The following is a 72089-nucleotide window of genomic DNA, read 5'->3' as shown; positions in this document are numbered from 1 at the left end:
CTACAGGTCCAGCGTTACGTAGTGTCACCGCTGATCTTCCTCTCCCTCTTTTCTCACCCTCCATCTCTCGCTGCAATCCCTCGCTTTCGTCCCGTCTCTCATCAGATCACATGCTATATATCCAACTCTCCACTGGCTGTCATCTATTATTCATACATCCTTTCACAGAGAGAAAAAAAAAAGATGAAGCATGCATCTGCAGCATCAAGTGGGACGTTTTCCAGTGTGAATGTGTTTGGCTACAGTGGGCTCTGCATTGGTGCAGTGAAGATGCTTCACATTGATTTCGCTGCTGTGTGCTTAGCTAGACCTTTGACTGACAAGAAAAAAACGGTACAGATAAAGACACTCTTAGGCTAAACAAAATGATATGGGCACAATTGCTTTAAAACAAAAGGTATAACTATTATACTATTATATATCATAACTAAAACTATCGATTTTAAGGTTCTTTTAGTAGTTTATAAATGTCTTAATGGTCTGGGGCCTTTTTATTTATCTGAGCCGCTTTGAAATTATGAGCCCTCGCGGACCCTGAGGTCCTCTGGTACCGGCCTTTAAGTTGTTCCTAAAGTTCGAACTAAAACTTATGGTGAGAGACCTCATTCCACTATTATGGACCTCATCTGTGGAACAGCCTGCCAGAGAACCTCATGGCTGCAGAGACTGTTGATGTTTTTAAGAGGCTCAAGACCTACCTTTTTAGTTTAGCTTACAGATGAATTTTATTTTATTTAGGTTTATTTTTATCTATTCATTTATATACTTATTATATACTTATTTATCCAGTGTTTCCAGTGTTTTTCCTCATAGGGATCTTCCACACTGGGGACTGTGCCTACTCGGTCTGTGGGGTCATTGCTGTGGGGATCGCCCTGGCCGGGGTGGCTGTGGGGGGGATCCTGCATTGCGGCCCTGGCTGTGGTGTGGACGGCGGCCTGCCCTGATCTGGGCGGTTCCCCGTGTGGTGACGGCATCTACGGTCATTGGTGGGCTGGCTCCTGATGTGGATAGATCCTCTAGATATCGTTTTCTCACCTCAGCGTCAAGCCAGATGTTGATGTTTATGTTTATCTACAGGTTTTGACCTCCAGCTTTATATTAGATTGATGCCTTAGATATAGAGACAGTCAATAAAAGATCAGAGTTCATGTTGAGGGGGGAGGGGTGTGGTTGTCAGTGTGATTTTCTGTGTGAAAAAGAGAGTATGATTAGATGTTCTTAAACGTAGATGAGTGTGTGAGTTTGCGTATGTATCGGTTTTATTATGTAAAGCAATTTTTCACATGCGATTTAGCGATTTCACATGCGATTTAGCAAAACAGTTTACAGCGGCTTAGTTGTCAGTTTATCATAACAACGAGAGCGTGTAACATTTGTCGGCAAAAAGTGCACAAAGTCATGTTAATGAAGGCCAGGGTAGGCTGTGCCTTCCCAAATGTTATGCTGAGAATTTAGCAAATTATATATAATATATGTGCGCAAGTTATATAGGCTATTATATTGTGGATGTTGTCGCTGCAGCCTCCTGGTGACAACCAGGTCAGGTGATAATACATCAATGTCGTCACCGACCTGGTCCAAGGTGATATGGGTAATGGGCTGGCATTGTAAACATCCGGCTTTTCGAACCGCGCCGCCGCGCTATTTTGGAAAAAGCATAAAATGGATATCCAAACTTTTTTCAAGTCAAAGTAAAAACAAAGAAGTTAATTTGCACTGGGCCAGGCCTATATAGTCTATTAAATGGGTGATGAGTGGCTGCGGCTCGCCGTAGCCTTGTGGGTGTGTGTAATTCAGCTTGCTCCACATGTCTGGAACAAACTCCCAGAAAGCCTCAGATCAGCTGAAACACTCAGTGTGTTTAAGTCCAGGTTGAAGACACACGTACTTTCAGCTGCGTTTGAATAAAGCTCAAAACGTAATCACATTTTAACTACTGATTTTATCTGATTTTATCTATTGTTCTTATTTCTTTCTTTTTTGTTTAAAATTTTAATCATGCTTTTTATTTCTACTGTTTTAATGTCTCTGTAAAGCACTTTGAATCGCCCTGTAGTTGAATTGTGGTGTACAAATAAACTTGCCTTGCCTTGCCTAATGTATATGCATGTGTTGTGGAAAAAAGATAAAAAAATCCTTAGATACTAAACAGACAATCAGGACACTTGTTAGTCTTGGAAATTAATTCCGCACCGCACATGTCTTCCTTTTTGATTTCGAAACCGAATACTTGTGGTGTTGTTACTAATTATGCTAAATAATTCATTTTTATGCCATTTTTGGTTAAAAAAACAAACAAAAAACAAACAAAAAAAACTGCGATTTCGGTGCCTTGCAAAATGTCGGGCTCACCCGCCGCCAATGCACAAAGTAGAAGTAAAAGTACGAACAAGGGTCTCTTGTCTAGGGCGGCCGTGGCCAATAACTGGAAGGTTGGCGGCTCGATTCCCACTCTCACCACTCGAAGATTGGTGAAACTGACAACTGGCAGGGGGTGGCAGTCCACCTCCTTGCCAAGGCCGAGGTGCCCTTGAGCAAGGCACCGTACCCCCATATGCTCCCTGTGAATGGCTGCCCACCGCTCCAGTGTATATGGCATCTGTCTCCATGAGTGTGTGACCCTGTGCATGTTTGTGTTCAACCTGGATGGGTTAAATGCTTAGGAGTAATTCTGTGTATTTCCTGTATCTACATGACAGTAAATCTAAATCTGATAAATCTGATCTTGTCATCCAATCCCCGACTCATTAACCGAGGTCTGCTGGCTTGTGTAGTCTTCAGAATAGCAATCAATCATTTCCATGTCAAGTTTTCTGGGATAAAAAAAAGTACTAAATTTACCTCCTAAATTCATTAGCACAAGCATCTAAAATTCTTTACACTAGAACTTTGGTAAATGTACGGCACTTAACCACCACTTTCATTAATCTATGATTTGCGACCCGCAAATAAACCTTGCGCTGTACAGAAATTTAAATTCCTGTGCCTGAGGCTGTTCCTGCCATCTGTGAACCCATTGGACATCCACCCACACAACTCTAGTTCAGCTTCTTTAGATTTACTCACTATTGTTAGTCAAACAACAAGCCACTTGTCGGCATGATTGGCAGAGAGACCAGTTTAATCAGAACGATTAAAACACACTTTATCTGCTTATTAAGTACATCTAGTATAGATTAAACACTTGATAGAAGCCCCACTTAAAAAATACTGATCATAATGTTTTCGAGCTTTTTATGTGGTCTTAATCTGGGGGGGAAAAAAATGCTTCTTAATAACTATGTGAAGCTGTGCCATGTTAACATCTACCAACCCGATGTCACTCCAAAAAACAGCATCTGCTGATATATTCATAGATTTGCTTTGCCAGTGTCCAGCAGTAAGTAAGTGTAGTGGTTCTTTTAAATTTCACAGCAGGGAAAGCCAAAGAACCTAAAGTCATTTGCAGATGTACTGGCTGTATAAGAGTGAAATGGCGTCAGATAGACGTCTTTCTTTACAGCCTTTACGAGGAGGCGGGTTGGGATTACAGTTGCTGAGCGGAACGTCATCTCACGCGAATGAAATTTTGCTTGCTCTCGATTCACCTGCCCATCTTCTTATGATATGAAAAACTTGCTCTGGCCGTTGAAAACAGTGGTTCCCAAGGTAGAAGAAGCTTTAGCAAATCCAAATACCGTATGCTTTGATTTGCACTTCACAGGCTAATTATTTACAGATCAGAATTCTCAAGGAGGCAGACCATTAAGTCAGCCAAACAAAACAAAAATCACCAGACCCTACCGTTCCCTCTACAAGACTAGCACCTGTTTTATCATTGCTTTTAAGTATTGTGTGCTCTGTACCGTCTTGAGCAGCTTCAAAGAGTCTCCACTCATTATGAATTCAGTTGATTCAAAACGGAAACGCTTTTCAATGGCTGATAATACATCTCATTCTCAGTAAGGGCCAGTTATAGCACCATGGTCAGCAAAGCTTTGGGGGGGACTACAATCAGATTTTCGCTTCCTCCCATTTTGTAAGTGCGTATGCCAAATCCAGTACGTTTTAGCTAATGTGCAGTTTGGTTAATATTTGGCTAGATAATTGAAACAGTGACGTGGAAAAAAAAAAGAGGTCCTCGTTATCGCAATGATACATTTCTTGGAGTGGTTCTCAAACAATCCTTTTATGATTACGTGGGATTAGACTAGACTGGAGACAGCCTCTGTACGAGGGGAGGCAACATCTGCCCAATGTGATTCATTCCACTAATCTATGAACTATTATTAGTCATTAAGCTACATATAGCTTTTAATGTTAGCATTGTCCCGATTAACCAATTAAGAATTGATACAAAATGTGCAACTATCACTTTCATACCTCATGCATAGGCCAGCTTTAAATTTTGAAGCTTGATGCGACATTCGTATTGCATCATAATTTAATATGGTGGTTAAGATGGTTCCATTTGTTTTTCAGGCCACACAGCAGCATCGCCACACACGGATTAGTCTACCCGACGGCAGCAGAACACGGGCCTGTAGATACACTGTGTCACTGCATCAAACAGATCAGTGTGGGGATGCAAAACTATTTTCTCCAGCTAAACTCAGACAAAACTGAAATCATTGTCTGTGGCCCACAGAAACAAAGAGAAAGTGTTATCAGTCACCTTGAGACTCTCTCTCTAAAACCTAATAATCAAGTTAGAAATCTCGGGGTAATATTGGACTCAGACCTGAACTTTAACAGCCACATTAAATCTGTAACATCAGCAGCTTTTTACCATCTAAAAAACATTGCCAGAATCAAAGGAATAGTGTCTAAACCAGACTTAGAGAGACTGATCCATGCGTTTGTCTCCAGCAGGTTAGACTGCTGTAACGGCCTGCTCACTGGGCTCTAAATGGGCTGTAAGACAGCTGCAGTACATCCAGAACGCTGCTGCTCGAGTCCTGACTAGAACCAGGAAATACGACCATATTAGTCCAGTGCTCAGGTCTCTGCACTGGCTTCCTTTCGCTCAGACAATAGACTTTAAAACAACTCTGCTTGTGTACAAGTCTCTTCATGGTATGCATCTCCTCGACCCAATCCCCAAGGATCTCTAGCAACATTAAAAGACACTCGTTGGCAAATCCCCTTTGCGTGTGTCCAGCAATTGAGTCCTTCGCACCCACCTTGTGACACATTCTACAGGAGAATTACCGTCAACCACACCTCTAAATTTTTATCGACAGACTACATGGACTGTAAACAGATGAACTGTAACCCTAACCCTAATTTTGATGCAACAGACCCTAACTGAAGTGTAAGTGAAGCATGATTACAACAGTTTCCCAATCAGTCCCAATGAGTTTGTGCTCTTTTACTGGATAGTTGGATTGACATTGGAAAATCACACTTGTGAGTAGGTGTGATTTTTACAGATATGTTGTCATGACAACTAGTTAAACCATCTGTTTCTAGTAACTGAGAAATCTTGTAAAATTGGACAGAAAACTGGCTGAAGATTATTCCCTTCCATACAATTTGTTGTGAAGCTTGATCATTTTTCTTTAAATTTGTTAAAGGTGTTGATTGTTTTACTTCTTTAAAACCTCATCTGGATGACTCTAGGAATGGATCCTCACTTGGCTTAATACTTGAGCCCATTTTGGTCCAGGTGTGTACGGACACTTTATTTCCTTGGTCATGGGCCAAATCTTCTTATCGCTTAGCTTTTGTGGGGTCCAAGGCCCATGATTACGTCATTAGACAAGCTGTGTTGCACATGCCCAAAGGGTAATTCCTGTCATTGCTCAAGTAGCCCCTCCGTCCTCTAAAAATAAGGCTAAATCAACACACAAATTAATATCCATTTGTCATCTTAATTTACTTAATAGCAAATTACAACTCTTTTTGCCCTCTGTGTTTCTCTCCATTTTGCTCCCTCCATCTCCTCTTGGCAGCGCTAATTCTTCTCCAACTTATCGTATGCTCTCCAACAGATGGTGGCTATGATAATTAACTAAACAGTAAGTGAACGAGCTCTCTCTGTGCAAATCAGACATATGCTCTTTCCACTTGTGACAGACTGAAAAAAAAAGAGTAAAAAAAAACATCTTAGGCATGGTTTTCACAGAGGTCATTTCAGGAACAATTAAAGTGATGGATACATCTGATAAAAGACACGTTTTCTTGCAAAACAATTAAAGATAGGTTGTATCTGTCTCATTATCACAGCGGCAACTCTTTGGCACAGAGCAACCAAAATGCAGCTTTTGTTCTAAATCCTGTACCTCATTCCTGTTCCTTTTTTTTTGTTGGTCCTGTTCCCTCTCTTTAAAAGGTTATGTTCCCTTCCTAATTCCCTCCAGTTTCCTCTACTGTGATAAATGTCCTATTTTTCTTACACTACAGGATATTTTGAAGACGGTTGTAGGTGACTTCACAAGGTATGAATTTTTTACAGATAACAAAAGTATCGCTGTGTTTCACATTTGTCCCGATTTCAAAATAAAATGAATAATCAAAAAAACAACAACTTGTTATTCCAATTTTTCTTTCCTAAACAGCAATGGAAAAAAAATAATAATAATTCAGATGACGAAACTGTTAATTTGTAACACAAATTAATAAAAGACCCTCAGATTCTATTTGTCATGAGTCTCCAGATTAAGGTGTCTGTCATCCATTCCTAAAGCAGATTATATAAGAACTGCGTTTACCAATAAATCTCCAGAACTCTGCTTATTGGATCCAACAAACATGTTGTTAACATGTGTTAAATGTTTACAAGCAGTGTTTACTGTGTTGGCTATGTGTCCAAATCTGTGCTGAGTTAGTTTGATTATCACGGTGAATACATATACAATGCAATATTTAGTGTTTTTTCCTCTATCGGGCTTAATAAGAAAATAAAAAAAATTTGGGTTGTGCATCTTCCTGTATGATCTATCATGTGCCCAAAAAGCAGATCACTCATATGCATAACAGAATTCTGGAATTTCATGGATTTAAGCTGCTCTAACCAGAAGACAAAGCAAAATAAATGGTTTAGTGATATTGAGCCCATAAAGTCAGAATACTCGGTGTCACAAAGGTGTCTCTTTTAATCTGGTTCACCTTAATATAACTGTTAACATGCTACACTGTAAAATCTATTGAGCCGTGTCTTTGTTATTATGTGAGCACCAACTAAAGGTCACGTTGCCTTGGAAACCTATCTTTTTATTCTGTCATATTTGCTGATTCTGTTCTACACGACTGATGTGGGATCTGTTATAACAGATGAGGCAATCGATGAGTTATTAAAAATCACAGAAAGATGAACTGTTTAATCAAATGAATAAAGTCGGCCTGGTCCAAAGAGTGATCTCCATTATGGGACCGGGTCAGAGCCAAGTGCTCTACTCTTTATTGCAGCAATATTCTACCTTTTTGGGTTCTTTGTGACTACAAAATAAAAATAGATAAATAAATAAAATCCCACCTCATAGACTTTTTAAGTGGTAAGTTATATTAAGCCAGAAGAAGGATGACTGCAGCTGTCTCTCATTCACTATCATCATCGCCATGGTTACGGAGAGACAGGTACAGTCCAGAGGGGCAAATTTAGCACAGCCAGGCTTTCTTGGTATTTGCTGCTGGACAAAACCTGGACCATTATTCAGACTTAGATACTGCGACGATGATTCGAATCTTTCTTTGAAGATGTCACTGCCAGTCTTCGCCTCCTTCCTCTGGTAGTGCTGACGAAATCAAGGTGAAACTAATTGAATTTATCAAACAGACGATTAATAGATTTTAAATTCAACAAATTTTCCAATCCTCATTCGGCTCAATATCAGCTGTATAGAACAGACAAATTGCAAGCTCATTGTTAGCTCACTGAGCCACTGATCTCGCTAACCTCCCCTGGCCGTCATGATGACCCGCACTGAAAGGTTGTACAATGAAATCAAAATGGAGTTGAGTTGTAGTCAAAGTAGGGCCAGAGCAGTCTCTTCTTCCTGAGACGGCCCAGGTCCTTCAATGTCTGCAGTGACATGATGTGCGTGTTTTATCACACTGTCATTGCGAATAGGGAAGTCCAGTCAGGTTTTTTGCTGAGTCTGAGTCATTTTTTTGAGTATCTGCCGATACCGAGTCCCAATTTGATACTTCTACAGTACATTAAAAAAAATGAAGAACAGTGAAGAAACAGATCCAGGACATCCTTGATTTTTTTCAATACCTCCACACCGCAGACATTCGCGCCCCCGGCTTCAAGCTGCTGCCGTGATCTGCTTCGCTTTACGGCACGCAGCAAAGTGACGGAGTTGAGACGGTCTGACTCTGTACCACCACATAACAGTAAATACTGAGCTGTTATTTTTTCCCATTTGTTTTGAAATATAATAGTTACGGGATGTGACGTCCGATTCCGATCTGCAACCACGTGATCGACCCCGATTTTGTGATCGGATCGGGACATCCCGAATTGCGAGTGCACTGTTCTATGCTGCTGTCTGCTGGAGGAGTTGCACTACAGACAGAAACTGTAGGCGCCTGGACAAACTGGTGAAAAAGGCCGGTTCTGTTGTAGGCAGAAGGCTGGACCCTCTCGGTGCTGTGGTGGAGAAACAGATGAGGAGGAAGTTAGATTCTGTGATAATAAACATCCTCTCCACAGCTTCCTGACAGGACAGAGGAGCAGCTGCAGTGAGAGGCTCATCTCTCTACGCTGAAGGACTGAGAGGTTCAGAAGGTCCTTTGTTCCCACAGCCACAAGGCTTTTTAACAGTGACTGCTGACTTCTTTTTCTCAAATTGATTTATTTAAGTATTCATTTATTGTTATTATTATAGTTGTTATTGTTCGAATATACAATCATTGTAAAAAAAAAATTACAACATCTACATCATAATCGCAAAAAATAAATAAATAAATAAATGGCTCCTGTCAGCCTCTGAGGTGCAATTCTGCTCCCAAAGATATTATTCACAGCTGCTAATCTTTTTTTGCTGTCGTTTCTTCCCGTCCTTAGCCCCACCGACCTCGTCCACTGCAAAGCTTTCCATCTTCTTGAGCTTCTCCCCTGAATCTGGGACAATGAGTGAGGCTATATTTCATGATTAAGCAAAAAAATCATGCCTCGTCTCATCTGCTCTTCTGTCCCCTCAAATTCTGCCAATCTGAAGCGACACCTTTGGCTTTGGTTGAACAGGTTTTGTTCCATATTTCTCTTAGCCCTTTCGAGCACTTGAGACTTATATCCAAAAGTGCCAATATATCTTTTTGTCTTTATTATTTGAGGCGAGGCATGTTGTCTCCTAGCAATTTTGCTCAGTTTATCATTTTTTAAAATCCATTTTCCATTTACTTTCAGATTGATTCCTTCTTCTCTTCCTCACCCACCCCCCGCAATCCTCTCCTGAGCTACATGTGGCACTAGCAATATTAAGCACTCCTTACTGTGTCAATCCAAAGGCGTCTCCTCACCTCCTAAAAATATAAGACACACAACTTTCAGTGTACAAGAAAGGCAGTAGTGGGGTGGCGGGAGTGTGTGTTTTCCTTTGGTTCCTTCTATTGCCAAGAGCTAACCACCCTACAAATCCTTTGCTCTAACATGTTCTATTCATGAATGCACATCAATCATAATGCACACACAAACACGACTCATAAGGACACCACAGTGCCTAACAAAGGAGGCCGTGTGAAAATGCTTAACAGAAAGCCCAACATCCAGCCAAGCATAGAATCACACACACACATCTCTTTGTGTGCTCACATGTACGTGGCAAAGAATAACCATTAACACCCACACCAGTGGCGGAAAGATTAAAAATCAGTTTGCATACCGTTGAACATGCAATGTATCTTGAACCTTAATTAATATTCAAGGATTTCCATGTAAATGTGCATGAATAATGTGACACAGAAAACGGATCCTACTTAGATCTGCATCTGAATTAAAAACCGTGTTATAATCACACAACCTGCCTATAAATTAGGAAGCCTTCATTTAGATAGAGTAGATAGAGTACTTGTCCTTCTGGGCAGTAATATTTCTTCAACCATAACTAGGGTAACTACTTAAGGCAGTGGACTGAACGTCTGCGGTTCCTACAACTGAAGCTATTTCAAAGGCTTTCAGGAATCGTTTTTTTTTAATTATTTTTTTTTTAATAATGATATGACCAACGGAAACACTGGAATAACAGAGAGTAGTCTGTATGGTGTTCTCACCATTTGCCATTCATAAAAAAAAGAAAAAGGATTAATGATTTCATCTGCAGACTATAATTTTAACACATTATGCAGGCGTTTAAGGGTAAATCCAGTATATTCAGCGAACCCAGTATGATTTGTGCTTTTCACAGTTCTACACCAGTAAAAATTTACCATTACCATTGTTTTTTTTCTCTTTATTTCCAGATTCAACACGTCTAATCGGCACTGGGTCTGCCAGCGAGAGAGCACTTAGTGACAGTGTGAATGATTTCGTGTTACTTTTCGATACAGCCATCGCAGTTGTTTCAGCCGTTGTGTGAGGTGTAATTCTGACTTGTGTTCACTCATCAGCGCTGTTCCATGATGTGTTTTCCAAATGCCAAGAGGGAGTCTTTTCTAGCCCAAGGGGGACACAGCTTGGGGCGCTTCCTAAGCACCAAGAGGCACCTGCAGGCCGCTGGGGCTCTCACGTTTGCCACTGGTTCTTAACAACAGTTTGGAGGAAAGGGGCCTTACAGAAACCATACACCATCAAGAATCCTCTGGTTTCCCCTTCTCCATCATCTCAGTGAATTTATGCTGCTTGTGATCTTTAATCTCTTATCTATTTTGGCCCCAAGGTTGATATCGAGACAACCCTCAAATCTCATTTCCTCCCCCCCGCTCAAATGGCCATTAAATCTTATTTCCTAAATCCCCAGTGGCCTCTAACCAAGTTTGCCATTTTACTACCAGGAACAAGAAGGGTTTTCCACAAACCATAATGCCTAAAGCCAGCTGCACAACAGGTGAAAACAACACTGGTAACAGCCAACATGTACACAAGTTGGGACTTTATTTACTATTAAACATAATTCTGACTTGTAACAATAAAGACAAATAATTCACGTGACACTAAAATCCTTACATTGCAATATCAATTAACTTCTCCTACACGTAGTTATTACTTTAAGAACAAAAGATCAAGAAAGGTGTCAGTAATTTAAATCATTCTGAATTGCAGCGAATGGGAACTTAAGATGTACAGTTCCTGAGCCTGTAGGGTGATGTGTTATCACCGATTGACTGATGCAGGGGATTTTGTTTTCTCCAAAAAGCCATTTTCAGAATTGCTCCTTAAATCTTATTTCACCCATGCTGCACGATAACTGGGTTTGGGTCCTTCCGGGAACTCTATCGTATTCCCGGAAGGACCCAATCGCGTTGTGCAATCGTTTTTGGGCAGGGTGCCGATTTAGACTTTTGTTTCTTTAAAGATATTACGTTGCCCACAATTTGGAAAAGGCTGGTTTACTGGAAAAACTGAAAAAGTTCAAATTCAGTTTGATCACTTCATTCAGGAAAATGTTTGATAGGGTAAGGGGGTGGTACGCAGTCGTTAAATAGAAAATCACATCCAGTTGCACAAGATTTAATGGCGAAAATACTAGTGAGGAAGTAAACGGTTTATCAAAAGGAGTTTGTCAAATCTCTGCTACCTGTCACCGGGCAGTAAAGTTAGTTCCCTGCTTTCGAAATGCAGCCACAGTGAACCGTTGTTGCCGAGGCCATTCGGCACAGTAATTACTGAGGGGGAACCCCAAAGCACAATGACCGAAGAGAATAGGACAGAGAGGGATGGTGCAGAGAGTGTAACCGAGATGGCGTTCTGTTTCCTGTTGATAGTGAACCCGGTCACCCACATAGAAATACAAAGCTAAGAAATACATTTGCACCATATTTGTCATACTGTCAATGACGTTTTGTTTCAATGATGTGTCTTAATCACTGGAAAAAGAAGACATTTAAACAGACACATCGTTTCATGTACATATCTCAATACTATCAATGTCCCATGTGCAATGAAAAAAACAATCCCATGGTTACTCGGTTTCCTTTCCATCAATCTCTGTCAAAGTCTGCTGAAACAACCTCGTCATTACAGAAAATGAAATAACCACAATGGTCTCAAATTGCATTTCACTGTTACATTCTATTTCTTATACAGATGCATGCGGACTAAGTGTTGAAATCTCAGCATGCCAGCCTGTTACGTTTTCATACCCGTTCCTACGGGATTGGCTTGACTTTCTGCATGTCCCTTAAAGAGGGAGTGAAAGGTGCAAATCCACAGGTCGGCATTGCAATCGATTGAGTTTCTGTCACGCGCAACGTTTGACACAATCAATGTACATCGCCAGTTCCCTTTGCCAGAAGCAATTCCCTTCTTTTCTACTGCATTCCTGCCCGCTAATAGATAAAGCTGGCTGGTTATAAGTACACGATAAGGGTTAGAAGTAATGTGAACTGTTTAGTCTAGATGTTACAAAAACAAAAACATTTTTTATGGTGGTTTAGGATTTACACGTTTTTTTAATTCCAGTCCTGTCATGAGAACGCTGCCCGGCAGAAAATAGCAGCCTAGGGATACATTGCCATCTCATAATTTAAAGCTATGATTGTTGATGCTATTTTCTTTGGACTCATGAACAAGCATACCTCAAACATGTTCCTGGCTAGACTAATTAAAAAAGCAGGTCTCATTTGCTCCACGCAGAAAGGTTCAGGTTGGAGTGCGAATGCTTTAACAGAGTTTCTGCCAGATGTGAGTACGACACAGTGTTGGGATGAAAACTGGTATCGTGGCATCTGTAGGGTAGCGTTTATTTAAACAGGAACAGCTCCTGTGCACATTCTGTGAGCTCTGTTTCTACGTTCCGTCTTTTGTGTCAAGTCCAATAGCAACCACATTGTTTCTATGCCACCGGTGTTACCACTGGCTAAACGGCTTAATCACACACTGGGAAACAAAACAGAGCTTCAAACTGCAGCCAAGAGCAGCTTTGCCGTTTCGTGTGCACATATGTGTGCGTTTGAAACGGAGCAGGGAGAGAGTGTTGCAGCTTGGCAGAGATAGTTTGCTCGTTATAAAGCACCGCGTGACTGCCGATGTGTACTCATGTGTTACTGTGGCCCAACTGTTGAATGTGATTTTGTGTTTGTGCGAGGACAGAGAGAGAGAGAGAGAGAGAGAGAGAGTTGGCCGAGGCAGTGGAAAATGTGTGAGCCAGAGACGATGACGTTGGCCTCGAGAAGAACAAACCACTTCCTGAAAACCCATTCAACACTAAACATTCTCTCCCTCTAACGGAGTTTTTCTAACTCTCCCTCTCTTGTCTTTCCCCGAGCCACAGCTAGGACCTCCCAGTTTTTACTCATTGTGCTTTATCTGGCAAACTAAAGCACGACTTAAAAAGAAAAATTGCTAATGTTCTGTTTGTGGTGCGTTCCCCTCATTTGAATGTGTCGTTTCAGTGGTTTTATCAATTGATTTACTTTCAAGGTATTATTAAAAAAAAAAAAAAAAGCACATTTCTATTCGAATTAAACACATTCTAATAATATGACAAGACAAACATTTCATTCAGGTTTTACATTATATATCACACTTTGCTTACAGTTGTTAGTGCGGCTTGTTTATCCTCTGATTAGTCTCATATATGCGATGACAATGAATCACAAATCTCATGAGAAATATGGCTACCGTCTTCAGTTGAAGGAAAAATCAACCCCAACCCTAATTACAATGACTAACTACAAGCATTACAAATGGGCTTAATGGGTCAAATTGAGTTTGGATTCAGTTAAGCTTTTATAAGAGCAGCCATTGACAACTTCTTGTAGAGATATACAGTAACAATGATTTATTGTATCTAACAGCACTAAAAATGTTGCGGTTTTCCAAAATTCAGTGAGGACTTATATTTTACATTGTTCATTCATTTAAACCTATGATACATTTCTTCACTGATGAAAAGAAAACAAAGAAACAAATCGATGCCAGCAACATTACATCGTCCTTCCATTTTATTCACACTAACCATTTAGAAACTGAGGATTCGAGAGATGCGGGAGAAATCTGTGCACATGGTTTCAGATGTAAAATTTCCAGTAAAGGCAAGGCAAGGCATCTTTATTTATATAGCACATTTCATACCACAGGCAACTCAATGTGCTTTAAAGACACTGAAAAATCTTCTGCTGGTCAGCTGGTTCAGTTCTGTGCCTGCACACACTCCAGCTGAGGAGGAATCCCGGAAGTCCATCTCACGCTCTTTCGAAGGCATGATGGCCAGCAGCACGGAACCCTGTGAGGATGCCCCGACTCCTTTAGCTGCGATGAAAGTTCTCAACAACTGCTTGGCCACCATGCCTGCAGAGACTAGAAACCCACCCTGCTTGTCAGCCCTTCCTGTGGGTGACTAAATGGGTTGACTACTCAAACAAACATGGGTTTGGCTACCAGCTCTCCAACCAAGGCATAGGTGTGCTCTTCAGTGGAGAAAACACATCTCAGACTTTGTGACCAATGCAAGACAATACATTACATTACGGTCATTTTGCAGACGCTTTTATCCAAAGCGACTTACAATAAATGTGTTCCACATCAGTAGGCAAAAGATCTTCAGGTCATAAGAAATCATAAGTGCATTTCCTTCCAAAACCAAACAGCTAAGAGCATAACTAGTGCTAGAGTAAGTGCGGTAAGTTAGGTACCGAGGCAAATGCTGCTTGACCAACAACAAACACTTTTCTTTTCAACTAACACCCGCTTTTCTGTGTTAAAAGATTCAAACAAATGAACGAGTTACAGGTTCAAGGTTTTTTTTTAATGTATTTTCAAAAGCGTGGGTATGTCTGTCAGGCAAAGACAAAGAGCATAGGAAAGTTTAGGATGCAGAACAAGGGTTCAGAAGGTCGGGGGCCTGAGTGAGTCCAAACAGCTTCGTACTAACTTGCTATCAACACTGAGATCAAAATAAAAGGCTGAGATTAAAAGCTGTGTTGCACACCAGAAAAAAAAAGCTATAAGAGAGAAACAACTGCAAGGCCTGAAGAAAGAAACAGAAAGTTAAAAAAATATATAGCGTTGGTCTAAACTAAAGCTTAGAGGAGACAGAGCTTTTAGTGTTGCCGCTCCCAAATTATGGGAGCGGCCCCTTTATTGTCCACTTTTAAAAACTCATCTTAATACATTTTTATTCTTTGGCTTTTAACACATGTTGAGACTTTTGCTCTTACTTCTGTTATCGTGTTTTATTGTTTCTGTTGTCTTTTCCATATTTTGCATGTTTATTGATTTTTGTCACTTTGTCGTAGCTACTGTTGTTTTAAAGTGCTTTATATATAAACAATATATAGTAGGATTGATCATTTTTTTCTTTATTATGGGGGGAAACTGAGTCCAAAAGATGATCTACATCTAATAGGTCCTTTAAATCCGCAAGAGCTCATTTGTAAAGGAAAATAACATGAAGACAGAATAATGTGAATAAGGACACCAAGGCAGCCCTCCGTGGTTATGTGCTGCCATAGAATTAAGGAGAAAAAAAAACAAAAAAAAAACACTCGAATGCATCTTCCTCGCAATGCTGCTTATACGGATGCTGCTAGACTCGAAACATCCTTTTCAAATCCGTTGCTTCCACCCTCAGAACTCTGGTTCTATTCAGCCCCGCAGCAGCACAAACATCACACGCATACTGTACACACACTTCAGGGTGAGGCAATCAAAGTCTGCAGCGTGCTTTAATCTGATCAAACCACCCATTCTTGATTACGGGTTTGAACAACATCATACGCATCCATACTCACACACACACACACACACACATACACACGCTTCTTTTGTAGATTTCATGAATTTTTCCTCCCTCTTCTCATCTCAATTAACCACAGAGCTGTAATTTAACACACACCTGCTCCTCAAAAGAATCCCAAAGGTTTTCATCTCCGATTAGAGTCTGTGACAGATATACAGTTTTACCAGATTTTATCTGTAATTAAATTCATTCAATTCAAACTGGAAAATTCAAATATGGATAACTTGGTAACATTCAATAAACAAGATTCACGTAAACAAAACATCCATGCAAATAGGAGCTGCAGGCTTGTATAATTTCTGCTGTGGCTTGTTCGTAGATTTCAAGCACTTTTCCGGCTATTTCCAGGTATGCTGACGGCACCATAACAGACCAACATGCTAATCATTGCTCAGTGCTTAAAGTAAATAAACGTAACAGAACCAGTGCGGTTTCATTCAAAAGGAACAAAAAGTGTAATTGAAAGCTATTCTTGTTTTTCAATGAGTTGTGAGATGAAGAGAGAGTCTCCTCATTCACTCGTGTGGAAAAGTGGTTATGAGTTTGCAGCTTGATTCCAGTGGATTGTAGGACAAAAGCAGTTTGTAAAATGTAGTTTTCCACAAAAAAAAAACCTAACTAAAATATGATGAATAAGATTTTACAAAAGTTCTCAAAGTTCACGTTAACTCACAGAACACGGAGTAATGAGCTGTGCTGCAGCGATGCGCGGCGATGATGTCATCGCAGTAGATGCGTGTATGGAAAGCCTCCATAACCCCCCCCTCGATAGCCCTCAATAACAACAACACGGCAGCTCTGAGCTAACAGTGCAATGGTACGCGTTCATTCATTCATTCGTCTTAAAGTATTGGTGAAATAAAGACAGATAATGCCTTATTTAGAGGCTGTATTGTCTCTGCCCTGTTCTCTTCCGTTATATGGACATACGCAGATCTCGAGTGATCTAAATAGCGTCCGAGGGACGCCGACTTTCACCAAACTGTTATGGGTGAGTAGATGAACGTATTTTATGCCAGAAATAAGGTCCAGGTTTAAAAAAAAATAAAATTGTGCTGCAATGGGTGGGATATTTGATTTCCAATTAAGTAATATTAGTCTTCGCGCAAGCAAAGAAACAAATGCTGTGATGTTGAGTTGCTTCTTAGTCAAGCTTATGGCCTTCTTTGCTCTTTAACACATTTCTTGGGCTCATTGGATTCGTTGAGCCTTTAGCTGGAACAACAATGGGACCTATAAACTCAAGCGTCTATTTGTTGACGCTTTTTTTTGTTGTTGTTTTTGTTTTGGTTCGTGTCAATTTGCGCTTAACCTAAACTGCTGTAAACTGGTTGTGTCCCTGAGCAAATCCCTCAAGCCCATCTCGTGCAGGCTCATTTTCCAGAAGCTGAATTTCTTTGCAGCTTGTTTTTGTTACTTGGTTGTATTGTAAGCCCTTTTCACATCACAGTTACACCTTGTCATCCTAAAACAAGACCTCCTCATTAACTCGCTGCTCCTCTTTGGTAAATTACAAATGCCAGACAGAAGCCAATCAGTGCCACATCACTGTACTTTCATCAAAATCAGCCAAGTGATGACTGCATCGTTTGATTAGAGTGGTTGCATTTTGGGATGTTGGCTTGCCCTTACACATACACTGTATTGCCAAAAGTATTCGCTCATCTGCCTTTACTCTCCCTTTACATCTGCCTGACATCCCGTTCTTAATCCATAGGGTTTAATATGTCGTCGGCCGACCCTTTGCAGCTACAACAGCTTCAACTCTTCTGGGCAAGCTTTCCTCAAGGTTTAAGAGTGTGTTTGTGGGGATTGTGAGGTCAAGCACTGATGTTTGACGAGAAGGCCTGGCTCGCAGTCTCCGCTCTAATCCATCCCAAAGGTGTTCTATCGGGTTGAGGTCAGGACTCTGTGCAGGACAGTCAAGTTCTTCCACACCAAACTGGCTCATCCATGTCTTTATGGACCTTGCTTTGTGCACTGGTGCTGCAGTCATGTTGGAACAGGAAGGGGCCATCCCCAAACTGTTTCCACACAGTTGGGAGCATGAAATTGTCCAAAATCTCTTGGTGTGCTGAAGCATTCAGAGTTCCTTTCACTGGAACTAAGGGGCCAAGCCCAGGTCCTGAAAAACAACCCCACACCATAATCCCCCCCTCCACCAAACTTTACACTTGGCACACTGCAGTCAGACAAGTGCCGTTCTCCTGGCATATGTATGTACCGCTTGAAAGGCATATGTCAAAAAGTGTTTAGTCTCACAACAAGTTCTTTGACAGGTTGCATACACAGGACCTAAATTCAGCTGTCAGTTACATCTGATAATAGAGGCCAACATATCCGGAGGATTCATTAGAACAAAGATGCTACAAAGGCACTTATACGGGTTCATTTGTGACTGCTTTTATCAGTTCCATTGAAGCTTGAATTAGGACAGGCAGCTGCTTACCTTTCAGGTTACTCTAATGAGCAAATTTAATGATTTATCGCTTTGTTATCTAATCTTTCAAGACAACACATAAGTATATTACAGCACTTCCAGCCTGCGGAGGATTTCCTCTTGCTCCAAGTAAGTGGAGTGATACAATAAACAGGCCAGCTGCAATCATCTCATGAACCCTCTGGGAAAATGTCTTTCCTACTAAAGAACATGTTGGTTCTGTTGAGGGGCACATGGCTCAAGAAAATGCAACAAAAAAAATAGAAGATTTTATTGAAAGAAGCCTTGCTGGGTATTTACTAACACTAAAAGAGCCTTTTTTTGTGGCTTTTATTCCTTTGTGTATATAATATATGAATAAACTATAGATATATTGTAGAAATTAAAAAGAAAAAGGCATGGTATGTGTATGTCTTTGCATATATGAATTTCTCCATAATGACGTGCATTGATACAGTGACAGAACATAACAGAGTTTCTAGCCTCCTCAAATGTAAATAGAGGATTTTCTACCTTCAGAAGAACAATAAAGTCCCTCAGTTAAATCATTTCATTGCATTCAGCTGTTGCTTTACTATCCAATTAGCATTTGATAATGGTACTCTGATATCTTGGGTGGTATCGCATGGGATAGCAAAGATTTGAAGTAACTTTATGTGTCATAATATAAGGATGCAAGACACTGGGGAGCATCTTCAGATGCACTGGAGTTTTAACAGTTTTGACAGGTTAATTGTAATTTAATCATAGAGCCAGGAAAGGTTCACACCTCACACTTCTGTGACGGTTACGTTCCATAAAGGAGAACAAAGCAAGTTAATCATTCATACATTCATATAGCCATTTTCTTTCTCTCTTCTGTAGTACTGAAAAACATACAAAAATGATTTTTTTAAGGTAAGGGATTCTTAAACTTTGCTGTTTCCTTTAAAAAAAAATGTAATCATACTTTTCTTTAAGTTCTACTTCAGTATGTGAGCCTTTATCAAAAAAAAGGGAAGATTGATGTTTAAATTGGACCTTTCTTCCTCCTACTTGCAGTTGAGATGGAAAAATAATAATAAATGTCCTGCATTGACATTAGTTTCAGTGGTACTAACAATTATTTTTTTTACTGGTCTAGTGGGAAAAAAGTTTATTTTGAACCCCTTCAGTTCCAACACTCAGTGGGGTTACATGGCACTGAAAGGATCAGATAATTGGCTAAATTACAATAAGAATGAGTTGAGCAAGGGTAATTATCCTTGGATATATGGTGGTGAATGAATCGGATCAGAGGCACAAAGCATGTCATACTCCGATACAATAGGTGGCGCTGTACCCATTTCAACTATTGCTAATAGAATGCGCAGAACGCAAAGTCCAATTCACCACGTGCTTCACCCGTCTACAAGCACGTTTACTTTGACTTTCAACCGAGTTATCTCGGGGTCTTAATCCGATAGCGAGTAACTCGATTCGACACAATTTCTTGTCAGATTAAGGTGTCTACATGCATTTAATAACTCAATCTTATTGTAATTTAGCCAATAATCAGATCCTTTCAGTGCCGTGTAACTCCACTGAGTGATGGAGGACAGAAGTGAGAGTGTGGTGATAGAGTATGGGGCTGGATGGGTGTGAAAGCCATTGGAGAGATGATATTTACAGATGGAACCATGAATGTCTGACATTGTACAGAATAAATACTGTCTAACAGTCTCCAGGACCTCAGCACATGAGGAACATTTCAGTATAACAATCCAGACCTGAAGAAAACTGGGCTTGCATGATGCCTCATTTCAAATTATTTTAAAGACAAAGGTAAAGCAACGGTCCCTCCTGTAAATACTACTTGAGAAAGACAATGTTGATCTACAGTAATATTGAGGAAAAATTCTGTTATTTGCACTATTTAAACTAAGCTAACCATCCAACTGTGATCCCGAGACCACACAGAGCTATTACTATAACAAATAATATACAATGGCACACAGTCAAGCTTGTCAAACTGTGTAAATTCTCAAGCAGGTAAGTGTGTGTTGTTGATGCACAATGTCAAGAAGATTTAAATGATCCAGAAACTTAACCCCAGTGAGAATAAAATCTGCCGACCCCGCACCCAAGGGGTAATGGACATTGGGTCATTTAAGGATAGGAAAACTTAGAGCTCAGCCAGAAAGGGTTTCCTGTTTATATGATTATGTTTATGACATTACTTAAGATGTTGCATGGATGGGAGGGATGAGAGGATTGACACGCAAAAACAGAGCGCAGACTCTCACCTACAATACAGACTGATGGTACATGAGGCACAAAACCAGCAGTTTGAGAGGGTAAAAGTGAAGTCAAGATCTCATAAAAGGACAGACAGGAAGGCAATAACAGATACAATATAGATCCAGAGGGCTAGTAATCACAGACCAAATGAATATCCACAGACACCACAGCAGCTGGTGCCTGGAATCGGATCATTGTTGTCTCATCGTGGACAGACAAAATATTCAGCCAGAAAATGTAAGAACACTGAACCTGATTTAAATAAAGTGTGCATGGAAAAGCATCCACTGAGGCTCCATTCTACAATTTCTCTTTGCAGCTGTTTTATTGCGTTTTACACAAGCTCTTAGAAAGGGAAAACATGCCATTCCTAAATACCGCAACAGGTCCTACTTCATGCAGGCATCTGAGTCAGCGTGACATAACCACAAAAAAACACTACATTTCAACCTTTTCAGCCACAGTGAGATCCTCTCGCTCTTCTCATTAACTCCTGTCTTGGTTGGAAAGCTGTCCTTAAAGATACAAAAGAAGCACCGCGACCTCACAGTGCTAACTGACCACGCGAATCTCCATCAATACACTTCTATAGCCAACGTGGGCGAAAAGCAAACCTGCCGCGAAAGGATTTGTTTTTCCATTTTCCAGTTTACCAGTCGCTGGCAAATCACAACATGGGTAACCACACTTCCATAACATTTGCAAACTCAAACGTTCCAAAATCACTGTAGTGGAGGCAGATAAATCCTCAGGCTTTCAGTTTCCACAATGGGTGCTGACCCCCTCAGTTCTTGCATCCACAAAAAGGTCAACTCTAACATCCTTCCATTAGACAAAATAGTCGATCTCTCAACAAACTAAATATTTTTGGTCAAATTATGTAGTCCAGCTCAAAACTCTTTTTAACTGGGATTGTACAGGTATCTGCTTTTGATATATCACTTTTTCTGGAATTCAAAAGAAATATAAAATATAACTAATGCGACAGTTCTTTGCTTTTATGTCCTTAATTGTACCTTTGATCAATATGAGATATTAACTCAACCAAAAGAAGAGGGAGGTTTAGGGGTTCCACATATACAAAAGTACTACTTCGCAGCACAAATCCTAACAATAATGAATTGGATGGGAGAATAATCTGTAATAAAATGGATTAATATTGAGAAAGAACTGTCGAATGGGTTACTTGGCTCTTTACCTTTCCTTAAAAAAGAGACACAAAAACAATATCTACTCACATTTTGTATCAGAAACACAATAAAGGCTTGGAGACAATTTTGCCATAATTTAAAAATTCACAGCGAAAGCTTAAAGCTAAGAAAAATGAGATATGACCCAGATTTTAAAGGACAAAAAGATGATAGCATTTTAGACGCTTGGGCAAACACAGGATTGACCGTTTTTGCACAAGTTTTTGATGAAAACATAGTAGTTTCATTTCAAACTCTTGCAGAGAGATATGGTTTACTACAAAAACACTTTTTCAAATATCTACAGGTTAGGAGCTATATTCAACAAAAGGCTGAAAAGGAAACAAATGATGTTTTAATTTTTGTTAGAAAATAGAAACAAAAGTAGAAAGGGAGGTGGTCTAGCGAAGGCCTACAAAATGATACAAAGAATGACAAAAATAAAGTGCAATGCTAAGAAAAATGGGAGAATGAATTACTTACAAATATTACAGATAGTTCCTGGAGAGAGTCATGGAAAGATAATTTCAAAACAACTCAAAATGCTGGAAGGAGTTTGGCTGGAAAATTAACCAAAGATAATTTATGGTGCCTAAACAATGTGCTCATATTTCAGGAGCTGACATAAATTGTTGGCGAGGATGCGGAGAAGAAGGTACGCATACACACATACTCCTTACATGCTCTTTAATAAAACCATTTTGGGAGGAGGTAAGGCGAGCTATTACATATATTTTTGATCTTAAACAACCTTTAACACCAGTAAACATACTAGGCATCGACCTACCAAATAAGATAAAAAGAATATACCGTAAACTTTTTCATCTTCTAAGACTTACTGCACTAAAGCAAATTACAAGACTATGGAAACAAAGTAAACAACCAGAGGTTCAGCTATGGTATAAAACAATAGAAAGTGTTCTGGAAATGGAAAAAAATATATTAATTTCTAGAAATTGCTCAGAAAAATGGAAGGAAATGTATCCAGACAATCTGTGCAATAAAATGCGCCCATATCTTGAAAACAGAACAACAATATAGGCTACCAAATCTTTCATGAAGATGTCCACAAAGCTCATGCATACCCCTACACACCAACTCACTATATTGGCACATACATATTATTCAATACAACACCTACACTACTCACACACACACCTACAGGTACGCCACTAAATTTATTTATTTATTTATTTTTTTTCCTATGATATCATGTCGTCCCCCCCCCCCCCCCTCTCTCTCTCTCTATCTCTTTCTTTCTCTCTCTCTCTCTCTGCCCCATTTCTTGTATGTTCATGTGTTTGTCTATGCGTCAACTGTCTAGTGTCATTTGTGTATCTTTGTGGGAAAAAAAAAAGTTTATATGGTGGTATGTTGAAATATAATGGAAAAGAACTGTAGTTTTGCATGGGCATACACTGTGAACTGGAGGAAGAGAAAGAAGGGAAAAAAAAGGAAAGAGGAAAAAGAAAGGAAAGGGAAAAATATATATATATTATATATATATATATTTTGATGATGATGATAAAAATGTATATGTTGTACAACTCTACCAATAAACAAAGTAACAAAAAAAAATAAATGTTCGATCTGGAAACTCAATATCGTCTTAATAACTTGCAATCATTCTCTTTCACTGTCCAATGCTGTCTCCAAGTATGGATTATTTTCATTATCAATCAATCTACTAATACTTTGATCTTGTCTTGTCCCCTGATCTGTAATCTTAGTCTGCATTCCTCGCCTTTATGACTCTCTCCTTTGCCTGGTCCCTGGTTTTTCCACGTCAGTCCTATCCGCGAGTATTTAAGTCTGTTTTGTTATTTTCTTAATTTCATGTTCAGTTTAGTTTTTCATTACTCCAGCTTTGCTGCGCCTTTTGTTTTTTCGTTGTAAATAATTCCTTTAACGTCACTTTTTGTTTCTCGTCCGTGTCCTGGGTCCTCCCATAACACACCATGACACCAACGTGTGCCCACTGAGTGTCGTTGGCGCTCAGATCCCGGCCGGCAGAAATTGCTGCTCCTTGATTGGATGGTTGTTGCCGTAGCGTGGGATGCGCCAATTCTAATTGATTGCGACTGATTTATTCTGACCCCCTATTATATATATATATATATATATATATATACATATATATATATATATAAGAAGCCACGCCAAGCTATGAAACTGCCTATCACACATATGTAAAGGGACAGTGTAAAATGGTACAGATTAGAATTATAGAAGAATTATATTTCAAGTCTGTCACATTCTCTGCATGTGCTGCTTCCTCGCGAGCTTGTACGATATCTGTCATCACAACCCCTCTCTGACCTAAGCCCATCCTCAAGAGACAGAGGGGGGAGATGGGAGCTCAGTTAACATTGCAAAGCAAGCATGCAAACGCATTCTCTGGAGAGCACGGCGTTCACACACACACAGGCACAGACAGTGGTGGTCCGACACTGATTTACGCCCCGGGCGAAACCCGGTGCTGGCCTGTCTCCTATGCCCTTCGGGGGTCTGAGTTGGAATAACTGCGCTATGTAACTTTGCTGGACCGGCCCGGGAGCTGAGCGGAAGTACTTCGACTTGCTTTCTGGCACACCTACCGCAAAAACAAATAGACCCCTCTCGCGCTCCCAGGTACATTTGATTACTCTTACCTTCTCGGTCGACATAGCTTGCACCTTCTGACTCCTCGCCGGTTCGTCAACAAACGTGAAACGTGAAAGCGAAAGGGTGTTGTATTTACGACAGTGTAACCGTACATTACCTCCAAGCCTGTAGGGGGAGCTCCATAGTGGGCTTTTTGAGACGTTACATAGTATTGCTTTAATATAAAATGCATTGTTAAAGACCAAACCAGTCATTTCCAAACGCAACTGAATAATGTTAAAAGGAAGTCATTTATTTACATATAACTCCTCAATAAGCTTATCTTAGTTTCATGTTCTTCAGTGTTAACAGTGGTTTACATCATTTACACGGGAATAATCTGTTTGAGGAGTTTCAGTCAGGATTCAGAGTGCATCATAGCACAGAAACTGCACTGCTGAAAGTTACCAATGATCTCCTCTTAGCCTCTGACTGCGGACTCGTGTCTGTGCTTGTCCTGTTGGATCTCAGTGCTGCATTTCATACAATCGATCACAGCATTCTGCCACAGAGACTTGAACATGTTATTGGGATTAAAAGAACTGCATTAGGCTGGTTTAAATCATATTTCTCTGATAGATTCCTGTTTGTTCTTGTAAACAAAGAATCTTCCTCGCACACCACAGTAAGTCATGGAGTTCCTCAAGGTTCTGTGCTTGGACCGATTATTTTCACTTTATACATGCTTCCATTAGGTAACATTATTAGACAGCATGGCATAAATTTCCATTGCTATGCTGATGATACTCAGCTGTACTTATCTATAAAACCAGATGAAACCAAATGGTTGGTCAGACTGCAAGCATGTCTTAAAGACATAAAGATCTGGATGACTCAGAACTGTCTGCTTCTAAATTCAGACAAAACTGAAGTCGTTATCTTTGGACCTGAGCGCTTAAGGGAGAAATGGTCTAGCTATATAGTTACTCTAGATGGTATTTCATTGGCCTCTAGTTCTACAGTGAAGAACCTTAGTTATTTTTTATTAATTTTTTAATTTGACGCACATATAAAACAGGTTTCTAGGACTGCCTTCTTTCATCTTCATAATATTGTTAAAATCAGGAACATTCTGTCTCATAGTGATGCAGAAAAACTGGTCCATGCATTTGTTACTTCAAGATTGGACTACAGTAATTCTTCATTATTGGGCTGTCCCACATATTCTCTGAAAAGCCTCCAGCTGATCCAAAATGCTGCAGCCAGAGTTTTGATGAGAACTAACAGGAGAGATCATATTTCTCCAGTTTTAGCTTCTCTTCATTGGCTCCCTGTTAAATTCAGAATAGAATTTAAGATTCTTTCCCCTGACATATAAAGCTCTTAATGACCGAGCTCCATCATATCTTAAAGATCTCATTGTTAGATATTTTCCTAACAGAGCACTTCGCTCCCAAACTGCAGGTTTACTTGTGGTTCCCAGAGTTTCTAAAAGTAGAATGGGAGGCAGAGCCTTCAGTTATCAGGCCCCTCTCTGTGGAACCAGCTGCCAGGAAATGTCCGGGAAGCAGACACCCTCTCTAACTATAAGATCAGACTTAAAACTTTCCTTTTTGATAAAGCCTATAGCTAGGATCAGGTGACCCTGAAACATCCCATAATTAAGCTGCTATAGGCCTAGACTGCTGGGGGGCATCCTATGTCACACCTTTATTTGCCCTCTTTTTTCCCCGCTTTAGTTCCTCATATGACATTATGTACATTATGTTTTTGATTTGGCTCTGTATGTATGAATTGGACTAATTTTTAATTTAATTTGATTGGATTAATTTAATTCATTTACAAACAATTGTAATTGTATTAATACAATTAATTTAATTCCAATTGCCTTGAATTGGACAGTATCATTGAAGTGCCTTGAGATGACATTTGTTGTAATTTGGCGCTATATAAATAATAAACCTGAATTGAATTGAATAAGTTTCTTCTGTCCTTTTTTTGACTGGTCTATGCAGTCACGATGGGTGCCCTAACTTGCACCGATGCCTCTTTGGATCACACATTGAGAGTTCCCATGGACAGCCGTCAAGTGCAAATAAAACACTTGGAGCCAACTCATTTTTTGGGCAAGTAATAGGAGGGAAAGACTTATTAGACCACACTTTTATTATTATTCTTTTTCCCTGAACAAAGGGATCAATTCCCTGAGATGCAATTGAATTTCTTCTCTGCATTCTGTGTCTTAAGCTAAATGAGAGGGTCAAAACTTTGGCCTTGCACAGTACAGCTGCATCATCTGGAGCCCGAAGACTGAAGGCTGCGCAGTTAAGCGGAAAATGACGATAAAGGACAGATATGAGCTTTTATGTTCACGTTGGTGTATTGCTGAGAGAGTGGACCTCCTTACCTGGAAACCGAAGAAATCCCATATTATTTTTAGCTGAATTACAACAAAGACAACCGATGCGTTCTGCAAAAAAAACTTTCGGGCTTTGTCATTAAAAGGCCAACGTTTGAATCTTAACTGGACTTGATAACACGTCCTCCCGACCTTAAAACTGTTCATACAGCGCAACAGCTAAACACACTCTGGAATGTCACCAGCTGGCAGTTCCCAGTCAAGAGTAGCTGGCTGATTATGCTCTCCTCCCCCTTCTCCATGTCAAGCGATATCTAATGACCTTGTTCATTACAAAAAAAAAGTCAATCAAATCTTTGGAACGGAACAATACCAAAAGATTAAAGGCCCCAAACAGTTCCCCTACCCCTTTGGAGGGTTAAGGTGCTCCTTCTCTTTTAGCTGTCAAAGAGATTCAACAAGAAATCAAATCATGCATGGATTTTTTCCCCCCCCGCCTTTACTTCACTATGCTTAAAAAAATAAATAAATAAAAAGATCCAAGCTACAAAACAAAGATTTCGCACTGAGCTGGAAGGTGGCACGATTAAAAATATCACTAGCAAAATACCAAGAAATGACAAAAGCTCCAATCTATGCATCTTTCCAAATTACCCTTCGTATTTGTCCACTTGCTTCTGTTTCCAACCCAAGACAGAGCTTGCTTGTAAGGGAGTGATCCGCATAAAGATTGGTAAATATGAGGAAGAAAACAGCATCGTGCATCATTTAAATCAATAAATGAGGACAGGAAACACATGTGGGACCTGACTCGAGCACATTTTTATTGAACGTTTATAACTGTTAAAAACATGTATAAAATTGGTCCTGTTTCAGAAACAAGGCACGCATAGTCATGTCAATGTTCAGTGTTCATGTCATTATTAGCATTATCATTTCAACATCATCATCATCATCAGCATGTTTTCCAACTCAGTATTTGTCTAAGAGTAGTATCAAGCATTCCCTAATATAAAAACACGTTCCAATTTATTTTCACAGAGGTTAAAATTTTTATTCCGAGCAGCAAGACAATATTCATGCAAAGACGGGAGAGTGGACGAGAAGATGCGAACTGACTGCAGCGACGGGCCTTTTAATAGTAGGTCTCCCGTTCCACCCAGCCTAGAAAAAGAGAGGCAGAAAACACAGATATACAAGGTTTAGTCATTTTTGATGAAATCCCTAGTTTAAAAGCAGGCAAAAAAATCTCATCGGCGAGAGAAAGAACAACAGAAGGACGAATTCCGGACTCACCTCCTGGGCTGCGTCTGAGAATCAGCTTACGGATTTCATCATAGATAAAGATGAGCAGGGAGTATGGAAAGGCGCAGAACCACCAGTTGGGCCTGGAAAAAACACACACACACACACACGGAGAGAAAGACATGAGATCCAGAGCCTGGCAGCATGTGATGGGTGGGAGTATTTACAGTTACGAGCGTCAGCTCAACGTGAGCGGGGCAAATCTACTCACTTGAGAGGGTACATTCTGAGGGCGACGTCCATGCCCGGGCAGTAGGAGAGGAAAGCAGCCAGGGCAGTCTCTTCAAACAGCCCAAAGATCAGGATCTTGTTCCTGAAACAGACGGAAGGAAAAAAAAAAAAAAAAAAAAAGCATTGAATCCGACATCCAAATACAACTGGGCAACACATCAAAGTGCGTGAAAATAGCTGTGGGTTTTAACAACCATCTTCCTGGTGCCAGGACTCCAATTTGTTAAGCACAAAAAAAAAAAAAAAAAAGCCATTTAAATAAAGTTTGTTGTGCTAAAGCCCAAAAACAAGAGTTTGGCACTGGCTGCTCAGCCTTGAATAGCTCGGAGTTAGGAGATGCACTTTCATGTCGGCAACTTAAGCGAGCGGTTTTCGCTCACTTCATGCCCTGCTGGAAGACGGAGTTCCTCCTGGTCTTGCAGATGATGAGATCGGCCCACTGCACAATGACAATGCTGACAAAGAAGGCCGTGTGGCAGGTGAACTCCACAATCTTTCTCTGCTCGTAAGTCTGCAAACGACACACAATTCAGAGGAGTCAGCGACTGCTGTTGGTGGCATAATCAAGCTATAGAGTTGACTTATGACACCCCCCGCCCCCCCCCCCTACATATTAAAATGTGACTGACCCACTGCTGGCCATAGCTGTCCTCCAGGTCGTTGATGTATTTATTATCCCAGTTCACTCTGATGCCAACCAGGGTGGAGGGCAAGAAGCCGTTTTCAGCCAAAATCACAAAGTAAGTGAAGAAGCCTGCCAGCGCCTGGATCATTCCTGCAGGAGGAATGTCGAAATCGCCACGTCACATACAATTGCATTTTTATTTTATTTTTTTTCCCCACACACAAAATGTTCACAGAGACTGAGCAGTTGTGTTCAATCACGCCATTCAAAGCCTTGAAATTAAACGAGAACAATCGAGGGAGTGATCGAGTGAGCCGAGAGGGTCCCTTTGGGAGAAAATATGACGAACGAGTGGGGAAATTTGATTACGGCCGGTCCTTTCGGAAGGAACTTTAAGGACAAAATCATTTGTCGTTGGATGACAGCTTGATTAAATACGCAAGTTAGACGTGTGGAATGAATCAAAACGGCCATTTAAGAACAGAGTAAATCTATTTTGTAAAAGACCCAAATGATGCACTTTTATTTATTTATATATATATATATATATATATATATATATATATATATATATATATTTTTTAGATAAAGTCTAATGACAACACTTAAGCGTGGGGCCTTTATCAAAACTAAACATAGAAAAGAAAATTGAGGTGAAAATGGCAACACCGGTCTAATCATATCCTGCTCTTATATGGTTATCAGAAAGCTCAAACATATTCCTGGCTTTATCATCAAAGAGGGAAGGTGGGAGAAAAGGCATTGGTCCTGCTCCATATCACTCAAACACACAGCATGCCAACACTCCAGTTCACTATCAGCGGGGGGCTATTTATGGTGAATGCCACTCTTCTCGTTATCTCGGACCACCCAGATAGGGAGCCGCCGTTCCGAGAAAAAAAAAAAAAAAGTCTAACCGGGAAAAGCGCCGCTTCCGAATGTCTGGGCTCTCGTTTAACTGGGGCTTTCCTGTGAATTCCAACAGGAGATCTGACAGAAGGTTTACCAATTTGTCCGTAGGCGATGCTGATGAGCCTCTCGTTCACCAGTTTGTCCGTTTTGGGGTTTCGGGGCTGCCGCTTCATGATGTCGCTCTCGGCCGCTTCGTAAGCCAGCGAGATGGCAGGGACCTGGTGGCCAGGACACAGCACAAACTCAAAATCTCGCCGTCGGAACGGCTCGACGGTTGCCGATTCGGATCGTCTTTAAAACGCAACCATTTGGCAAATCATACGTACCATATCGGTTCCCAGATCAATACAGAGGATGGTGACTGTTCCGAGAGGCAGAGGGATGTTGGCGATGATGAAGAAGAGGAAGGGCGTGATCTCGGGGATGTTACTAGTCAGAGTGTAGGCGATGGACTTCTTCAAGTTGTCAAAGATCAGACGACCTGATGACGGGGGGGGGGGGGGGGACAAAGTCGGTGCTTTGGACAATTTAAACTCTGCGGCTAAACGAGAGCAAAGTCCTGCAAAAATCGAAATCCTGCTAACTTGTGTCATTTTGTGTCATCTCTTCAATTAAACACGCAACTTGGGACAAGTTTAAAGCACTATACGAAGCACCATCTGTCACCTTCTTCCACTCCGGTAACAATGGAGGCAAAGTTGTCGTCCAGCAGGATCATGTCGGCGGCCTGCTTGGAGACGTCCGATCCAGAGATCCCCATGGCAACCCCGATGTCGGCTTTCTTCAGAGCCGGAGAGTCGTTCACGCCGTCACCCGTCACGGCCACGATGGCGCCCTGCAGAGAGGGTGATGGGCAAAGTGTTATAGGCAGCAGCTTTTTTTTTTTTTAATAAACATGTGGCAAATTTAACGCTTAATTTGGTAAGCCGCTACAGTGGGGACGAAAAAGGCTACAGAGTGACGGCTTCCATTTTCTCTGCAGTTACACTGCAACACACAATTTCCTGTTGCGTGAGGTTTTTAAAGAATTCGAAAGGATGTTTGGAGAACACGGCAGGCACAACAGAGAAATCCATCTTTCACACGAGTATTTAAGGGATGCCATGCGCCAACATGTGCAACAGCAAACTGCAGAGACCACAACTCATTGCATCGCAAGTGAAATTTAACTGCCATAATATAAGAGTCAGCCAAGGCTGCCCTTTGGATTGAAGTTCCTGGGCTCATAAGATGAAGTGAGCTCAGTCATCGATAATCCTCCGTCCGCTCCTCCTCCTGGAAGCGGGCGAATAAACGACGCCTATTAGATCTGAAACGTTCGACAGCATTAGCTGGCAGACAAAGTGACGGCACATAACTCCTTTAACTTGCGAATTTGGTACCCAACTGGCATCAACCATCTGTGTCAAATTCAACTCCGTTTTAGCCATTTTCTGGTATAAATCAATTCGGTCTGTGACGAAAGAGCCGATTGAAGAGGACCTGCTGGGCCTTAAAGTGGTTCTGAAATGCACAGTGTGGGGGGGGGGGAAATCCTCCTAAAAGTGAAATCATGCAGCATATAAAGTAAGAAAAGACTTTGGATTACAATAATTGCTAAAATATAGATATATATGTTAAACAAATCAGGTATATATATGTTAAACAAGTCAGTATAAAGAGTTTCTTAAGTCTACTGATGAACTCGTGAATATTCGTGTGCTCGCTCATCATTTAATGGATGTTTTGCCTCATTATTCAGCAAACTTGATCATCGAACCACAGCCCTAAGCGGAAATAAGCTTTTATAGGATTAGATTTGCCTAATACTTTTTTACATAATAGGGCGCAAACGCATCCTTTATGCTGCCAGTTCAGTTTGCCATTGACACAAAAATACAAATCTCTACATTTTTTTTCTTTTTTTTTAAACTTACTTGTCTCTGGCAGCCCTCCACAATGATCAGTTTCTGCTGCGGGGACGTTCTGGCAAACACGATCTCGGTGTGGTACTTCAAGATGTCGTCGAGCTGCTCCGGGCTCAGATCCTTCAGATCGCCTCCGTGCACGACGCAGGCCTTTGCGTCTCTGGAGAAAAAAAAAAAAAAAAAAGAAATTAAACTGTGACGTGCGCGTCGCTCTACGGAGCCGGTCCGAGCCAATTGCGAGGAGTAAAGACGGCCGCTTACGCTTGGAATGAGATTTGGACTATGAGAAAATGGGACCTAGAATATGGGCCCCTGCGGTGCTGCACGTGCCCGTCTCACTTTTGTAGGAAAAGCACCACAGCTTCTAAGTCATGCCGTTTACCTTGGATTGACTTCATTGATCGGGATGTTTAGACGTGCAGCGATGTCCTCGACAGTCTCGTTGCCTTCGGAGATGATGCCCACGCCCTTGGCGATGGCTTTAGCGGTAATTGGATGATCACCTGTCACCATGATTACCTAAGAGAAGGGAGGTTCGCGCTGTGAAACGATGCTCTCGTTTATCGGTGCACCTTTTGGGACGGAGGGAACATGTGGCACACCTTGATTCCAGCGCTCCTGCATTTGCCCACAGCGTCGGGCACGGCGGCACGGGGAGGGTCGATCATGGACATGAGGCCGATGAAGCACAGGTTCTCGGTGGGGAAGTTCACTTCTTCGGTGTCGAAAGCGAAGCCCTCCGGGAACTGCTCATCAGGCAGGTTGAAATGGCAGAAACCTAAACAGGGACACAAGTGCGCTTGAGTTTGGGCTCGGTTGGTTAAATCCGATATCCTATTGTATCTGTAAGGATTATTCTTTGCAAAAAGTACTCGAACTCAGGAAATTTTGCAAGCACCACCTGCCAGTCGACGACATGAAAAAAAAAAAAATCTAAACTTTATATTTTTGGGAGTTGCTCATCGACTCTGTAGCGCCCCCTACGATACTTAAAAATGGTCCTCGAGGGGCAGTCAGTGGCGTCGTGTGTTAAGCGGCCGCCCCATGTACAGAGGCTGCGGTCCTCGCTGCGTCTGGCCCCGGTTCGAGTCCCGCACCGGACGGCCCTTTGCTGCATGTCTTCCCCCTCTCTCTGCCCCCTGCTTCCTGTCTCTCTCCACCTGTCCTATCAATTAAAAGGCATAAAAAGCCCCCAAAAAATAAAAAATTGTCCCCTCATTGGGGCAAGTTTGGCGTGGGACGATAAAATTTGGTACACTCATTCATCATGCCCAGACGCACTAAAAAGTCTCATGCCGCCATACTCCCACGTCCACAGGAAGACGGCCATTTTGGATGGAAAGTGCATTTTTGTGCCATTTTTGACCGATTCCAAGCCTTGCATATGATCGAACTTGTCCTACAGATTTCATGGTAACAGCTCCAAACATGGCCAGGTTACCCTTAAGACATGGGGGGAAAAATTCATGGAGAAACTCTTTTCCAAACTCTGAACGGTGTGGGCGTGGCTAGGCGGTGAAAATCGTGTGATGGCGTTTATGGTTTGAAAGCCTTATCATCATCGCAAAGTCATGAAACTTGGCACACACATCGACCCTGTCAACCTCGTACGTATGTAAAGGGTATCGTGTGTGGGTGGAGCAAAATGGCTCAGTGGCGCCCCCTAGAAATTTTCAAAAACCCCTCCGCATTGGGGTTATTATGTGCTCGTACGTACGCAGAGGGTATCGTGCGTGTGGGCAGAGCTGCGCGACTACGACGTCCAGCGCATGCCCAACGTGCGCACTTCTCGATCCCGCAAACAGCTGCTTGCAGCTTTCTAGTTTTTTTTATTCCAATTCTTACCGAGTACTCTCTCTCCAAGACCTCCCAGTTCCAGGTAGGCATTCTGGAAGGCGTCTTTCATCTCGTCGTCCAAAGGCTGCTCTTTGCCCATCATCATGATGGTGGAGCAGCGGTCCAAGATCCGCTCCGGGGCTCCCTTCATCACCAGCAAGTGCTTGGATTCACCCTCGGCTCCATTCGTGTGAATGGAAAGCTGGGAGTGGGGGCAAGAAAAATAAATAAATCTGGACATTTAGTTTGCAGCCGAGGCGACGAATGCTCCTAAAATCCAGCGAGCAACACGATTAAGAAAAGTAACCTTGATGTTAATAGCATTCCTTGATATTTAAGCTTATCCAAATGGGTGGGGAATAAAAAGAAACTTTTTGCAGGTTGTACTCTGCAATGTTTTTTTGGAAAGGTCACACAAAGATTTCCTCCGTCGAGCATCGAGTCTCGGCTCAAATCATCAGACCTATAACATTTCAGTGAGCAGGACATTTTGGGGGAATTAACGGGTAGTGAAACGGTACAACCTGATGGGTAGAAAATTGGCTTTCATACCTGGTACTTATTGGTAGAGTTGAATGGGATCTCAGAGATTTTAGGGGTTTTCTCCCTCATTTCCTGGACAGATCCACAGCAGAGCTCAATACACTTCAGCAGAGCTGACTCCGAGGCGTCGCCGGCGACATCTCTCTGAGAAAGACGACGAGGGGGCGGCATTAATCACAGAAAATAACGGCAAACTCTTTAGATTGCAGAAAGAGAGAAATGTTGTTGGGTTTTTTTGTTGTTGTTGATGTTTTTGGGTTTATCCACCTACAGTGAGCAGAGAAGAAAAATAGAATTCTCCCCACGTAATTACTGGACTTAAAAAAAAAAAAAAAAAAAAACACTGACTGAGAAACATAACGAGTGGTGAAAGAGAAGGACCGGCAATTATGATGCCAGCCAGACATTTACAGGTTATTAACACACCCAGATACACACACACACGGTAACGAGGAGTAAAAACAGGGTGGAAACCAGAGGCCCAGACTCAGGGGACAATCGCAGAGCCACAGAGAGATCTGTACACCTGCGGGTGAATGCGTTTGGGGGTAGGCAGGAGTTCCGAGCAGTTGTATAGTTACAGCATGTGTGAGTATGCACACTCGAGGGAGAGTAACACAAGCTGCAAAACAAGCCTGTTTGCCTGAGAGGAAAACACTCCACTTAACGTTAAAAAAAAAATTAAATGAAAAAATAAAAAACTGCAAATGATTCCTTATGATGCAATCAAACGCGACTGAAAACAAGAAGCAGTTCCAATTAGATTTTCTGATTCTGACAAATGCCAAAACAAACAAACAAACAAACAAACAAACAAACAAACAAAAAAAAGCGTTTAATCCCGTTTGTAAATCATCAGATTTAAACACTGTGAAAAGGCAGCATTTAGCTTATTTAAATACACGATGGGGCTTGTTGTGAATAGAGGGAAGACTTCTATGGTTTTTCTTTCATTTTCGCAATTAAAAAAGGGGAAAAAATAAATAAATTGCTGTGGTAATAGAAATCTTGTGTCACATGGAGAGAAAGAAAGATCGTTATTGAGAAAGAGGGAAAAAAAAAAAAAAAAAAAAAAAAAAAAAAAAAGGGATTTCGAAAAGCTTACCTTCAGAATGGGGACGCTCGCCTGCTCAGCCAAGAACACGGCGCGGTTGCAGAGTCCTGCGACTCTGGCCAGAGCAGCCCAGGTGGCCGAGCTCCTGTCGAAGGAGGTGCCGCTCTGGTTCTCTGTGGTGTCGGCCTCGTGGATCTGGTTGTCGAACCACATGTGGGCCACGGTCATCCTGTTCTGGGTCAGGGTGCCGGTTTTGTCTGAGCAGATGGTGGAGGTGGAGCCCAGGGTCTCGACGGCTTCCAGGTTCTTCACCAGGCAGTTCTTCTTGGCCATACGCTTGGCGGTCAGGGTCAGACACACCTGGAAGGGCAATTTACTTCGGGTCAGGCGGGTAACTGTAGAGCAATTTGTGGACGCTTTAATAGACAGGAAATGCTAGGACTCACGGTGACGGTGGCCAGGAGGCCTTCTGGCACGTTGGCGACAATGATGCCAATGAGGAAGATGACAGCCTCCAGCCAAGTGTATCCGAGGATCAGGGAGAGAATGAAAAAGGACACGCCGAGGAAGACGGCCACACCTGTGATGATGTGAATGAAGTGCTCGATCTCGATGGAGATGGGAGTGCGTCCGACCTCCAGTCCAGATGCTAGCGTGGCAATACGACCCATGACGGTACGGTCTCCGGTGCTGATCACGATGCCGCGGGCGGTTCCTGAAGCCGGGATCAAAACACACGTTTCCTTTTCGAGCTACAGACAAAATGTGGCCGTTTCTGACAGGCTGAGACGTTCTCTGCCCTCGTACCTTCAACACAGTTAGTGGAGAAGAATGCAATGTTCCTGGTCTCCAGCGGATTCTCGTTGGAGAAGTCAGGAGTACGAGTCTGAGGCTCTGATTCGCCAGTCAGGGAGGAATTGTCCACCTGAGAAACGAGACGATTGCTGTGTAACTCTGAATAAACTAAGAAAAGAAGAAAAGTAATGTGGCTAATGAAAAAGCTGGAAAACTCTTCCCCCCCCCAGAGATTGACCCCTTTCAATAAGGAACGGAAAGGCAGATTTGGTTCATGCGGCCACATAAAGAGGAAAAAAATTGATTCAGAGACGGGTAACGAGATGGTAACAGTGTTGGAGAAGCTTGTGTAGGATTCAAATCTGCCTCTTGACTTCAGTTCAGGACCCAAAATGGATCATAGGGTAGTCCTCATAATAAGACGGGTGCTATTCACTTTTTTGAGAGATTCTGAGGGGCCAATTTGGTGTTTTCGATCTCTGCTTAAAGAGCCGTTTGCAGTCTGATCACACAAATTTTGCACAAAAGTGTTTGAATTGGTTTAAAATCCCCATGGAAAAACCTAACTGCTCACAGCATGTATAGGGCCTTATGAGAGAGGAGTTTTAAGGCACCCCCTTAAAAGGCTGACAGGAGAAGACGACCCCTTACCTTGCAGCCGTGGGCGGAGATGATTCTCAAGTCGGCGGGAATCCTGTCGCCACCTTTCACCTCCACCAAATCGCCGACCACCACCTCCTCGGCGTTGATGCTCATCTTCTCGCCGTCGCGGACGACCAGGGCTTGCTACGGGACGAGACGAGACGCGACAGACGGCTTACGTAAGACAAAAAGGAGACAGCGCCCGAGTCTGGTTGAGCCGCGGCTCGTACTTTCACATAATGCATACGGAGCTTTTGAGCTTCAGATGTTCACAATGAATGCTTTAAGGCAGTGGTTTTCAAAGTGGGGGCCGCCAGGGGGCACTAGGGGGGCCTCAGAAAATTGAAGTGAAGATAAGAAAAAAATGCAAAAATAAAAAAATAGAATTACATTTTTTTTTAAACATTATAAAAAAAAAAATAAAAAAAATTGTCAAATTTTTTTAATCAGTATTGTAAAATACAATTTATAATAATATATCATATCGAAATGTTATTTGCCAAGCTTGTCTTTCTGATTGGCTGCCAGTCAAAACATCGTAGACCTGGCAATTTGCGCCTGTTCTGAAGCTGCTCTGCTCCTCAAGCTAGCGTGTAGGTAGCTAGCCAAAATGGACAGATTGTTGACTTGGAAGAGACTGAAAGAACTGGCCGACTAAAATCAGAAAGTACGAGGCAGCATACATTAAGTTTGGCTTTACAGCCATACAGAAAAATGGCCACGATTGCCCGAAATGCGTCCTCTGTCTGGAGACCCTCTCAAATGAGTGTTTAAAACCTTCGAAACCAGCGTCACTTGACACAAAAACATCCGGCAGAGTCCGAAAAAACGGTTGACTTCTTCAGACGTAAAGAAGAGCATTTAGTCAGGCTGCATTCACACAGCAAGCTACTGTCCGTGAATGTAAGAAAGAAAATACGTTCTAAAAGTTGATGTTTCTTTATGTATTTTGTAGCATTGTTTGTGGTTTGCAAAGGGGGCCAGAAGCTAATACTGTTTGGGGGGCCTTGGCATGGAAAAGTTTGGGAACCCCTGCTTTAAGGCATTCTCACTATTAAGTTCCTGTTTCTCTTTTTTATTGTTATTATTCCGCCAGTTTTCAGCACCTAACTACTCCTGCATACTTTCAGCTATTTCTACCATTTTGGTATCATCACGTTCAGCTCTTTCAGCGGATTCCTGCTATCATTTTTGGTGTTTCTAACTTTTACACTTTTTAAGACATTCAACTTTTATTCAAATTTTCCCGTCATTCAAATGAATGGAAACTGCTTCCAGCTCTTCCAGATCATCTTCCTCTTTCCAACCTAACTATTTCTGCATGCTTTCAGCTAGAGACACCATTCAAACTTTAAATGGGTCACAAGACATTCAGCTATTACCAATTGTTTCAGCTTTTTCAAATCTTCAGCCAGTTTCGAAAAATGACGACATTTTGCCCTTTCTTGATTTTTATGAATGAGCACACAGTTGAGTATGTGCTGATAAGTTTCAAATTTTTCAGTTTTTTTTTTTCAAACAAATTCCTTTAACTTTCATACGGTTTAACTAAGAGAAATAAATTATACTTTAAAATGTATGAAAAAATTTCCTCTTTCAGCCAATGTAACTACTAAAGCGCTCACGTTGACAGAATTTCAACTATGAGCCTTGAACCGAGATCAACCTCTCAAATTCTCTGACTAACTCCAATGTTAAGTTTGGTAGTACACAAAAATTACAAAATTCCTTCAACCAATACCTTAGCAACAGTTTTTACTGCTAAAATTGAACTATTTTCAGCTTTTTTAGCATGGTCAGCTATCCCCATTCAGCTCATAAGCATTCTCACTGCTGTTTCGCAGGAACAGCTCTTTCTAGTTACGTTTGCAATCAAGCACATAGAGATGAACATGGACGAAAAAAGTTGAGGAGCACCTGTGGGACCAGGTTCTTGAAGGAGTCCATGATCTTGGAGCTCTTGGCCTCTTGATAGTAGGAGAAGCATCCAGTGATGATGACGACAGCAGACAGCACGACACCGAGGTACAGCTGTGGGAAAACAACGATGTGCGTGAAGATTTCAACAGAGCACCGGGTTCATTCGGGGGGGGGGGGGGGCATCTCGTCTTTTTCTTACATTATCATTTGCGGGTTCGTCCTCCATGGCAGCTTGAATACCATAGGCCAGGAAACAGAGGACGGCACCGGTCCAAAGCAGCATGGAGAAACCGCCAAACATCTTAAAAAAGGGGAAAGAGGAAAATTATTCGTATAGTTTTCCCCATCTGTGAAAACTACGGAGGGCCGAGTCGAGACTTCTCAGAAGCCGAGGGGTACCTGTTTGCAGAATTTGACCCACTCTGGAGTGGTCGGAGGAGGAGTAAGGGCATTGGGCCCGTCGCGGGCCAGATTCTCAGCAGCTTTTGCACTCGTCAAACCCTGGTGAGAAAAGACTCGGTCAGAGGTGGCGAGTGAAAGAAAGTTTCACCGACCCATCACGCGCAAACTCAAGAGGCACACATTTAGAGTCTGGAGGGGATGCTGGTTACAGCTAGTTGCCTAGCAACCTGGCACCAACACAAAAACAGAACCATTACCTTCATCAGCAGATTGGAGAACGGAGAAGGAAGAGGAGAAGGACAAGAGATGAGGCATAAAGAGTCATAAGAAATCAGGGCAGAGGGACTTCTGTGGATATCAAATTATTCAGAACGCACGCTTGTATGCACGGGAGGAGCTTGGAGACCACAATTAGAGCCAATGATTAACGATTCTCCTTCATCACTTCTGCGTGACAAGGAGCACATTCGCATGTGAGGAGAGAGGACTCCTTGGAGGCGATGCATTTAGGATGCAATCGACGCATAAATTAAAGTTCAAGTTGAACATAAGATCTCGTCGGCAGGATGAGGTGATAAAGCCTGAGAATGAGATAATGAAAAAAAAAAAAAAAAAAAAAAAAGGGAGCCGTTTGACAATGCCAACAAACATGTATTGGAAGCGATTTAAAACACTTGTCATTCATTTAGCTTTTACAGGGAGCAATTATTTGCAGTCTGCACTCAACAAATGGCGCTATTCCTTTAGCATCCAAGACAAAAAAAAAATTTATACATTTCTGACAGGCTAGCTGGCTCATAGAGAAAGACTGAGATCGTCAGGACAAAATATGCGCCGGACAGCAATCGATGGAAACAGCCGACGTGTTTTGCGAGTTAAATCCTCCCCAAGTCGGAACTTATCCGGGAAAGGTGTTGAACGTTCAAACTGAGGATGAGCAGAAAGAACTTAAGACAGCGAGCAACTCTTCCTTCATAATTCAAGTTGAATCCCCCCCCCTCGCATCTCAGCCGCATGATGCATTCGTCAACTGAATGCCACCCGTCAGTTTAAGAGGAAAACAGTTTTACGGCATTCGAGTGCTGCTGATATTTCATCTTTATTTAATCTCCCGTGATAAAAGCAGCTGCTCTGACGGAAACATTGACAACCAAGTGAGAAAAAAAAAAAAAAAAACACTTTTAAAGCTGCAGGTGCAAAACAAAAACCCAAAAAAGCAACACGTTTGACTTTTTAAATCTCACTCACGTTGCTGAGGTCCGTTCCATATTTGCGATTGAGCTCGTCCAGGGTCAATTTGTGATCATCCTACAAGGAGAGAAGACAAAGGTTTCATTAGACCGGGAGAGCACATGTACGGGTACTACACACATCTTTGGGTTCATTATCACAAAAGCCGGTGACATTTACAGCCCCGTTGTGCGCGCTGACCTTTCATTTTCCAATAAACGTAGCTCATGAAGCTGAAGCTACAAACAATAACGGAAACAGTTTAAGCAGACTGAAGGAACAGAGGACGCAAGGGGAGGAAAGAAAAGACGAGGAGAGGAGGTGGACATGAAGGAGAAGAGAGACAAGATGGGAATCTGGAGGACGAAGGGCACAAGGAAGGAGGTAAGCATGCAAAACCAAAAAAGAAAGGAAAACACAAAATGAACAGAGAAGAGAGGCATTATAATCTTTAGTCCTCATTTCTGGCCTTTACATGAGAAACTGTGGCCAGGAGGAGTTATTACGAGCCAATACAAAAGGATGGGGTATTCATACTGAAGGCAGAACAGTGGACAATCGAGAGGAAGAGGTCCCAGGGGCCCCAACTGGAAAACAAAAGTGATGCCGAGACACTCACCATATCCACTTCCTTCTTCAGTTCGTCCATATCCTTCTCTTTCTTCTTCCCCTTCCCCTTCTTCTTGCCAGCCTGCTCCGAGGTCGCAGCCAGCTCATATTGCTCTCGTCCTTCCTGGAAAAAGGCAACAGCGGGGGAAAGGGATAGAAACGAGAGTTTTACAAACGGCTGAAATAAGGGCAACCGGGATTTTAAAAAAAGATGGCAGCCGATTCTTACAGCTTCTTTCAAATTTTGCACGTTTTCTGATCTTTAGGTAGCTTAGACTGTTAGACTTATTTTTCCATTCTTGTACTGATCTCACATATTCCCAGATGTTCATTCTTAAGCCATTTGACATGGAGAAAGGTTGAGAATTAGTGATTCATATCCATTTCAGCTAACTTTTTTTTTCCCTGCAGGATATGCCAATGATTATCCCTTCATGTCAGCCAGTAGTCGTGCTCGTAAGCTGGCTGGTCGCGTTTGCATTGCGATAAAAACACGAAACAAACGTGTGCAAAACACACCAACGACTGCCAAGCGTCTCTGATGTCAACCCGCTCAAAGCGCCAGAAGATATTTTGTCGCTCTACATGTGGGTCAAATCCACCCAAGACCAGAGTAGAAACATAAAAAATGTGGCATAAACCCAAAGCAGCAAACTGGCATCAACTTCACCAGGGGGAGGAAAAAAAAAAATCTATTTAAATTTGGCTTTATGGGTATTGCTGGCATCTGTTGCTGCAAACAGACTTCCATGGGGATGCACTTTGTCAGATTATGCATACTTTTAAATTGCCGTTTAATAAACCGTTTTCCATCTGTTTCGGCCTAACGCTGTACGTCATCGGCTGACCGACACACCTGAAGTGAAACCCCCGCGACGTTTGACTTTTTTTTTTTTTTACTGATTTCCAAACTCGACAAGTGGCTCTTCCAAAGAGTTTTTTTTTTTTTTTTATTTATTTTTTTATAAAAAGTCCAGTCAAGTGGAGGAGCAAGCGCAATGTTGTTTTCAGTTAGATTGTAGACAAAAGCTTTCTTCGCGTGAGAGATTACGGTGAAACACACACACACACACACTTTTGCAATAAAGAATGTCACCGTTTCAAGGTCTGAATACACCAGCAGAATTTGAAACGCAGCCTCGACAGTAATGTGGCTCAGCCAAACAATGAACCAGCCGTTTACTGGTAATCACTCATCTTTTGTTGATTCCAACTACGACTGGGATTCGCTCGTTGTAGGCAAGAAAGATTTTAAATGAACAACAACCCAATAATAACAATTCAAGCATAAAAAAAAAAAAAAAACAGTTTGATTAAAAACACTCTTCAGGTTAATTCATGCATTTTGTCACTCAATCAGCTTTTTGACAGTGGGCAAAAAAAAAAAAAAAAAAATGCAGATCAATTTGCAGGATACGCTGACTAGTCTTGTGGTCTTGCCAAATCCACATCCGACGGTCTATAGGCTACTTAACGTCAGACTGAGAATCTCTCAACTATCGTCCAACACATCTTGCCGCCAATTGTATCCAAACATGTCCATTTCACAAGAACTGAAGGCCAGGGTCACATTTCTGCTGGCACCAACATGATGAATCAGCTTCCTTGTTTTTTTAACACATTACTCTATGGTAGTCAAAATATGTATATATTTTTTCTTATTTAGTACCATCAGGTCAGTTTTAATCTGTCCATTTCTTTTGTTTTCTGCGAACTGAAATAAATAAGGCTGCACTCGTCATCCTCAGAAGCACTTTGCATATCAACACCCTAAATCGGAACACAAGGATAACCTGATAAAAATGTCAGTACTTGGCATTGCTAACGTATGAAATTATTTTGTTTAAAAGCACTTGCAGTCTGGTAGCTTTTTAAGTTGACATGCCCTCAACTCTGACCATAGGTTTGTTCAGAGGACTATTGTCCCAATGGACTGCAGGCGGTGTGTCTTTTAACAGGTGAAAAACTGGAGTGTTTCAGGCAGGTAACGGGAGATCGAAACAATAGAAGCAAACATTGATTAGCTGTTAAACATTCATCAATAATTCAACACTCTACAAGGATCAGGGGTGTTAGCAGATTAGCAGGAGAGAGGGAGGCCTCCAAGATGCCAGATGACTACTAATGAGTCTGTATGCCACACTACGGTCAACTGCTGGGAGTCGTTTTCTTCAGACGGTGATATTCTGGACACAAAATGACCAAATATGGACATCCTGCACACCGTCCCAGTCACGGAAATATATATATACACGCTAACCAATGTTGTTGCTCTGTGGCTGTAGCCGCTAAAGTTTCCCAGAGCAGAGTGCGTGGTCAGAGCACATGTTGTTCTTGTTGCTCGAGCCCCCTGGCCAGCTAAGCTGGGAAAACACTCAGCCTGGTTCTGGATCACTGCGGGGGGGGGGGCGCATCTGGCTGTGAGCAAATAATTCACAAACACTAGTGGAGGGAACAAAGTTGGAATGCCGACTCTGTTCCAGAATAGGTTTGTGAACTGTTCCGAGATTCGAAAGTAGAGCAATTAGAAAACATTAAATGTGGCATTTCCTCCATATCTACTCTATCCTACGAGTTCTTATCAGTGCCGACCCAGTTATCCTTTATCAGTTACCACATGTCAAATGTAGCCCTTCCTCAAGACTAAAAATTTGAATAGAATTGACTGTTTTTATTTTTTTTTTTAAAAAAAGACCCATCAACAGAATTTTAGCCCCCCAAAAAATGACCTAAACGATCCACTTCCGGGAGAAACTGAACATTTAGAATTTTCCATTCACTTTTTTTATTTTTTTATAGACTTTCTTTATTGGAAGCAATTTCACAGGTAGCAATGTAGCAGTACAGCGCAACAGAGAAGCCTTCCATTCTATCATTTTTCCCCAGTTTATTATCCCCCCACAATCCCACCCCACGCAACAGAGAACAGTTCTAAGAATTCAATATCAACATATAAACAGTACAAGACATATACAACAAACACTTGAATACGGAAAATGACAAAGTAAACTAGTAAATTTAAAAAAAAATAAAAATAAACACAACAACAATGAAAAGATAAAATAAATAAATAAATATATGGGGGGCTCAGTTGTCGCAGTCAGGCAGAGATGTCAAAGATTCAATATAGTTTAAAGCTATAATGTGTAATATTTCACGGACAATGAATGTCTCCATGTCGCTCCGCCATTTTAAAACTACGTTTTCAATGTGGAAACGGAAAGGGCGAAGCTGATGACATGTCCTTCTACAAATCCCGTAGTTTTAAAATGGCGGAGCGACATGGAGACATTCATTGGGGTGTAACACTGTTATGTACATTCGCATGCTGAATATAAAGAATATAAGAACACTGCACTTTTGTGATGGAGGTAATTAATAACGATTGAGGTAATACTTGTGAATGATAAGAGTCAAATTTGTTAATAGACAACGTGAAATATTACACATTATGGCTTTAAGAGAGGCCTCCAAGTCTTTTCAAAAGGACCTAAGGAACCATTGAGGGAAATTCTGAGCTTTTCAAGTTTTTCCATTCACTTTTAAAGCGATAATCAAATAAAAAAAAAAAAAATACAATAATTGGGAGATTAATTCGTTCCTCTGATTATTAAGTCCGGCCTGTTTCTTCCTGCGATTGCAGCCAAAAACATTCAAATCGAAGAGAAACCACGAGAGCTCACGTACAGGCCCCGTTTAAGCCATCGGATTCCGCACCGGAACGACCTGATACTTCAGTGAGCTGGGTAACGTCATCCCGCCGCAGAGAACATCCTCCCTCACAACACCCTCAGAAAAGGGAAGAAATGGCTCCGAAGGCTACTCCCACATTCTACCAGCTTCTGTTTACACGCGATGAGAAAGGCCCGAGCCGAGGGGGCTGCCTGCTGCAGAGCTTCGCCGCATCTGCTCAACGCTTCCTTTAAAGAGACGGAGCAATCGGGGGCCGATTTCGCCACTTATTTGGCTCCATTCGTTCCATCGTGGGCAACAGATCGACGCATTTCTGTTTGCCAAAAGTCAAAGTTTTTTCTGTTTGTTTTTTTTAAAGTTTCTTTCCATTCTATAAAAGCTGCGTTTCAGATGATCGTTTTAGAGCTTAAGCTAGAGATGCCGGCTCGTACAGCCAGACAACAGTAAAAGCCTTGTTTAATTAAGCAGATTAGAATTATGAGGGCCAAATTAAACCATTTACAATCAGCTCCACCCACCCACCCCCGCTAAACTACTGCTCCCCCTCTGCCACCTGTGCATAGGACCTTTAAAGGGAGACTCCCGTTTGATCAAGCGCTATCAACCTTCTGTCTTAGGCTGTGTTCGAAACCGCATACTACATACTTGCAAACTGCATACTTCCATTCTGCATACTGATCGATCAGACAGTATGCAGAGCGTTTACCCACAATGCATTTCGCTCCTGCCCGAGCCGAAATCAGCCGGCCTGAAGCTGATTTCACTTAAGCTCTAAACTCTGTAAACTTTAGCAACATTTGAAACATTTTCAGGTGAGAAAGTAGTCGTTTAGATCCCCAAGGTGTTGAAAATCTGACAAAATACCGGCTATTTACAATTTTGTGCCGACAAATTCGGCGCTACTAAAGCTAGCCGCAGTGAGCAACGCACTTCCGGTTATTTTCACAAAATAAAATACTTGTTGCCTTTTATCATAGGGAAAGCCATTACGATACAATTGGTGCTTTTGTTTTGAAAACAGGAAGTGAACCTACCCTCGTTGTAGCTAGCTTGAAATGCCGTTTTGACAGGAAATGACGATCGGCAACGTCACGTTACATCTTGGGTAGTTTCAGTATGAGTAGTAACCTCATGATGCATACCAAACATTTCGGCGAATCTAGTATGCATCCGGGGACTTCTCGCTTACTCAAACTCAAAAAGTTAGTATGAGTAGTGGGAATAGTAGGAGAAGTATGCGGTTTCGAACACAGCCTGAGTCACACTGTACTGAACTGAGTGCATCACCCGGCCCACTTCCTGGTGAAACTTTCTCAGTGTCGCACGTGGGCCCAACACATGCCCTTAAAGTTCACACATGGCGGAGCTGAGAGAACACATGTGGAAAAGATGGAGAAGATGGAGTGGTGCAGTTGAGCACCGTCCTAAAGCACCGGTGGTGCATACCGTGCACTGGACAATGGCTCTTTGTACTAGCTCCATAAATTCTGCATTCAAAAAAAAAAAAAAAAGGCCCACAAGCCATTCCACGTGACTGTTAAGACCACAGGCATGCGGGCCATTTTGTCCAGCCATAACCAACGCACTGTTTTCCCTTGGGCTTTTACAAAGATTTTAGGGGAATTTCCAAACAGACGGAGGGCCAGAAGTTCTTTTGTTTACAGGTGTAAAACAGCTACACTGTCTGGAAACCGTCAACTCGGGTACGGGGCTTATGAGTCCCATGATATTCTTAGTGAAGATTACGGCCCGGAAATAAACTATTTCAGTCGTGGCGAGATTAGTTTCAATGAGGAAGTAAGTCAGAGTGGAGGAACCCTCACAGGACGGTCGGTGAACTGGACCATAGGGCTGAGATATATATATATAAAATTTTTTTTTTTAAAAAGGTAAAGAAAGGCAAAGACTTATGTGAGCACATCCTTTTAAAGAGATGGGAAATGAAGGAACAAGGCTCTCTCCTCTTGGATAAATCAAGACTTTCTGAGCCCCCCCCCCCGCCTTTTTGCCAGAGAAAACAATCTCCCGAAGGTTCAAACGATCAGAAGGAAGCGTCCAGTCAAGCCCTCGCATATTTCAGATGGCGCACTTTTCTGCAGGCAGAATTCCTGCGTGCAGTCCATCCCGGTGCCAGGGTATTTTGCCAGATACACAAGCTGCTCATTCAGTCATGCTCACACACACACACACACACACACACACAGAAAGTCCTGGGACTTTGCCCGGTTGCTACCAGCGACTACTGCCACACCTCTTCAGAAATGTGAATGGACAGTCACATGTTGTACCCCCCCCCTCTTTCTCCCCATGTCCCTTCTCTCCTCTGCCACCTCTATCCCTCCACCATTATTCTCTTATTTCCTCCAACTGCCCCTTTCTCTGTTCAAACGGTGAAAAGAAAGTGTGTTCATTCACACAGGCTCGTGTTTAACACTCCTTTCACGTCTTCTGCAACTTCCAGCTTTTCCCCTAAAACAGAACAAAAAGTGAATGGATGATTCAACGCTTCCCTTGTCGGGGGGGGGGGGGGCTCCTCTCCCCTCTTAACCGGCAGGGTGCCGCACAATCCAGATATGAAGGAGGAGGAAAAGCTTTGATGAAGCTCCATCAGTGTTTGAGGGCTACGAAGTTGGGCAAACCCAGTAAAAGGTGGATGGAGAAAGCTAAACCCGTTTGCTTTGAAGAGTCGATTCGCATTGGGAGGAATTTCCTGAATACCTTTTGCATTGAAAAGAAGTTAAAAAAAAAAAAGTTTCTTAACATACATTCCTTAAAAAGTTCCTCAAATGGTTGAATTTCACGATGCGGCGCTTGTAGTCCGTTGCCACTGAACTACCGTCTAAACCAAAGGATGTCCACATCCGGTCCTCGAGGGCCGCTGTCCAGCAGGTTTTAGATGTTTCCCTGCTTCGACACACCGGATTCCAATGAAATGGACCTCTTCAAAAGATTTTTAAGTTCTGCACAACCCTGATAATGATGCATTGATCTGAATCAAGTGTGTTGAAGCAGGGAAACATCTAAAACATGCAGGACAGCGGTCCTCGAGGATCGGATGTGGACATCCCTGGTCTTAACCACTGGCGCAGAGTTGCTGCTCCTCTCCGTAGAGTCAGTTGCGGTGGTTAGGGCAGTCTGGTTAGGATTTCTCCAGGGTGCCTTCCTTTAGATGTTTTCCAGGCACCTTCATCAGGTAAAAATGACTTTAGGTGGACCAATAATTTGCTGGAGGGTTTATATATCCAAGCTTGACGATATCAAGATCACCAAGGAGAAGCTTTGAGGCGTTGCTGGGGAGAAGGACTACCAATGACGGGTGGATCTTGATCTGTCAAATTAAATAATTCAGGCCCCTGAAAGCACAGGTTGCCATCATTGAAAAAGCTGTAACTCTTAGATCCTTCTTTTGAATCTGGATGTGAATATCCTCAAATTAAACCACAGGGGCTGCATTTTAAGTTTACAATCATTTCAACTTAATCGCGTTTTGGTAAATAGCCTCAAATAGCTGAAGTTGCATCGATCAATATATCCTGAGCCAAGTGCATTTATCACCTGGGATAAAAGCAATCCTTTTGAGCAACAGATTCATGGCAGTTAATCAATGTGTTGTTTTTTTTAGCCTTAGCCAAATCCCCCTGACATGATCAGGCTAAGACACCTCAGAAGCATGTTGCATTGCATCATTTCCTCAAGAGAGGGGGGGGGGGCTGAGTTTGTCACACGCATTTCTCTTATTATTCAACTTCCTTTTCCTTCACGTTACCATAACCACACAAGAAAAATGAGCTAATGATTCAGGCTGATTCAGGCGCTTGGACCTGGATTTTAACATGCCTGGCATTTGCCATGGAAAATTTCAGAAAATGCTCACGAAAACAGGATGGACACACAGGAAGCGGGTGCCCTGTGGAGTTATTTTTATTGTGAATTTTGCACTTTTTTCACTGAGCAACAAGCTCGTGAAAAGAAAGCTCAAAGAGCCGCCGCCGCCGCCGCCGCAAAAAAAAAAAAAAAAACAGCTGGTGAGAGCTGGCGTGCAAAAGATGCGGAGAAATAAAAAGCAAGGAAAGGGAATTAAGAGGGGAGAAGGAAAGAAGGAGCGGTAGACAGAGATACAGAAAATAGATAAAGCAGGAGGAACTATGGATAGGAAAAAAAAAAAAAAAAAAAAAGGGAGACGGGAGTACACAGTGTTCTGAAACACACAAGGGGCAGTGTGTGACAAAAGCCCCCGTTAATACACAATGACTGCCAAGCGGAAAGAATGCTAAATCCTCAGAAAGGGAGAGGGACAGAGGGAAGGAAAACAGGTACCCAGAGAACAAGGGGGAAGTGGACCGTAAGGAATGGATGTGAAGGTGTAGGCCGGTGCCCCTTCGGCTGAGATTAAGGGTGACCGGCGGCTGACATGCCCGCTCAGTTTATGGTGGAAGGAACAGGGGAAAGCATGACCCGCAGAGGGTTTACATTCTGAAACCTGTTCTTTGATCCTGAGCTCTCTTCTTTGGTGAAGGCAGACAAACCTATAGATGCGTTGATATGACCGCGCCACATCTCCTTCTCGCCTCTTTTGAATCTATCTGAACTTTGCTTTAAGTTTTCCCAGTTAAACAGGAAAAAAATAAATAATAATAATTCAGTTGAGTCTGGTGACATCATGAAATATTCAGCTGGATTTGCCCCATTTGGTTTTCCTGAAAGCTCCTCGGCGCTCTTGTGTTTTAGATCGCGCCCGGCCCTGTATTTGGATCCATTTTAACTAATCACAAGAGAGGAGAAAACGACCGAATCATTAACTCGCCCAGCTGACGGCTGGCGTTTGCGCAGAAATTGCCTGCATCCCCAGCCCGGTTGGCAGCCAAGTTGCTCAACAGTGGCAATGCGGCAACTGGTGCCTCTCTAAAGCAATCAATCCTCCCCACCTCTCAGCTCACTTGCTTTTGTGTGCTTTGTGCACTGTGCTGTGGATGTGATGAGAAGAGCACGGAAAGGGCAGCAAAGGGGTAATCTCATATTCAAAATGAGATGGAGGTGTGTGTCCAAAACATTATAGAGGAAGAAAAAAAAAAAAAATATTGCCCCAGTTCTTCTCAATTACAGCAAAACAAGTTCCCTCCCTCCCTCCCTCCCTCCACCTCTCCTCCTCACACCAGGAAGGCTCTGTAGTGGCGATTGCCTCTTCCACATTTTGCCTGTGCCAGACAGCACCGAATGCACTGGGGAAGAGAACTGAAGAGGGGCCGTAAAGGAGGGGAGACGCAGTGGGGAAGGGGAGGGAGGATGAATGGGGGCAGGGCATGGCTTTCATCACATATGGGAAGACAAGAAACGAAGAAAAAAAAAAACCCAGCAGCACCAGCAGCCAAGCAGCTGAACGCAAGTACGCAAAAAGGTTTTCAGAGCTGTGGGAAGAAACTGAAGAAGACACAACGCCTCGCATCTCCCGCCAGATCTCTCGCTCCGTTATTCTTTCAGTCTTTCAGCCCCGTTCGTCCACCTCTCTCCATCCCTCTGACGCGGCTGAATTTCTAATGAGTGCGTCTGTTTGCGCAGAATGGCAGGGTGTGGCAAGTCCTGATATTTTATCCAGCAAAAGGGCTCAATTTCATCCCGTTGCCAACTGGAAGTTGGCGGAAAATAACAGCTCAAGAGCTGGAACGGCAAAACAAGTCGGCCCGAGCGGGGTTGGGCTTCTGAGTCGATAAGATAGGACTTCTGAAAACCTCATACTGACAGCCGAGATAAAAAAAGACCCTCCACCGTTAAACGGTTGAACGTTGAAGTTAAAGGTTTAAAGTTTAAAGATGTCACGTGCGAAATAAAGGGCCAAAAACCTCACTTAACAGCATTTTAAAAAATTTGACTTGTTATTGTGTCCAATTCTTTTTATATTATTATACAACCTATCTCATAAAAAAAAAATTAAAAATGTAAATGTATCCCTGCAACTAGCACTTCAAATCACCACACATCCACTGTATTTCTATCAGTGACAACCATCAGCCTCGTACCTGCAGATATTCTCCCTAGAAGGAAAGCAGATCTGACTTTAGATGAGTTTTAAAAGACAATTTGTCAGAAAGTTCCTAATCTTCCAGCAGAGAAAACGAGGCTGGACTATTAACAGAATCCTTCCCCACTGCCGAGCAAGCACACCACAACAGAATCTGAATGAGCTAAAGGTTACAAAATAAGCAAAAAGAGGCAAAGGTCTCCTAAAAGGAAACTTCGCGTCGTGTAAGGCGTTGTTTCAGGAGTTTTTCTGCCACTTGAGCCACTTTTCGACACAAATTAAGACTAAAACAGCCCCTCCGAAGGGTGAAATGACACCGTTATGTTCTCGGTTTAACGAGGTTTCTTTTTCCACCGCGTCAAAGTCGCAGCTATCGCCGCTGAAATGAGTCAAACTTTTTGACAGTCCTGAACATCCCGTTATGTAACCCGACACCGAGCCGTTAGAAGCATCTTTTTTTTTCAGCTCATTTCTGAGCAGTCACTTTTTTTTTTTCCCCATCCTGCCCAGTCGAATGTTGCCAAAGACGGTCTTTTTGTCTTTTTGCTGTAAGGGTTGGAACACGGAAGTTCCTCAAAGTGCTGTCGAGCAACAGGCATTTTGAGAGAAATGTGGCTTATCTCTAACGCGTGGAAGCCTCCACCTCCCCTCCGCCCCGTCGCAATATCAGCATCGATTTAGCAAAACCACTTGTTTGAGTGGCGAAGTTTTAAATCCACCATTGCCCTCAGCACAACGATACAACTCAATGTGATCAATGAAAACTGTGTTGCAGTCAAACAAAGAGTTATACTCACTCCTCTTCCCATGGCTGCCGAGGTTTAAATTCGTCCCAGTTCAAGTAAAATTGGAGAAAAACAAACTATCTTAAAAATATATATGTCTAGTAAAATAAAATAAAACTCCTGGATGTGCACGTTACTTTTTTTTTTTTAATTTTGTTTTTTAATTTTTCTTTTTTTTTTTTTTCTTCTGCACGTGTATCACTCCTCCTGAGCACACATCCGAGCTCGCGAGCGGTCGCGGCAGAACCTCCAATACTTATAGACGGCGTTTCTTCCATTGTGACGTCGACGGCGTTTGCCATGGTAACCCCACGGATGGAGGCGTGGTGTTCTCCATTATTGGGCGTTTTTCTTTCTCTTTTTTTTTGCCTCCCTTTTTTTCTTAGCTTGCGAGGCAGCGCACACGCGCGAGCATACAGAGAACACACTTCTGTGGAGTGGCACAAATTGGAGCAAATCACATATCAGTCAAATCAGCAATGATTGTGACAATATTACAGGAAAACAGCGGAAAATATAAAACAATATGAGAGAAATGCATATAATCACTCTTACAACACTTTCATGCAAGTTATCTTCCTTTGAGGTGACTAGAATTAATGCAATATCATCCGTTAACAAATCTCTAAAATTATAGTTTTTGTTTTTTTTTTGCTCATATATGTGTATGTGTGTGTAAAAGGGGAAAGATAGCCAAGTAAAGACCAAATTCCACTAAGGAACACCTGTAAAATAAGAAATAAGCATGTTATTTTCTCTGTGAAATCAGAAAAGTTTAGGTCACCACAGATGTTCCGAATGTCACTAACTTGGTCAGTTGTGGTATATAAGTCTAAACACAAAACCTGATAACACTTTTTGGGCCAGAGCTGTCTCGCTTCAGTTTGCTGACACTCAACTGGCTAAATCCTGCTGACAAAAACAAGCCGCGTATCGTTTTTTGCACTTCAGTGCAGTTTAAATGAAAACGAGAGAGCAAGAAATGTCAATTCAAATTCCAACTTTGGTGAAAAAAAAGGCCCACCACCACCAGCGCCACCCTAATACAGCACAGAAAGAAACACACAAACACACACACAGCCCTGATTTATCTACACCTCTCCCGGCTTCACAGCTGGGTTCACAGACACCTCCTTTCCCCTGCTGCTTTGACAAGGTTGTTGCGTGCCAATAGCGGGCAGACAACTTCTGAACCCTCTCTGCTTCGAAACCCAGAGTTGCAAGTACAGATTTATCTTTGAGACACTGCAGTGCTGCACATACACCGCTTGTGCACAATCTGCAAACAAAATGAACCATCAGAAATGCTGATTTGGATTCATAGCATATACTTGCCCCTATTAACTTTGGGGCCCCAAGAAAGTATTTGCCCTCTCCCCCTCACTAGCTCCTTTGTTTCCTCTGACTTATTTCTCGGTCTCCACTGGAACTGGGCTACAAATAGCTCCAGCTCTGAATCACCGTGAGCTCCAGGATGCTGCCTAACCTGTGACCTCCCCTGCAGGGGATGGAAGGATCCACTCTGAGGCCACATTGATTATCATACTGCAGCCATCTTAACACATTTTGCAGTACAGTATACCCCACCAGCAGCACCCTTGTGGCCATTTGCATCTGTTCCAGGAGCTCTTAAAACCCTTTCATCCTGCAATATAAATGAGAGATTTGGCCTTTCATCCCTGGATCTAAGTCAGCCGGAAACCAGAAGCATTCGGCCACTTGTTGTTGGATTTATAGACAGAGAGGCTCCTGCCATATGTGCATTATCCAAAGCTCTATAAGAGCTTCATGTTTTTAAAATCTCTACAGCAAACCTTGTTAAAAAAAAAAAGCCAGCAGTTTTAACCCCAGCGATTTCAGCAGGCCGCGATAGATCACGTTTTGAAAGCAATCCCCTCAATCATGGAGTAGACGCAGGGCAGGCAGAGCGAACCTGCCATTGGAGGGCTATTGTATCCTGATAGGAGGACTGTGTCACTCACTGTCTGACTCTAAATTCTAACAGACTTTATCAGCTGGCCTGAAGAGCGCTCTTTGGCAACTGTCAAGATAAAACCTGAGATAGATCAGACAGCAACAGGATGACTTCACTGCCGGGTTTCTGCACAGGGTTTGACAAACACACACACACACACACACACACACACACATGCTTGCATATCTAACCATCTCTGACACTATTTAAAGCTTTAATCTCCAAAAAAAAAAAAAAAAATGCAGCGAAAAAAAACAGGAGTAAACAAACAAAACCATAGGTGGACCTAGTCCACAGATGGGCACACAGCAGCATGCCCTGGCTTTGTGAGGAGAGAGCGTGTGCACGGGCTCAGATGTGTGCATTCGTACATACGGTACGATGCATGAACTCTATTTCTATTGTGTGTTTGGGTTTTGCATCAATGACACATCAAAAGCATGTGCGAAAAGTGTTGCTCGCGTGTCGCTGGCATCGCTCTATAAATAGCCGAGATTTTATTTAGATGTCGAGAGAGAGACCCGAGGAAAAGGAGGGAGGGCTGGCAAACCAGTTGCCATAGCAACAGGCACGTTCTGGGGGCCCTGCTTGAGAAGGAGGGCAGGATGTTTGGTGGGTGGGTGGGTGGGGGGGTGAAGGCATCATAATGTTAGTCAGTGAAGATCCATAAACAGGAGTTTATGCTTTCAAAACACATTAAGATGATTCATTGCGTGTTGTGAAAACTACAAAAGCCAATATCTGTTTGGTATCCTGCTCCGACTCCTTCCCTTCCTCCTTATCATATCGACTCGCCTCCCTCATCATCCATCCACCTCGTTCTTGCTTTCCTCCTGTTTTTCTCGCCATCCCTCCATCCTTTTGTCTGCAGATTCCTTGTGTTTGTTCTTACACCAGCACCCTCTACTGTAAAAGAAATCACCTGTGAGGCTAAAGGGGGGGAGAAAAATAAATAAATAAATCGATCGGCCGCCGGATTCGGACATTTATAAAGTCAGTGGAAAGCTCGGCTTTCACGAACGCCAGTCCATACTTTCGGGGGGAGATATTCTGAGTAATTGCTCAAGCATTTCCCAAGTGTGTGTAAAGCCAGCCATCTGTTACCAGGTTGGCATGAGGATGGGATACAAGGCACACACACACACACACACACACGTAGAAAAGGGAGAAGGAGGCGCTCGTGATGACCGGGGTAAACACAAAGTAGAAAGCACTAGAGTGGTCTCAGTTAATTTTCACTGAGGGCCTCTTCGCATTACCGGTCAACAGAGCAATCTATTGCAAACACGATTGTGGCACATTGCCTCTTGAGATAATGGACACATGCACAAAAGCAGAAAAAAACACACACTCACGCATACTAACACTGGGCACTAACACTGGGTGGGTGGAGATAAAATCCATATCAAAAAAAAAAAAGAAAATTGCTGATTTATATTATATTATATTATAATCATCAATTTGATTATTTCAGATAATGGAGACCTGAATAATATAAGCACAAATAACGTTGCCTACTGCAGTCGTCATGTAAAAGCATCACCAATCTATTGTAAAAAACATTTGTTTATCTCGTCCAACCACCAGCATGAACTCTTCCTTCTTTAGCTACAGCGCTGAAGTTTGGGAACCACCGGGGTGGGTAATCCCACCTAACAGATCGCTGAACCTGACAAACCGAATTGGAAAACCAACACACAGACACCTCACTTCTCGTCGCCCGTGAGGTGTGTGTGTGTGTTCGTTTCCGCCCATGAGTCAGGTTCTCCCTCGCATGCAGCAAGGAGTGAGGTGTGCGCAAAATGGAATAAACACACAAGCAGCTTTTGTGCATAATGGTACGGACATAATTTATTGTGAATGACATACATCAAGATATACTTATTTTATCCATGCTTCCTTGTTTTTTCGGGAGGGGGGGGGGGGCGTAGCTTTTTAACTAATATGTAACATGGCAGCAAATAATGATGAAACACGCTCCCTCCTTCTGTGTTGACTCAGTAGTATGTCTCCTGTTCCACCCAACCTAGAAACCAAAGTAGACACAGTTAGGGATGTATTTTTTCAAGGGCCTCACATTTGGACTTTGAATTCTCCATGTTTTGTTTCACAGCAAAAGAAAGTGAATAAGAGGACATCAAGTGGTGCATCGAGTAAAAAAAAAAAGTCACTCGTGGCGACCGACAGTGATTTTGAAGAATTAAGACCAGACCGGGGAGCTAAATGCATCCTGGATGAGACACGATGCAGCCTTGACTTTCATGATGATGTGTCCTAAAGGGACAGGAGAGACTGTGGCTTTTCAGTCTCACTGTTGCTCTTGAGATGGTGATATCATGACTGTGCATTTAAAAACCTCCCAGAAGGGAAATAACTAATAGATCCAGATGTCACCTGACATTAGCCCCGTTTCCACTATGCAGTCCGGTACGGGTCGGTTCAGAACGGTTCGCTTATTTCAGTGTTTCCATTACCACGAAAGCGTACCGGTCCCATGGTACCCGTTACCATTTTCGTAACCCTTCTGCTTGGGGTACCGAGCACACAGGACCGGTTCCAGGCTCTGCTCTCCATTGTTGGTGAGGAGGCTGTGCAGCAGGAGCTCGATGGCGGTGTGCGAAATTAAAAAGTTTTCCAGCTGATTGCCGCAAAAATGGCAGAGAGTGGTTTCAACCGGACCGCGAGCCAGTGTCGCATTAAGACGTGGAAAGAGAGTGATTGCTCCGGCTACGACATCCGAGGCTCCGTGGATTACTCCTACCGATGGCTGCTGCTGGTCGCACTGAGGCCGGGTACCTATCTCCCTGTTGCCCACGAGGATCTGCAGATGGGGCCAGGCACTGGAGAATCTCCGACCCGTTAACCGGGCCTCCCAACAGACAGGTCGGCGTTTTGTTCGCATGGCTCTCATCAACACCAGATCCGTCGCAAATAAGACTTTTATCCTAATACCCCGTAGTATGATGACACTTTTATCTTATTTTATCTTATTCGATATTGTTGTATTTTATTGCTTTCACTGTTCTTTTATTGTTTTTATTTGTTTTTACTTATTCTTCTCTTTATTTATTACCTGCTGTAAAGCACTTTGGTACATCGTAATGATTGTTTGTAAAGGGCTGTATAAATAAAATACATTTACATTTATATTTACATTAAGCTGAAGAAGCTTGGAGGTGGTTCGAAATTATGGATGTTATTTGTGATTTGAAGTTATTTGCTATTTACGCTTCGGCATGCACTCCGCCCACCCCTGAGGGTCCCCTTTGTACAGTGGGAACGCAAGCTGACCCCAAAGCGACCCGACCCGTACCGTACCGATACGAAGTGACCCGAACCGGACTGACAGTGGAAACGAGGCTATAGTGTAGGGGTAGGGGGTTCTACATCATGAACTTCACTTAAAAATCTAAAAATTGTGCATGAGGTGTCTCAGCCTTTTTTTTTTCTTCGACAGGCCAAATTGTAAAATAAATTTTAGGCTATTTTCACGACCTCGAGTGCACAAGATACAAATCGCACACATGTTCTGATCATTTCATCTGCGGGTTTTAGCCAATTTGTGTGGGAAAGATGAGATGGAGTGCACAAAGGGTGGGTCTGTCGCCACAGATTGGCTCCATTGAAATAAATGCATATTTTTCCTGAATGGAGGCTGCTGGAAATTGTGTCACTTCAACTTTGTTTTTTTTCTGTCTCACACATTATTCACCATGGATGGGCAGTGGCATGTTCACTGATCTGTGCTGCGGGGCCTCGGATGTGACAGACACACACTCGCTCTCACACACACACACACACACACACACACACACACACAAAAAAAACACTGTTGCGTCAGAGCCATCCCCTTCGTACGGGTTCTGCTCAGCTTTCTGGGTAAAAAAAAAAAACGAGGCATTTACTATGGCAGGGCTGAGGGTTCAACTCCTAATGGGCACTACCATCTGCCACAGGTCGCTGGTCTGTGTGAGCCAGCGGCAACGGACACAAACGCAAGAGCAAAAATAGATGCAGAACACACCTACACACCAGTGATTCTTCTCCATGCTGCATACTTCTTCTCTGTGTTAAGTAGTGTTTGCTCTGCTTTGCTTGCTTGCATTCATGTAATTTTCTACGTCCCCCCCCTCTGAATCGTATAGAATTTCAGTTAAACTGGGTGGGATTTCAATGAAGTGCTCTTTCAGTCGTTTCGTCAACTTACATTAATTCAAGCACATAATTGAATACCAGTTAAATCTGCAAAAAGACAGCTTTTTATGACTTGACAAATGAAGTCTTGGATCCAATATGTTTTTGCATGTTTTGAGAAACGCACCCACCGACTTTGGCTGATCTGAAAACTGGACAATGGATATCTTTCTCTGCGCCCCTACATCCCCCTTCAGATAAAGAGACCTTTTTCAACAAATGTTTAAGACCGTAGAAGTAAGAAGTGAAGGTCTTACCGCCTGGGTTGCGTCTGAGGATATATCTTCTGCCTTCATCATAGAGGAAGATGAGGAGGGAGTAGGGGAAGGCACAGAACCACCAGCATGGCCTAAGGTATTGATGGACAAACAGAGATATGGATTCAAAAGGGGAACGCAACTCTTTCCCAGCCTGTAAAAGAGGCTGCGTTAGTAAGTAACTCTAGAACAGAGTTTTACGCCATTATGGTTGTTTGAAGGTTCTGTAAAAGCACATGAAAGCTTTTTTGGGGGGGAACATTGTGCGTTTGATGAGAAGCTATTATGGTGAATTCAGAAGCTGTGGGTACAAAACAAGGCAGAAAAAACATTCTGGGTCCTCTTATGCTAATGCAGAGACCTCAATACAAATATAAACCCTGCTGGGGTGCAAATTCTACTCGAATTTGCTGACCGGTGTGCTAGATGGCTATATTTCATATTCTTATACTTTGGTCAAAAAAATAAATAAAAAAGATACCAAAATGGACTTGTAATGTAAGGGTCAGACAAGAGCGTTTTGAAGTTTCCCTTTTTTCCTCAAAAGGGGAATAGAACCAGAGGGAAAGACAGAAATGAAAGAGAAGGAAAAAAAAAGACAACAGACGTGAAGTAGACGACACAGAAATAGTGACGGGAAGCAAGAGTCTGGAGGGAGATAGTCAATCAGACCTAGAGAATGGAAAAACAAGGTGTCACCATCCACAGAGAAAAAGGTGAGCGGGTGAAGAGGGGGTGACAGAAGAGGAGACGGGCACCGGGAAGAGATGCGAAGGTAAAGAAGAGAAGACGAGCAGAGGTGGTGTGAGATGCGGAATAATAGGGAGTCGCGAGTGGATCTCTCGGGTTAATGAGTGTGATGTGTCCTCACTGCTCTCTGTTTTTCTCAGCTGGCCCAAGAATCTCATTAGTGCCATTGCTCCCGTGCTTTATATCGCCTCTGAAGTGAAAATGACACGTGGTAACGGATAAAAGCCTCCTTTTTGAAATAAGATAATGGAGAGAAACAGCGCTGACAGAAGAGGACTATCTCGAGGCTCTGGTTGCATCGACGAATGAACACGAAACCTTTGGAGGCTCGCCATGCAAATAAAGGAAAGTCTCCAAAAGAGCAGAACAAAAATAAGGCTTTTATGAGCAGCCACAACACAGTGAGCAAGAAAAACTGGGCATTAAATGTAATTTCACATCAAGAAAATGTCCCCAGGTGGCACAAAGCGTATAAAAAATGCAAAATTCGAGTAAAAACCTTGTGAAATCCTGGACATTTTTACATGAAAACAAATCCCAGTAAGTTTCTGCATTTGTGATTTACTCACTTGAGAGGGTACATTCTGAGGGCAACGTCCATGCCCGGGCAGTATGACAGGAAAGCAGCGAGTGCCGTCTCCTCAAAGAGCCCAAAGATGAGGATGCGGTTCCTGTTAGACAGAAAATTCAGAATAGTAACCGAATGGGGAAATATCAAGACATCTCAACTTTTCCCTTTATACGTGTTTTTTGGGAGTTTTTGTGCAAAAATGCTTCGGCTTATGTGATTGAGGGCTTAATGGGTAAGAAGAGAATAAATGTGATGCGTTTCTGTGAGCACGCACTTCATTCCTTGCTGCAGGATAGAGTTTCTCCTGGTCTTGCAGATGATCAGATCAGCCCATTGGACGATCACAATACTGGTAAAGAAAGATGTGTGACAGGTGAATTCTACAATCTTTCGGCGCTCGTACGTCTGGTAGAGAAAGGGGAAATGAAAAGAAAAAAAATTAGAATGTTCTTCTTCTCTTGCTTGAAAGTTTAAGTCTGATGCCGGCAGCACGAGGTATTAGGAGTTACGCGAGCGTGACTGACCCACTGCTGTCCGTAGCTGTCTTCCAGGTCATTTACAAATTTGTCATCCCAGTTCACTCGGATTCCCAGCAGGTCCATGGGGAGGAAACCATTTTCAGCCAGGATCACAAAATATGTGAAGAACCCAGCTGTGGCCTGCATCATACCTAATGAGAAGAGCAATCTTTATTACATACACTGCCATGCTTCATTAGGCAAGGCAAGTTTATTTGTACAGCACAATTCGACTACAAGGCGATTCAAAGTGCTTTACAGAGACATTAAAACAGTAGAAATAAAAAGCATGATTTAAATTTTAAACAGAAGAGAGAAAAATAGAAAGAAAGAAAGAAATAAGAAAGAAAGAAAAAAGAATTAAGAACAATAGATAGAATCGGATAAAATCAGTAGTTGAAATGTGATTAAGTTTTGAAACTCAAGCTTCAGATTCGGAGCTTTATTCAAATGCAGCTGAAAGTAGGTGCGTCTTCAACCTGGACTTAAATACACTGAGTGATTCAGCTGATCTGAGGCTTTCTGGGAGTTTGTTCCAGACATGTGGAGCAAGGTTCATACTGGGTCAGGAGGTCACTGATGTATTTTGGTCCTAGACCATTCAGAGCTTTATAGACCAGCATCAGAACTTTAAAGTCTATCCTCTGATAGACAGGCAGCCGGTGTAAAGACCTCAGAGCAGGACTGATGTGCTCCACTTTTTTGGCCTTAGTGAGGACTCGAGCAGCAGAGTTCTGAATAAGCTGCAGTTGTCTAACCTACTTTAAAACGTTAAAACATTCTGTGGGGTTACATGTCACTGAAAGGATCGGATTATTGGCTAAATTACAATGAGAATGAGTTGAGCAAGGGTAATAATCCTTGGATATATGGCGGTGAATGAATCGAATCATAGGCACAAAGCATGTCATACCCTGGTACGATAGGTGGCGCTGTACCCATTTCAACTATTGCAAATAGAGCCACTTCCGGTTGACCCCTTCACTACCATCAACAACAACAAACATTCAAGAAAATGGCGAATGAAGAGCAAGATGAAGGTATGTCCCTCTACATTTCGTTTGTGTTGAGCTGCTTATTGCACAAACGCGATGCACAACGGCGCATTCTCCATCGCGTTGTTTGTTTCTTTCCGACGGCAGCGACAACAACAGTAATATCGTCTCTTTCCTACTTCTGGTTCAAGACACCGGGAAGAAATCTCGAGCATAGTCTAATTCACCACGTGCTTCACCATCTACAAGCACGTTTAATTTGACTTTCAACCGAGTTATCTCCGGGTCTTAATCCGATCGCTAGTAATCCGATCCAATTTCTTGTCAGATTAAGGTGTCTACATGCACTTAATAACTCAGTCTTATTATAATTTAGTCAATAATCCGATCCTTTCAGTGCCATGTAACCCCACTGAGTGTATCATATGCATTCCAACCCTGGGTAAGTAGTGAACAGCAGAGCTGGTGGATTGATATTATAAATAAACTGATTTGGAATAACGTGCTTCCTATATGTTAAAAAAAAAAAAGAAAGACATAAGTTACCAATTTGTCCGTAGGCTATACTAATGAGCCTCTCGTTCACCAGTTTGTCCGTTTTGGGGTTTCGGGGCTGTCGCTTCATGATGTCGCTCTCGGCCGCTTCGTAAGCCAGGGAGATGGCAGGGACCTGTTAAAAAGTTAAACAATAAACACATAAAGTAAACTGTTCATCTGATCAAAGCTGTTATTGAAGAGAACACCATTTTTTTTTTTTTTTCGTTAAATCAAATAATCAGAGATCTCACCATATCGGTTCCCAGATCAATACAGAGGATGGTGACTGTTCCGAGGGGCAGAGGAATGTTGGCGATGATGAAGAGAAGGAACGGTGAGATCTCGGGGATGTTACTCGTCAGAGTGTAGGCGATGGACTTCTTCAAGTTGTCAAAGATCAGTCGGCCTGGCGAAGTAATGTGCCGGTAAATGTTTAGCGTTGCAGACAAGCATTTCTGAAGACGCTGCAAGATTTTTTTTCACTTTGCTGTTGGCCTCACCTTCTTCCACTCCGGTAACAATGGAGGCGAAGTTGTCGTCCAGCAGGATCATGTCGGCGGCCTGCTTGGAGACATCAGATCCAGCGATTCCCATGGCAACACCAATGTCGGCTTTTTTCAGTGCAGGGGAGTCGTTCACGCCGTCGCCCGTCACGGCCACGATGGCACCCTGCAGAGAAAGCAGTGTTAAGATAGGCACGAAGGTCTATCGCCTTCTTTTTTTTCTCTTTCTTTTTTTTTTTTTTTAATCTTTTCCCCACTGATGCTCACCTGTCTCTGGCAACCCTCCACAATAATCAGCTTCTGCTGAGGTGAAGTTCTGGCAAACACAATTTCTGTGTGGTGTTGCAGCACCTCATCAAGAAGCTCTGAGGACATTTCTTTCAGCTCTCCGCCGTGGACCACACAGGCCTTAGCATCCCTGTGAAGGAAATCAGGAGTTGCGTTAGGACTAAAACCCTGTTTTCTGAAAACGGGGTATGACAGTTGGGACGTTACAAAGAGAAATCGGTGAGTGAAAAATGCCAATTTTCAGCATTGGTATATCGAATTTACACTTTTTTTTTTTTTACACGACATCAGAGAACACAATGAAGTGTTTTGCCAAGACGGACTACATTTCTCACTGAAGTTTACAAGAAGAACTTCCAGCCGAGAACGATGCCACAAACTAAACTCGCTGATGAAGTAAAAAAAAAAAAAATTTATTGCATTTTCGGGCAGCGAATCAATGGTAAAACCGTTTTGCCCGAGCGGATCGAGGTGGGCCTTGTGAGTCAACACTAATATAATTCTGCTCTTATTAGTGCTGATTTCAGCTGGCTTTAAAGGCTCTGCCACTAAATAGCGTCAAGTGGAGCAATTCTTATGCTTGAGAAAAAAAAAGAAGCTTGTTAAATAGGCCTCAATGGGAGTTCTCACCTCGGGTTGACCTCTAAAACTGGAACATTTAGGCGGGCAGCAATGTCTTCAACAGTCTCGTTGCCTTCAGAGATGATGCCCACACCTTTAGCAATAGCCTTGGCAGTGATAGGATGGTCACCTGTGACCATGATAACCTGAGAACAATTACATGAGACAAAACAATTAGCCAGCAGCTTTTTCCTCCAAGTTGGACAAGTTAGTGTCTTGGTGCAGCAACAGATTTTAGAAGTAGACATTCCAATAGTCAGCGGGCATTGTGATTGAACATTTGACTTTCCTGCAACTGATTTTAGTTGAGGGTGCAATCCTTCAAAGACAAGTCCCACACCTTGATTCCAGCGCTCCTGCATTTGCCCACAGCATCGGGCACAGCAGCACGAGGAGGGTCGATCATAGACATGAGGCCCACGAAGCACAGGTTCTCAGTGGGAAAGTTCACTTCTTCGGTGTCAAAAGCAAAGCCCTCTGGGAACTGGTCATCAGGCAGGTTGAAATGGCAGAAACCTGGAGAGGACAAGAAGGAAATGCTCACCAGAGTTCACAGATTCGGGTTTCTCCTTTAGTTTATAAAAGATAAATGGATCTTGCCGCTGAATGGAACTATGCTGTACACTATGCTGTACCTAGAACCCGCTCTCCAAGTCCTCCCAGCTCAACATAGGCATTCTGGAAAGATTCTTTCATCTCTTCATCCAAAGGTAGATCTTTGCCCTGGAGCATGATACTGGAACAGCGGTCCAAAATCCTCTCCGGGGCTCCCTTCATCACCAGCAGGTGCTTTGTTTCTCCAGGAGTTGCATTCTTATGGACGGAGAGCTTTGAGGCAAAGCAGAGGTTGGATTTTACAAACCGGCTTTGATTTGACTGAAAATTTGACTGCAAAACGAACCTCAAAATCTACTTTTGTCAATATTATGACGACGACAGGAATTATTCTGACCACTAGAGGGCAGATGTGAGCGTACGGTGACAAATCCAACAACAATTTGGCATGCTTGTTTCAAGAGTTTTTACTTCACTGAGTGGATTGCTTACCTGGTACTTGTTGGTGGAATTGAATGGGATCTCAGCAACCTTGTTGTATTTCTCTCTCATGCCAAGAACAGACCCACAGCACAGCTCAATACACTTGAGCAAGGCAGCTTCTGAAGCGTCACCAGCCACATCTCTCTGTGGATTTGAGTGAAAGAGTTGCATCAGCGGTCTTGACACAATTCACATCTATTATTTCTTAGTAGAGGACAAAGAAAATATATAGTACTGCAAAGAAAAGAAAAAACCCAGTTGGCCCCATTTCAATCTCACCGCAGTGCATTAGAAAAGAAACTAACCCTAACCCTAATTTTCTCCTATTCAATATACACTAGCTGGCTAATAAACACTCACTGTAATATTTTGTTGGACCACCTTTAGCTTTGGTTGCGACATATTTGCTGTGGCAATTTTGGATAAATTAATTGATATCACAACATTCCTTTCTGTCAAGAATTGCACACATATTTTTTTTAACCAATCTTTTTGGCCATGGTCTTCTCAAGAACACCAAAAAAAGATTTTCCATGAGGTTAAGGTCTGAATTCTGTGAAAAGTATGTGATGTGCCCCCTGAACTACTCTTTGACAATTTGAGCCTTACGAACACTGGCATTGTCATCATGGAATGTGTCTGTATCATCAGGAAAGAACAACATATTTTGATGGAAAAACCCAGTCATTCAGTAGATCTACATAGTCGGTTGACCTCATTTTTGGGCTCGTAATGTTGCCGAACCCAGACCGGATCAACCGAAGCAACCCCAAAATCATTTGGGTCAGGATTTGAATCCCGGTCACCCACATGAAAGGCGGCATTCTTACAATTACACTATCTACTCATAATGCTTCCACACAGTTATTGTGTCCAAAAACAGATCTGGGTATCCTGCAGCATAAATGTGAAAAAAAAAATGTTTTAACTTTTGAGGAAGAAAGTTTTTGCTCAACGTTTTAAGTCTTTGCTTGTTTGCAAGCAAGACCAAGACATAGTCTTACACCAGAGAAACAAATGCTATTGAAATTTCATCAACTTGTGTGTTCTTTGCCTCTCATTAGGTCAAGTTCATTTCGACTCCTCTGTGCTGATGAGAAGGTAGCAACTAGTGCAGCTTTTCACCTTCAGAATGGGAACGTTGTTCTGATCTGCAAGGAAGACGGCGCGGTTGCAGAGTCCTGCGACTCTGGCCAGAGCAGCCCAGGTGGCCGAGCTCCTGTCGAAGGAGGTACCAGACTGGTTCTCTGTGGTGTCGGCCTCGTGGATCTGGTTGTCGAACCACATGTGGGCCACGGTCATCCTGTTCTGGGTCAGGGTGCCGGTTTTGTCTGAGCAGATGGTGGAGGTGGAGCCCAGGGTCTCGACGGCTTCCAGGTTCTTCACCAGGCAGTTCTTCTTTGCCATACGCTTGGCGGTCAGGGTCAGACACACCTGGAGACAAAAAAAATCAGCTGTTACCAGCTATCGTCGTTTTTTTTTTTCTTCAGCCAATGATATCTGGTGCTGGTTCAGAGAATAAGATCAGAGGATCTCACAACTCACAGTGACAGTAGCCAGGAGACCCTCTGGCACATTGGCGACAATGATACCAATGAGGAAGATGACAGCCTCCAGCCATCCATACCCAAGAATGAGGGAGAGGATGAAGAAAGAAACACCAAGGAAGACAGCAACACCAGTGATGATGTGGATGAAATGCTCGATCTCTTTAGCAATAGGAGTTTTTCCGCCCTCCAGGCTGGAAGCCAAGGTGGCGATACGGCCCATGACGGTACGGTCTCCAGTGTTGATGACCACTCCTCTGGCAGTTCCTGAACAGAAAAGGGAGAACATGACATACTCAATAGACGAGTCTGCTCTTAAACCAATTATTTATTTTGGTGTCATCTTGACATGATTGTCTCAATCTCTTTATCTATGTCGCTAAAGTTTCAGTCAACTGCAGATTTAACTTTTTTGTCACCATCTAGTATGTCTTGAGTATATGAAAAAAAGTCTTAGTTATTTTCAGTACAATTTATATAGGATCATTCACACGTCTATACGGATTTTTTTTCATATGCCGGTCCATATCCTTGTCCTTGTTAGAGGTAAAGACTGGACACAAGTTTGCTAGTTGCTTTTTCTGTACCTTCAACACAGTTAGTGGAGAAAAAGGCAATATTCCTGGTTTCCAAAGGGTTATCATTGGAGAAGTCTGGGGTACGGCTCTGAGGCTCTGATTCACCGGTCAGGGAAGAGTTGTCCACCTGTATGAAATGGAATGGAGAACAAAAAAATTGACACGATGTCTTTGGAATAGTGTGAAAAAGACAGTACCTAGCATTGTCGGTCCCGGTCGTTGTGGATGAAAGAGGAAATAAATTTAATCAGAAGGGTGTTTAATACACAGCTGACATCATACTGTAATTTCCAGTAAGATGTTAAGCAACCTTAACCATGCCTTACAGACTGTAATATGGGAGGATTTCATGATTTCATAACATCTAAATATGGCGTGAAATTATGGTGCTCCGTGAGTTAATGCGGTGCTGACCTTGCAGCCCTGAGCGGAGACAATTCTCAAATCAGCAGGAATCCTGTCTCCTCCTTTCACCTCCACCAAATCCCCAACCACCACCTCCTCTGCATTGATGCTGTTCTTCTCACCGTCACGGACAACCAGGGCTTGCTATGAAATCAAAGATAAAAAAACAAAAAACAAACGTGTTTTGTCCTGAACATACATGAACGAGTCAAAAGCTTTTGCTTCCACTCAAAGCAGCAAGAAGTCAAATGATCAATGATTCAATCCAGTCAAAACTGGAGTCTTACCTGTGGGACCAGATTCTTAAAGGAGTCCATGATCTTAGAGCTCTTGGCCTCTTGGTAATAGGAAAAGCAACCAGTGATGATGACTACAGCAGACAGCACGACACCCAAATACAACTGCAGGAAGACAGAAAAGATTGGTTAAGACAATCTTTGGAGGTAACACACTTCAAAGTACCGTACTCTACCAAAGATCTTCTTACGTTGTCATTAGCTGGTTCGTCTTCTGAAGCAGCTTGAATGCCATAAGCGAAGAAGCAAAGGATTGCACCAATCCACAGCAACATGGAGAAGCCACCAAACAACTGGAAACAAGATAAGATCACATTTGAGCTTTTTTTCCCCTGGTTTTACCGGCTGCAGCGAATCGGTCTGGAGTTGCGTTTCTGAAATTTGAATATTGAAATTACGACGCTCCCCCGGTCTGAATTGAACTTTTACCTGTCTGCAGAATTTGACCCATTCAGGTGTGGTGGGAGGAGGCGTGAGGGCATTTGGGCCATCTCTGGCCAGGACCTCTTTTGCTTTGTTGGAGGAAAGGCCCTTCAAAGAAAGAGAAAAAGTGTCTACTTATACCTGAAATAACTTGACACATAGACAGAAAAAAAAACCAAGACAGGAGAAGGTTTGAGCGGTTCATTTTTACACTTTGTCTGATTCGCCTGCACTGTTGGGTCTGTGAAACCTAAAAAGGAGAACCTGTAAGTCCAGTTTTTACCCTCTTCCCTAATTCTGACGTTGCTCACGGAGGAGAACACGGTGACGGACATAAACGCCCCCCTTCCTTCCGTTAACATTGGTTGAAATTCAAAGAAAAACAAACCACATCTGTAAGAAGAAATATCACTGTAATGTTTCAACTGCAACCTCCTCTTTTCGCAATTGTACAGTAAAAAAAATACAATTTGCATCAATTCACAGCCTTTGAATCCTACCAGTGTGAGATCGTGTTGTAACTATTGTTAATGAGCAGTGTGTACTTTAACAAAGAGAAAGTCACATTTTATTATTAGAGTGTATTGAAATAGAAAAGAATGAGAGGTAAATACGAGGCGTTAGTAATGTCACTTAGACTGGAATTCCTGTATGAATCAGGTCTTTGTTTGGGGGAAAACAAAGATAGATCAGATTTCAGCAGGTTTCAGTGTCTCTACTGTAATGAGATTTGGTGTGTGCTTGATGTAGGTAACTGAATGGAAAAAATAAAGCTATGGGGGTAGCAGTTGGATTTTCCCCTTCATGTGCGGACTGGTTCTTTAAGGGACCATTTCACCGAAATGCATAAAGCATAAAGCTTAATTGCTGGAAATGAACCGTATTTAGTCTGTTATACTTTTTTTTATTTAAAAAAAATATAACTTTGACAGAGGCAGAGGTTTAATCTAATCTAGTGTACTGAAAGTACACATGCACAATAAGAAATAGTCCCTATAATAGTGTTTGTGCTGTGTTCTGTGCATTATTCAAAGCAGGGGTAGCCAGTCAGATACCTCCCAGGACACAGTAAAAACATCTGAGGCTCACACTTACTACTTTATAAGAGATAAGAAAGCACTGAAATGCATTATTATAGAATATTAATACAATTATAATTGTGAATATAATCACAACTATATTCAATCAAAACTGCATCTTTAAGGCTAGATACCATTAAAAGTAGGTAAACTTATATGATTATATAATTACAATTCACTCCAAAGTGTGCTTTTGACCGCAGCTTTTACTGTGAGACCTTCCCTGTCCTCTGGTCTTATCTACCTCCATGAAGCACGATAAGTCCAATAAGTTTATGGCCCTCTGACAGGCTCACACACACACACACACACACACACACACACACACACACGAATGAGGAAGCCTTACCCTGTTTAGGTCAGTCCCATATTTTCTGCAAAGTTCATCCAATGTCAACTTGTGGTCATCCTGTGGAGAAAGAAATGCAGAGATTAAACTGAGAAGTGTTGCGCGAAAGATCGAAGATCAGCAAAGGCAGGCCTCGGAGTGAAACTAAACTTTGCCGACGACTGAAAAGTCACGACCGCACGCGAAAAAAGAACTGAGCCGCCATAAGCTCGGCTGTGTATGGACTCATCCGAGCCGTCGGTTTGCTGCGAGCAAACACCCCATGCAGCCAAATCAATGACACCCAACTGATACACTGGTGTTTGTTCCCAAGAGTATTACTCATGTGTTTGACTTTTTTTTTTTTTAAGAGTTCACCCAGGAGCGCAGACTGTTCTTGCAGACTCACAGTAAAATAAATATTTCACGCAGATTTTTCCAATGTCATTTGGATGATGTGTAACAATGGCTGACTCCCAGCGTTTATTTTTTGTTGTGCTGTGAAACACCCAAACAAGTATCGTTATCTTCAGTGAAAAACATCCCAAAGCAGAGATGCCCGGCCTGGTTTCTGTGGTGATAATGTCGACTTCAAACATTTACCAAAAATCTTGTTTGGACTAAGATGCTATTGAAGACGGCACGAAAGAAAGAAAGAAACAAAACAAAAAAATCTTTTCCACAGAAAAAGAGCTTTCTAAATCGAGGCATAATGCAATGAGTCAGCTATCTAAGGAAAGCATGCCGTGTTCTAACCTTCTGTCTGCGTTCATTTGCGTAGATTAGAAGCGTTTAAAGCAAATGTTTAAATAACTTTCCACTAAAAGCACTAACATATAGCAGTGGGTGGCAAATGAACTATTTAAAGTAACATAAAGTGGGTGGGATTTGCTGTCATTCACTGTAATCCTAGATCGTTTATAGTAGACGCACTGTGAAATATCAGTTAAAGGAATTGGAATCTTTGCTGAGTCATTTAACATTTTATAATAGTATATTACACGTGTAACTAAACTAATTTCTGCTGTGATGTCAGATTCTGCTGGTTAACAGTGGCTGAACGAATAAACTAATAAACTTTGCCAAATTGACCTTCAATGATCTAATATTCCTCTGCTTGGAGGGTATGGAAATATTACATCACAAGACAACACCTTTTCAAAGTTTCAAGAAACTGAATCGCTGACAATTTCGCCGTTTTCCGGCCACTGGATGACATGAACCCCGTTACACACTCACGCCCTCCCTTACAGTGAGACGGGGGAAATGGGTGGAACTGCACGGTTCTGGCCAGCCCCCACGAGCGCTAATAAAAAAAAAAAGAAGCATGTCAAATGTGCCGCGGTTAATGTGTTATTACATGGCCCGAACTGCTGTTGCTTCATTCAACTGGCAGCTCCTTTGAAGCTTTCTGAGGACATTTTTATCCTTCGCTTTCGTATTCCGGCCACCTTTTGAACACGTTTGAATGGACGACCACACACCTCTGAACATTGTCTACATTTAGCATTTTCTGATATACTCAGCCACACATGATCAACTCACTGGCTGCTGTATGTTGCTATAGGAATAGCTCCTATTGTCTTCACCTGGACTTTGACACCTCATTCAATTGTATGATGGGGCAATAATCATTAACATGTCAAATACATTTGCCCTCTACGCTTTTACCGCTGTTTTACTGCTGGCCGATATGCCGCCATCATTGAGTCACCTGTGGATTATCAGTGCAAGGGGAGAAAAATCACTTCATGTTTTCAAATCCGATGTTTTGTGTGAAAGGAAGAAGAATTAAAGTTAAAGACGGTGTCCTTGAGTTACTCGCAGCAAGTTGGGAAGGTCATAGCAAATATGGTTGCTATGGCATTGAGATGTCCTTCAGTGGGACTTTGAGATCTTGGTTAAGACGTTCAGAAGACAATAACCATTAATATGTCACCAAGATGTGACTTTTACTGCCAAATAAAAATAAAATTGCCCCCCGGGACCTGCCGGATGACATTGGGCAGGTGATTGTCGCTGGGTTTTTGAGAGGATAAAAAAAAAAAAGCTTCATTATTACGCTAACAACAAGCCACGACGGTTATGATGAAAAGTAGGTTTTTTTTTTAGGGTACTTTAGAGCCATGCATGAAAACTGCGAGAAACTGAAAAACTACCTTACTTGGCGAACCTTGTGAGTCAATAATCAGCAACTTCAAATAATTCATCTTTATGAAAAATAACTGAAAATCAGCAGCTTATTCGCTAACTTTACTTGTGCCCTGAGAAAAAAGGTGAGAACTAACTCTTCCTCCAAGGGAACTGACCTTGTGAAGGACAGGATCCCGTGAGGGTTATGTTGGTACATAGACAGGAGCTTTGCAACATGCCTTCTACCTTTGGGACATTCTTTCCTGAACATTTCAGGAAAGAAGCTTAGCAATCCGAAGCAATGCATCCTTGTCTTTAAAATCCCTATGTTGTCCATTTAAATATAGATTTGATGTTGCAAAAGCATTCCTCCCGCTCATTTAGTCGGGAACTTAAAGCAAGTTCCTCTCTGACCTTGGGGAAATGACTTCAGCAAGCCTCAGCGTTGGGAAATGCTGACACCGGTGGAAATTAGCCAACTTTATGTCCACTGCCCTGATTCACACCCCCCCCCACTTAAACCCTAAGGTAAGCAACTCTACAAATTTCCAGACATCAAACTCAGACAGTGAATTACAATGTAATAACGCGATGTATTATGGGTGATTAAATGAACAGTATTATGAAAGTGACAGAAATAAAGATGATGATGTTTGCTTATTGTTCACTTCTTTAGACTCTCGCCCATCAACGTAATCATGACTTAGAGGCTAATTACAGCTGTGAACTCCCTAATAACACGACACAGCACAGAAGGCAGTGTAAGTAGCAATCTTTATGAAATGTGGGATAGACTGCTACATCTCATGTGACCATCCATGGGGTTTTGTTTCAGCAGTGGCTATATCATTGCTGTGACCAATGGTAGTGACAGAATGTTAACACGGCCCGAATAAGACATGCACGAAGCAAACCATGCGAGTAGGTGGGACAATATTTGGAACGCTCCCAAAAGCGCTTCAGAGGAAAAGAAGAAGATAACAAAAAACTGGCTTTCTGTGCACTCACCAGGTCGACTTCTTTTTTCAGGTCGTCCATATCAATTTTCTTTTTCGCCTTCTTGTCTTTCTTGGAGGTGCCGTCGGAGGTCGGTGCCCTCTTGTAATCATCTTTCCCTTTCTGAGATTGAACAAAGTGAAACAACAAGAGCTAATGAAAATATGACTGGAGACGTGACGATTGCTCTGAGGCTTCTCTTCCCGAGTCGGCGCCGAAAGCAGTGTCCAACTTTGCTGTTCAAACACGCTGCGAAACCTGCGTTAATCATTATGGGAAGGGACTGAGATTTACTGTTTTGAGATCCGTCCCCAAATTCTGGGAGCTCAGAAGAGTCTCGCTGCAGATTTCAAAATTGTGATACAAGGTTGGTTACGCAAACGGCAACTGTCAAGCTTAACCAATGACATGTGACCAACACTTAAAATAACCCATATGCACCCTAAATACTCTCACAATAACAGGCCAAAATATGTGACAAAGTTCCAATACTCACTCCTAGCCCCATGGTTGCAGTGGACTTCTGAGAGCAGTCAATCCAATTGTCTTTTTAAATTGAAACTTCCCCACTCCGCCTCTCTCTCTCTCTCTCTCTCACACACACACTCTCTTTCACACAGCCCTGTAGTCTTTCTGACTCCCAGAGCAGAGAAGATAGCTTCCTTGGTGTAAAAGCATACCTTTATACCCACGTCTGCTTACCTGCCCCTGGAGGGGAGGAGTTGGGGGGGAAGGGTACTGAAACTCAGCAGGTGAGTCGCAGAGTTAAGGGGGAGGGGGGGGTGGACACAATGAGGGAGGAGGAGTGTTGGAGAAAGGGGAGGGGATGACTCTTACTCAACTTTTTCTGACTGCTTCCCTTCATTATCTTTCACGTTTTCTCATCTCTTTTGT

At 42.4% G+C, this 72089-nt stretch overlaps 2 protein-coding genes across 2 annotated transcripts; both read right to left on the bottom strand.

Moving 5' to 3' along the window:
• Positions 1-27458: 27458 nt before the first annotated feature.
• Positions 27459-51410, bottom strand: LOC142391638 (sodium/potassium-transporting ATPase subunit alpha-1). Its single transcript, XM_075477559.1, has 23 exons — positions 51176-51410; positions 40680-40793; positions 40079-40138; positions 38828-38929; positions 38628-38729; positions 38426-38539; positions 36518-36652; positions 35879-35996; positions 35518-35786; positions 35123-35431; positions 34027-34161; positions 33484-33676; positions 32241-32416; positions 32021-32157; positions 31648-31798; positions 30398-30566; positions 30058-30212; positions 29826-29949; positions 28824-28969; positions 28575-28705; positions 28175-28276; positions 27955-28046; positions 27459-27822 (listed from the first exon to the last, which is right to left on the bottom strand). The coding sequence occupies exons 1-23, from the start codon at positions 51185-51187 to the stop codon at positions 27794-27796; spliced, it is 3075 nt and encodes a 1024-aa protein (XP_075333674.1). The 5' UTR covers positions 51188-51410; the 3' UTR covers positions 27459-27793.
• A 3552-nt stretch (positions 51411-54962) lies between these two features.
• On the bottom strand, positions 54963-71869 carry LOC142391637 (sodium/potassium-transporting ATPase subunit alpha-1). Its single transcript, XM_075477558.1, has 23 exons — positions 71692-71869; positions 71208-71318; positions 68088-68147; positions 66666-66767; positions 66428-66529; positions 66228-66341; positions 65950-66084; positions 65545-65662; positions 64956-65224; positions 64536-64844; positions 63420-63554; positions 63008-63200; positions 62713-62888; positions 62382-62518; positions 61731-61881; positions 61461-61629; positions 61212-61366; positions 60970-61093; positions 59435-59580; positions 59185-59315; positions 58909-59010; positions 57590-57681; positions 54963-55164 (listed from the first exon to the last, which is right to left on the bottom strand). Exons 1-23 carry the CDS (start codon positions 71701-71703, stop codon positions 55136-55138), a joined length of 3072 nt encoding a protein of 1023 aa, XP_075333673.1. The 5' UTR covers positions 71704-71869; the 3' UTR covers positions 54963-55135.
• Positions 71870-72089: the final 220 nt, after the last annotated feature.

The sequence above is a fragment of the Odontesthes bonariensis genome, chromosome 11 (genome assembly GCF_027942865.1).
Source record: "Odontesthes bonariensis isolate fOdoBon6 chromosome 11, fOdoBon6.hap1, whole genome shotgun sequence".
In the NCBI taxonomy this organism is placed as follows: domain Eukaryota; kingdom Metazoa; phylum Chordata; class Actinopteri; order Atheriniformes; family Atherinopsidae; genus Odontesthes; species Odontesthes bonariensis.
The sequence above is the reverse complement of the archived record's forward strand: the minus strand, read 5'-3'. Positions and strand labels throughout refer to the sequence as shown.

Coding starts and splice junctions, on each gene's coding strand:
- LOC142391638 (XM_075477559.1), bottom strand. Junction 35,787..35,878: donor CTCCACTAACTGTGTTGAAG/GTACGAGGGCAG, acceptor TCCCGGCTTCAG/GAACCGCCCGCGGCATCGTG. Junction 28,970..29,825: donor CATCGCCTACGGACAAATTG/GTAAACCTTCTG, acceptor TTCCTCCTGCAG/GAATGATCCAGGCGCTGGCA.
- LOC142391637 (XM_075477558.1), bottom strand. Junction 66,085..66,227: donor TTAAGAATCTGGTCCCACAG/GTAAGACTCCAG, acceptor TTGATTTCATAG/CAAGCCCTGGTTGTCCGTGA. Junction 61,882..62,381: donor GTTTTAGAGGTCAACCCGAG/GTGAGAACTCCC, acceptor TTTCCTTCACAG/GGATGCTAAGGCCTGTGTGG.